Source organism: Pseudochaenichthys georgianus, chromosome 7 (assembly GCF_902827115.2).
Source record: "Pseudochaenichthys georgianus chromosome 7, fPseGeo1.2, whole genome shotgun sequence".
NCBI lineage: Eukaryota > Metazoa > Chordata > Actinopteri > Perciformes > Channichthyidae > Pseudochaenichthys > Pseudochaenichthys georgianus.
The window spans coordinates 23,758,961-23,831,049 of NC_047509.1; the positions used below are offsets into that span (position 1 = coordinate 23,758,961).

The 72,089-nt window shown below is 40.1% G+C and overlaps 1 protein-coding gene and 1 pseudogene across 2 annotated transcripts; both read right to left on the reverse strand.

Moving 5' to 3' along the window:
• Positions 1-2,444: 2,444 nt before the first annotated feature.
• cntn3a.2 (contactin 3a, tandem duplicate 2) lies at positions 2,445-36,510 on the reverse strand. 2 transcript variants are annotated; one of them, XM_071203809.1, is made up of 24 exons: positions 36,338-36,510; positions 35,950-36,034; positions 32,844-32,981; positions 30,888-31,023; positions 27,822-27,997; positions 26,332-26,427; positions 25,999-26,202; positions 25,032-25,134; positions 24,508-24,692; positions 23,218-23,354; positions 21,909-22,038; positions 21,266-21,416; positions 20,867-20,994; positions 18,981-19,150; positions 17,521-17,638; positions 13,078-13,236; positions 11,097-11,246; positions 10,050-10,120; positions 9,165-9,399; positions 8,565-8,674; positions 7,121-7,307; positions 6,303-6,415; positions 5,988-6,156; positions 2,445-4,850 (listed from the first exon to the last, which is right to left on the reverse strand). In XM_071203809.1, exons 3-24 carry the CDS (start codon positions 32,896-32,898, stop codon positions 4,753-4,755), a joined length of 3,081 nt encoding a protein of 1,026 aa, XP_071059910.1. In that variant the 5' UTR covers positions 32,899-32,981; positions 35,950-36,034; positions 36,338-36,510; the 3' UTR covers positions 2,445-4,752. The 2 variants fall into 2 exon arrangements, with proteins under 2 accessions (XP_071059910.1, XP_033942072.1); XM_034086181.2 differs by having other exon boundaries at positions 36,286-36,510.
• Positions 36,511-40,955: 4,445 nt separating this feature from the next.
• On the reverse strand, positions 40,956-43,675 carry LOC117448899 (piggyBac transposable element-derived protein 4-like; annotated as a pseudogene).
• Between the last annotated feature and the right edge of the window lie 28,414 nt (positions 43,676-72,089).

Consider the following 72,089-nt stretch of genomic DNA (forward strand, 5'->3'; position numbering starts at 1 on the left):
CACAGCATACCTCACCCATCCAACCTTTTTACCCCAGTGTTGCACCAGACTGCTGGTACCACGAGGGGGCAGTATTGATATATGCAATATGCAGCAACTAAACTACATCTGCACTGTGTTGGTGGGAAGAACACCAATCGTGTCTCATCCAATATCTCTGTAAGAGCTATCTTAAACATATCCGAATATCTGCATTTTGCAGTTTTCAGCAATAGAGGTGATGTTGTGGGTATACCGGAGGATATTAATCATACATTAATACCCTCCCTTAAGTGTCTGGTGTACAAATAAGTTACAGTAGCCCAGTATTGTGATTCAGCGGTCAATATCATGTCAAGAGCCATTGCCAAAGTATTGACACACCAGCTCATTATGGATGGTCTGTGGTGTGTAGGGAGAAACCTCGCTTTTCTTCACTTCCCCTCCCTATTGATCTCTTCACAGGGTCCTCTCCCTCTTATTATCTTAAAAGCATCTCTGCAACACTGGCTCAATCAATATTTCACAGTAGCTCTCCATGTCATTCCCTTTTTTTAGTGGAAGGCATCCGAAGTTCAGAAGATATATGCTTGAATAACACTATTCAATATATTCTTTGCAAAACCTACTGCACAAAGCCGACTACTTGAAATATCGTTTTAGATGATGTATTCTTTTAGATAGATGTATGACTTTAGAATGTGTGTGATTATAATCCTTATTATTTGATAAAGCAATTAGTTTATTCACCAAAGTCTTTGCAAAGGTGTTCTGTGTCCACCGAATAGGACATTACTGCTGCCATTTACCCTCATTTAAATGCTTTTTCATAATATTATGCATTTTATAGCTTTGATGGTGCCTCAAGGTAGCACTCAAATTCTTCCTGCAGTAAAAGACACTAAAACTGCTGATGCTGAAAATGACACTGTACCACCCATAATTCAAAGAAATCCGAGAGAATCCTCAGTGAATTGTTTTTATTAACTCCCTCATTTAGAAAACACAAATGCACCAAACAATATCATACATGCACAGCTTCAGCATATCAAGATCAGCTGATGACTTTTCAATGTGAAAATGTTACTGCCACGATCTCACGGAGATCACCTGGACATCAAAATACTGAGGAGTCACAACAGAAAGGCCAAGCGTTGTCACCCAGAGCTCTAATTGTATTTCTCCAACACTCTTTATCCAATTACAAATGTTTGGCTAACTCATTTATTTTCAATGAATTCAGCCTTTTCTGATCTTGATAGTAGCAAGAAAATTGTAAAGTTGTAATATTATAAAAAGAAGTACAAGTAGATAACACTACTTGTATTATCTACTGTGCACTGGTTGACTACCTTGTAACAGGTAGTGTTTGTGTCATTGCACCAAAAGGCTGTGTGTGATAGCAGCTGCTTAGAAATGTCTCTCTCTCTGCTCATGTATATTTCAGATTGTGGGTTGGAAATAAAATTACAATTAGAAGTAGGACACCATGGTTTGGTCTCGCAGTTGGGGGCGTTGCTTCAAATCACAACAAAATACATACAGTATGTACTGTTTACTGTATGAAGGCAATACAGATCTCATCGCACTGGCTCTTAATTGTTATTCTAAAGCAACACTTGACCTTTGTGCAGAATCTTTGGAAGAAACAAAATAAAAGAAACAATCAGGAACAATATCAACATTAAAAAAAAGAAAAAATCAAAATCAAGTCCAAATCAAAACATCTCCACGGTACTGATACGTTACAAAAACAAAGAGGTTGGCAATGCTTCTATGTACCCAAGACACAAGTTCATACAATGCGTAAGGTTGTCTTTTTCAGTTCATATAATCAATAAATCAGCCAAAAAGATGCATTTCCTGTGTAAACATTTGTTAGCCTAACAATGACATTCTGTAATGAAAGAATGTAAGAATGTGTACAGATTAACCACACGTAAAGCCACAAAAACAACATAACAGGATTCAAAGACTGCTTTCAGAAAGTCTTCAACACTCATCGTGGGGAGAAAGCATTTTGTCTACACATTGAAAACAGACTTGTACCTGCCTTCTGGATTATGAAGCTCGGTTCCATTTGTTCCTTTGCACTGGCTTTCATTGTAATTTGATTTTAATTACAATATATCATATTGCCCGTGCTGACCTTGAATTACTCTATTTGAATGTCCACATGCTTCAGGTGCCCAAAGCGCTGAACCAGGGTTAAGTACAAGAAATTAGTTTAAATTATATTCCCCCAGCAGAGATTTCTTGCAAACACACTGTAGTGTAGGCTAATAACCACACACACGCACGCACGCACGCACGCACACAACACACACACACACACACACACACACACACACACACACACACACACACACACACACACACACACACACACACACACACACACACACACACACACACACACACACACACACACACACACACACACACACACACACACACACACACACACACACACACACACACACACACACACACCCTTGAATCTTCCTGGTGTCATCTTGATGGGATTGTCCTGATTTAGTCCTCCCTAAATCCTGATACATTTGTCTTGTGTGGGTGTCATTAGTACCATTACTCCTATGCCCTTTCCCACAGGAGCCCCTCAGGCGTGCTCTAATTCATTAAGATGTTTTAATGTCTGCTAAATCATGGCGCATATCAGGCTTTCCATTCGTCAAGTCAGTCTGTTAAATGGACCCTTGTGTTGTGTGCTGACAGGTAACTGATATATCTGTTCCTGCCACTTTAGGGCTATTGAAATGTACTGAATGGGTAAGCAGGTCTGAATACCTAAGCAGTGAGGATTTTGCTGAAATACATAAAGGAAACAATGACAACACATACCACATAAAAAAGCCAATACAACTGACAAGAAAGGACAGATTCACAAAGTATTAAAAGACAGCTGACCATACATTTTGCCAAATAATGTCTAAGCTGGTGGCTTGATTTCAATGATCAGACTGGCACAATTGGCAGCACTTTAAATCCCTCCTCATCTTGACTGCGATGGCTGATTATGCACAATGACTGGCACGGCTACTCTGTGTCGCCCAGATGGATGTAAACTAGGACTCCAACTAATGATAATTTATGAATCGATTTTTCTATAAAATGTCAAAAAATTAAGAAAAGTGAGCATCACCATTTCCCAGAACCCAAGGAGATGTTTTCAAATACAGGTCTTCTTTCGTCTGACCAACAGTCCAAAACCCAAATATGTTATCACATGCATACCATGGCCACGGATAATTCTGGATCCTGATTGGCGAAAGGTCTAGTAACGGGGGCATCACAAACAAAACAGAGGGGTTTGTTTGCCATGATAAACAAATGCAACAGTACTAAAGTCTTTTGAAAAGCTAATCCTAACTCAAGGTAAATGTAACACCTTAAGAATCTTTTAACCACATCACGGTTTTCAAAAGAAATTGAAGTTTACTTGTTGACACAACCAAAGGTGTCGGATTGCAGTTAAAGAACATAAATTATGATAATCCAAACTGTTTGCTGAAATATTTGAGGTTGAGAGCCAATAGGTACATCTTCACAATCAGTGAACAATATTCTTGGAATGGGAAATATGCTTGTGTTGCAAAGCGGATTGTATATATTTTTTATATTATGATTGTTTGAATATTCTGATTTTAATAGTTGTTACTTTAAAAACAGTCATAAAAAAAAAAGTGATATCAGGAACTGAATGACTACATAATATCTTTATTTTGTAGACCTATAGCAGTTTTTTGGCATGTAGCCATGGTATAAAGTGGAATAATACCCTCCGAGTTGGATTTCGTGGCGTCAAATGGATTGAACTCATACTCACACCTTGTTGGGTATGGTGTGCATTTTTCCTTGATAAATGACTCCAATGACTTGTTGTTGATTATTTCCTGGTGATTGTTTCAGCATTAGTGTTAACGGAAATACACTGGCAGTCATATACCTCTCCTACTACAGCTGTATACAGGCAGATGTAATCTTCGTGAGTGCAGAGTAAATCCAATCCATCAATCAGCGGGCCATCAAAATAACTGGTCTGAGGCATTAAAACCTGTACGAGCCCTCACGGTACACATTCAGCTCTGCACAATCAAATGATAAAAGGTAAATGGCTTACACCGGCACTCTGAGCTGTTTTATGGGTTTCATCTGGGACAACTTTTAATGGAGCGCATAAGATGAAGGCGGCTGCAGTATGTTCTGAAACACTGAGCATCACTGACTATTGTCTAAAAGTGAGGCCGTTACAAGAATCTCCAAAGGCACGGGCACGGGTGAATGGACATGTTCCTAGTCGCCAATTCATATGTGGAGAGGTAAACTGAAAATATTCAAAAATACAAAATACAACTTCTCATCATGGCCTTCCGCAAGGTACACTAAGACCTTCAACAATAAGAATCTGTGAGGGATAAAATGTTGAGGAAAGCATGTAGCTATCTTAGCAACAACAAGAAGGCTGAAACTACTTTGGCACATGGATGGAAGTAAGGCATCTGTATCAATCTAGTCGAGAAAAAAAAGTGTTGAAATGGAGCATTGTTTTAAAAAAAAGCGAATTTACTGTTAATAAGTGCCTGACAGCATGCTCCACTCTTGTGCTGCCTCATACCCGCAATCTATACACTGCAAAATAGTATGTGGTCACCTCCAAAAATAAGAGAAAAAAAACCTCAGCAACTTTCACAAATTCAAGAAAAATAAAACCATTAAGAAGGTTGAAAAAACAAAGCGGAGTTTGTCATTGTGTCACGACGTTGACCTGAATGTTGATATTGCAATGGCCAGAAGCAGGGAGAGGGGTGAGGTGTCCGCACTCCAGGCTCTCGAGCCGCGGGCACTCATACCTGCAACACACACAAAAAAAGTCAAACCTGCTGGAGGAAGTGGACGTTTGGCGGCAGCACCAACAGTTCTGGACATCCATTTAATTCCTTATCTTACACACTCTCTGGTATCTTACCTGTAGACACATCTGAAAACAGATTTGCAAAAACATTCTAAAGGAAAATTAGATACTTACATTTCCAAATCATGAAACACGCATATGGATGTTTCACAGGGATACTTATAATGTGGTGAAATTGTATTTATGTCCTGTATTTATGTCCTGTTTTTATTACTGCGTTTGTTAGTAAAAATGTATTATGGGACTATAAAGGGACCAGGGGCCTGATGCAGATTTCTCTCATCTCTAATTTGTTATGTATGATTTAAGCGACTCAATTAGTTCTTATGGATCACTGACTCTTTTCCTGTAATGACATCCATATAAACTCTTTCCTGGAAAAAGTATATATTATTTATGCAAAAGAAATCTCCTGAACCACACACTTCCCTTTCTATCCACACAGCACCACAGCACTCTGTTTTGCCTGCTAATGTATTTTGCAAACATCTTTTTCTTTGCAGTATCCAAAGAATCTCTGGGAAAAAGTAGCATATTTTTCAAATGAGGTTTAACAGAAAAGCCAGCGTGGAATTCTCTCTGTCTCAACTGCTGTTTTCAGGGCTTCAACACAGAATATCAACAATGCAAATTAGCATTTAGAGCAGCAGAGGAGCCCCCCTGGTGTCCCTCAGGACAGTTATAGCATCTAGTAAAAGAGGAAGTCAACCTCTGCAACAGAGATATATTTCGCTGCATATTTCTGCAAAACATAAGCAGGGATGAGCCCAAACAAGGGTGGATGGGGGCGCGGGTAATGGCAAGTCAACGGAGGACAAAATGTCGCTGCAAGGTTTAAAAAGTGCCAAGGGAATTCATTTACAAGAGTGGGTAAATAGTAAAAACCTAACAGCTCTGAGGGATCGAGGTGCCGGTGTCAAATCTTGCTACTCTGTCGTGGTACTCTCAAAGATGGAAGCATTAGCATATTTCAGTGTGAAAGCTTAACACAAAAATATAGCAGTTTTTCAATCTGAGAAGATATTCCTTGAACTTGGAACCACGTTAGCGATACAACCATTAACAACAAACTCACTTAGTTGGTGGATTCGTATTGGGTCAGAGGCCGGGCCCAGCCCTCCTTCACTCAACGTCTGAATGTGGATGATGTAGTCGTCATCTTCCTCGGGGAGGGTCAGCTCTGCTGTTGAATTGGCTGTAGTGAGGGTGTATACCTCTTTGAGCCTCTGCCTCCTGTATGACAGCTGGATGGGGAGCAAAGTGGGTGACACATTGTAAACATGTCATCTTACAACCTGGCAGCTTAGTGTCAGCCACCATAGGTACATTTCCCTCAGATGTTTAATAGGAACATGGTAATGTGGAGCATATTAAAAAAAGTCTAACTCACTTGGTAGCCTGTAACTTCTGACTCTGACTCCATTGCCACCACAGGTTCCCAGTAAAGAGACAGCTGAGAGCCGATTAGAGTCCATTCCACATTCAGCGGTGGTAGGGCGGGTGCTGCATGATATCAAAACAAATAATTTACACATCAGCACAGAAACACATTACTGCCACATCAATCTACAATAATTATCCTCTCTTAAGGGATGATACTACTTCAAAGGATGACTTTAGAACAGGGGTGTCCAAACTACGGCCCGGGGGCCAAATGCAGCCCGCGGACCATTGGAATCGGCCGTCAGCAAATAAAAAAAAGTATAATGGAATATGGCCCCCAAATGAAACTTGCGGTTGTCTTATATTGTACTTCTTAAATATAAATGTAAAAATATATTACACAGTAGCATTCATGTGTAAATAAGACCACTTTTCAAATAAATTCAGTCAATTAAAGTTGGAAACATTTTTTAGTCCAATAAACTTATTTACATAACAAGCTTGAAATACACCCTTCCTATTTCTCCTTATTATAATCAATCTGAGGCTCCTGTTTTAAGGGATGATCTGCCAACACTCACAAGCACAATTTACCTACATTTGATTGATTTAGCTAACTTATAACTGAACTTATGACTGAGGCAATATACCTCTAGTGAGTGGCTAGCCTTTCGTATATTTTTCTGTATGTGGCCCTCGGTGAAAAAAGTTAAGACACCCCTGCTTTAGAAGCCTATATTTTTATTCTGCCATCTGACGTGAATTATAACCTGTTTGGACACAAAATCACCGGAGCAGCAAGGTGTCTTGGGTGCTGCAACTTACGTGGCTTTTTTGTGGTGACATTGATTGCTGGTAGGAAGGGGCCGGTGCCGGCTGTGTTGAAGGCGCTGACTGTGAGGAAATACTGCGTGATTCCTGCCAAGCCGCTCACTGTGACCGAGGTTTGGTTCCAAGGCACCCTGACCTTCCCCATGGTCTCTGGTTTGGTGTCATCTTCCCAGTATGCCACCTGTTTCAGACAGAGAGCGCGGAATCTGGGATTTATTCAACCGTGATATGTTGCTTCGGAGTGGAGCAAAATGCCTACATTAGTACTATAAATGTTTTATCACATACAGAACATAAAGTGTTTGTAGTTGTATTTGGTGTCTTGATGAAAATGTGGTGTTAAATAATTATTATTTCCTTAACCTTTCCAGCAGGTTATCTTATCTGAAGTAAAAAGCCTTTTTAATTGTACTTTTACAACTACTGTTGTTCACTATGATACCACTGAAAGAGTGAAAATAGATGTATCTTTTTTTTATTCATCAACAGATTTGACAGCTACGGTATATCATTATCAAAATTACCAATCCAGATTTCTATGTCCCTCGACCAATGGATTTATTGTGAAATCATTTTAGCCCTACAATACATTAATCTGTGCTTGCGTAATGAATTCAATTAAATTGTTGTACTGATCAAATATAAAGTTAATTTACCAATCATAAAATAAGTGAGTAATTTTTTTCTAACATCAAACTGATTATATATCTTAAAAAAAAGTTCATCCTCCTACACATCTACCTTTTATGTCTTCATTATTCAATCTGAGCTGATGTTTACAGCTCTGAATTGAAATGGCACAGAAGCTCACTTTTGCAGGTGGATATATTAAAACAACTTTAATTTTATTGAGCACAAGAATAACCGCAGCATCTTTTAATAAATCCCTTTGATCAGCCTGATGATTCCGTCAGCACAATCAGGCTGTCCCACTTTTGAAGATAAGAATAGAAAACAACAGTTTTGGCTTTAATATGTCATAGATTAATATTCCTATTTTATTTAGTGAACAATGAAAGATTTAGAATGAATCCCAAGGTGCTTCTCTGTAAAAACAACAAACAGAGGAGCTTTTCCGGTCTCGTTACACAGTCTTTGGCGTGGTGTGATGGCATTTCTTAGCATTCTGACACCAGGTCTGATATTGCAGCACATACCATCATGAGGTCTGCATCACGATACACCATAACTGACAGCAGCTTGAAAAGGGATGTGGACCGGCAATTTTATTTTTTGTTCTCTTGAAAACACGACCCGTGGTGTTGGTACAAAGAACTGTATAATTTTGTCTCTAACTGTCTCGCAACTGAAAAAGCCATTTTCATGGTGACGCAGAGTTTGGGAGTGATGGCTTTTTTTAGGTACAACAGGGGTGATGACAAGCATTTGAATTGTGTTGTGTGTGATTTCTATTTCCATTTAAAAGGGTAAAATGTACCTCATAGCCCAGAACCCTTTCAGGGGTGAAGGAGAGAGCTTGCCAATTCACCTCAATCTCAGAGGCGGAGACACTTCTGGCCCAAACTCCTGCTGGCACCCCGCTCGGCTCTGAAAACAGACGACAGGAGACTGAGCAGTGCTGCCTTTTTCCAACAGAGAGACGGAGAAAAGCAGGAAAAATCTCTTCCTTTTATACATTTATGACAGTGCTGTGTACTTGTTGATCTCTACTTGGATGAATCATCACACACAGGTGCCGCTGGTAAATAGAACAACAGTACTCTACACACTGACCTCCTCTCAGCGCGTTAAGAGGTAGCATGGATCTAAATGCCAACCGGTTTTCACTTCACAATAGCCATTCAAAAGAGTGCTGATATTTGTAGGCAATCTGCCTGCCCTTACATAAACGTGTTGCACATTTTCTTTTAGCAAATGTTCTACTGTGTAAAAAGACATAATGATTCCCCTGCGTTTCTATGTATCTATCAAGCGCTTTCAGCCCAGTGGGTGCAACAAAACCATTTTTCACGGTCTTTGTCCTTTTCAGAAACAGAGAGAGCTTTGCAAAAAACACCACTGGCGTCCATTCCCTTACCTATCTCTGCAGAGTAGATGGTGACCACGGCGCTGAAGGGACCCTGCCCTTTGCTGTTGTATGTGCCAACCTTGACGTGAAATGGAGAGAAGGGCGCGATGCTCTCGTTGCGGTACACGTAGCGCGAGGCACCGGGGGCCGAGGTGGCCACGTGGGTCCAGCTAACTTCTCCAAAGGCACGGAAAGCAATGATGTAACCAAAGCTCTCACCATTCTGTAGTTCTTCGGGGACAGGCTGAGAGTGAAACACAAAACTATAGTGATATTAAAACATATACAAGCCTCTCACATTCATCCCGCCGTTGGGCTGACACAATCTCCATCCACTCTCATTGTGCCAGAAGAAGAGCATGACCCACAAATTGCTTTCGTGACCCACCTGACGAAATGAAACGAGGAGTAAAATGTCATTTAAAAAAAAATCTAAGCTCATTACAAAACCTCCGTGTAGCTTTTAAAATGAAAAGTTTGTTGCGCATTTAATGAAAAGAGAAAAGGAATATAAAGAGATAGCGTTAGACAACTAATGGCTTCTTCAATATCTACATTATTCTATTATTTGAACTGGTTTACCTTATTTCTAGATTTGAGCATTTGCAGATTTGGCTGAGCAGTAATTACCTAAAATCCAATCTTCATAAATGACAATAACTGTCAGATTAAGTGTTTTGCTTGTGTATACGTTATTGCTACTTTACATGCAGACTCTTTAAATAAGAAATGACAACACCAGACTTCAATTGACTCGAAATGTATGACACCCGCAAGCCAAACCGAGCAGAGGCTTTGATTTAGCGAGAAATATTAAGCACCTCACTGAAGGATAAAAAAGATTAACTGCAGGCCCTTTGAATAACAGACTAGAACATAAGACTGATGACTTACCTCCCATGTGATGACCAGTTCTGATCTGCTCCCACCTCCTCCACCCACATCACCTGGCGCTGCATCAGGAACTGCAAACACAGAGCTTCATCACTCACACCTCCGTACGAGAAACACTTCAGGCTTCGGAAAGTTTACAAGAAGAGATGTTATAATACTAAGAAAATGTGTTTTGCAAATCATAGTTTCTTCCAGATCAGGACGAATGATTCTAGGGGACAAAAGGGATTATTTTCTGTACCTGTGTCCTCTGCCCTAGTCGTGATGACACAGGGCTGGGATAATAGTGTTTTGGGCGACACTTCAGGAAAAATCATAGTTCTTTGCACTGGTAGATTTTGAGTGTTTGCGCCGTTTTACTTGTCTCATTTCAGAATTATGAAAAAAATACTTTTATGATATTTATTTTTATATTTTTGTTTCTTTGCGCCTGTATAGTGCCCCTTAATTCACCAAAAGTAAGCAAAGGAAAATGCCTCATTTGAATATCCAAACATAACATTGTAGAAACATTCCAATACAAAAAATGATAGTCTTAGTTTGATGGTGGATTGCTTAAGATGTTTTTCTTATTTACCTGTAGTGTCTTTCAAAATGTATGGAATTTTATAATACATATCTTTAAAGGCTTATTTTCTTGTCATACTCATACATACAAAACTCTTCAGTTTCACTCATTCACCTGTAGTGACTCCCCTTAAGTAAAAAAAAACATCAATCAGTGTACTGCATAGAAATTATGACAATATTTAATTTGACTTAAAAAATAACATTAGGTGTTGAGTCTAATATAATTGTTCTTTTTATTTAGCCTCAGAGAGATTCAATGTTTTTCTGCATAATAATGATCAACTTTTATGTTTTGTCTTTTTTGATTAAAAAAAAATGTGTTTTATTATATTCCCTATGTGTTTTGTATTCATGCTCATATAAGTGGTGTGTTTGTGTCATCAAGATACATCCGTTTAATTTTCTATCTTTTATTGTTTTCAGTCTAATTTTTTAATTGTATTGAAAAAAAAGAAAAGTCAATTGCTTTGACTGTACCTGCGTCCTCTGTCCTGGTCTTGACCGACACAGGGCTGGGTTCTCCGACCCCAACACTGTTTTTGGCCAAAACACGAAACTCATACTCCACCCAGGCGTTAAGGTCCACTACAGTGGCTGTCAGTGTGCTTCCATCGATCATCTCTGGGACTGAAATAAAACAGAAATAATACAGTGTACATAAATATATATAAGAATACAAATAATACCAGGAATTCTTTTTAAACAAGATAACTAAATCTGTAAAAAAATCTGTCTTTGGGATGAATGGGAGGTCAGCTTCAGTTTTGAGTCTAGAATGTCAAACTTCTGTCACACAGTTGTGTTGTTCAGCAAAAGCTTAAAAAAACAACCTTAAACTGACATACAAATACACAAGACTGTATGACCTAATTTGATGACGCTGCAATGTGGTGACTCATTGCACCCAATTACTTAGAATCCATGAAAGGCAGAGGTAATAAAGCAAAGTTGGGTACAGTAATGCTAAAAGATTTTCCCAAATTATCGTTGGATAAACTAAATAATGACCTGAAAGATTCCAAAACAAATCTGTAGAATTGCTAGGTTTTACCTTCTAAGCCAGCTGGATCACCAACTACATTTGTCCAAGGGCCAAAATATATCCAATAGACACAATCGCGGGCCAGTGATTTTTATATAGTCCACAATGCTAGTGGAGCACGCTCAGGTACTGCGGACCTTTAATTTATTATCTGAAACGATGTAATAACTTTTAAAACTTGTTCCAGTCACTTGCCCCATGCATTCAGCAGCAGCAGGCCATTCACTTTGATTTGATCGTTATGAAATGTCATCATTTCGACAATAAAGAAATGCTACATAAACGTTATCTTGCACATTTTATCCAACCATCTCCGTTTCTAACTTTCAATATATTTTAAAAGAGATCTCTCTCTCACTGCGTGCGGGGGCGGGGCCTCACAGACACGCTGCATCTCTCTCTCGCTCACAGACATGCTGCAGCGCCGTTCAGTGTGCACACAGTTCTGCCGGTAATGAATATTACATTTTGTGAGGAAACTTTTCCACCAATAACTCCAATAAGTATTCCAAAATGTATTCACTTCAGGTTTACGAAAGTAACTGTAATCAGATTACTCGTTTTTGAAATGTAACGCCAGCTGAATACAGTTAGCCTACTTGATTTTTATATTCTGCGTAACGCCGTTACATGTATTCCGTTACAACCAGTCTAGGTTACAACCCAACTCTGCTTCTAGGCTACTGTCCCGCAGCTCCTGCCTCTCTGTTGGACTCCGTCGCAGCGGGGCTACTGCTGCGCGGAGTGCACAAAGCAGACTCTTCACAACGAAGTGTCACTTCTTCTTGAAGGCAGGGAAGGTTTCGCAGTACGCAGTCTACTGTCCCGCAGCTGCTGCCTCTCTGTTGGACTCCGGTACTGCACCTTACTCACGACGTTGTAAAAAAAACGCAGTAACCACTCAGTCACCCCCGTCGTGCGGGCCGGATGAGAATGTCTGGCGGGCCGGATGTGGCCCGTGGGCCGCCAGTTGGTGGTCACTGTTCTAAGCTAACTTTCACTCATTTACAGTTTTCCCTTGTGCAATGAAGTGTAATAAACTGGTAAAATGAAAGCTTGTGTCTCCAGACTCTTCAAATAAATGCTTTCCCCTCTCCATTGGAACAAAAGTCGTACGTCTTCCACAGAGACTTTACTTGACTTAAGCAGATGAAAAGGGTTTTGTCAGGTGTAAAGGTCCTTTCAGTGGTTTAAATGAGATCATGTAAAAGCAGCAGCGATGACCTCTAGTTCTCTCGAGTAAGACCCTGAATCCCTCCCTTCTCCAGAGCCTTCGTTCTGCAGCTGACCCTACGCTTTGACCTCCCAGCTGAAGCCGGAAGAGAAGTCAGAGTATTTCCCTGCGGGGATCTATGAATTATCTGAGCAACATTACATGTGGTATGAGAGGAAATTTCATCTTCAAGTGCCGCCTACCTGTGTTAACCCTTTGCCATCCCACGGTGAAGGGAGTCCTGGTCTGGATGAGGTAATTGGTGATGGGGCTGCCGTTGTCTCTGCCGGGACTCCAGGCCAGCTGGGCTGTACTGTCTGTCACCTCCACCACCGTCACCGAGTCTGGGGGGGTGGGGGAGCCTGGCCCAATCACAGAAAATACACTGTGAGGTACTCGCACACGCACACCAGACGGCAGAATGTGGATGCTACACCACACATAATGCAAGCAAAACATGAACTGCAATCTCATTTGCATAAGAAACACCTCTATATATAGAGCAACAACTGATTACTATTCATTTGTATCTTGGAATACACATGAGAGAGAAAATATTTAAAACATATTTAAAAAGCTTTAAGTTTGAGGCCCTTTACAAAGATATGAGAAGCTAATTCAGGATTTTTTTCCTTTAATATTCAACATACTTGTAATCCTTCCCTTTCATGGTCTTCGCGGTAATTGATCGATAACACAGCAGACGCAAGTAGATGTAGGGAGTCAAATTAAAAGGTAAAAGATGAAAAGGGGCCTCATAGACATGAAGAACCAGAGTTTTATCATTTATTTTCATTATCCCACCAATTAAGCAGTGTGATGTTTTAGTTTGGCTTCATCTACTGTTTCCTGTTCTAATGAACGTGTCTGCTCATCAGAAATAATGGACCACTAGAGAGCTGTGAGACAGACCACAGAATAATAACTTGCCCAGCTCTGCTCACACTGCCCCTGTACTATATTGTGAAGCAAAAATATTCTAATTATTAAGGCATTTAATGATTATTTTAACAAACAATCAATAGTTCATGCAGCAGGGGCAGGGCTGTGATGTACGTATAATACATGCATCTATGCAAAACAAGGAACTGCTGAACTACATTTTTTTTGTTTACAGAAGTATTGAGCATCATGGCCTTAAAGTCATGGCTTTAGTGATATTGATCTTTGTAAAACTCATTAGCAGCTCCTGATTTAAAAAAAACCTTTAATACACTGGCTTCAGTAACACATATTAAGGAGCACACAATCAGGGATCAATTCCTTATCCTCTTAATTATATTGCATTGGCTGAGGCAAGAGAGTGCTGTCATTGTGTTTAGGGTGTTCAAATGATCTGTTATTAATATGGACACACTGTCTGGGCTTTTGTCGTGAACTTGGCACGGGGCAAATCATTATCTGGCGGTATTATGAATACTTACAGAAATGTTGACATCATTTTGATCTGATTTAAATATTTCCCAAATTTGTAATATAAAGAGTTGCACATGTCAGAATTGAATATAAATAATCATTTGTTTTATAAATAATTAAATAATAATGATAAATCACATTGTGTTGTACTGACTGTTGTATATTTCTATGTAATGTCTTCCAGGACGATGATGATAATGCAACTGTCAAACAAGCTCAAGTGCTCATCAAGTGGTTTGAATGCTAATGGTCATGATGTATTCGGGATAACATGACCTTCTCCATAACCACCACCACCCGGTGGAGTGTTTGCCAGGTATCATGGAGAGGGATCTAAAACATTTCCCTCCGTCATTGTGGAAAATAAGAACCCAGATGATCACTCGAGAATCTTTGTGTCGGGAGCGATTATCATTGACCTTCACTGCTGCGAGAGGAGTGAAGCGAGACAGGAGACAGCATTCAAAATCACTGAGATACTGTCACCAGCTAATATTATGTGATTGTAATATATGTTTCCATTGCCAATAACACCAATAATACACATTACTTCAAGTATGATCATTAAAGTTAATAGCTGTTGCTGTGATTCACACAACTACCAGCGCAATGACACTGGCACAATTATTATCACAGTTAAATGAGTGATGCGTTATTCAAAGTGTTGTCTTAACATTAAAATAGCATTTCTTTGAGCACATGCAAATGCAGACACTCTCCTACACTCTCACAGTATATATAGCCAAGTAGACAAGGTTTTATTCGTCAAGCCTTGAGCTATCCATCTCTGTGATGTTTGCTTCCACCCCATAATAAATTAGAGCAGAATTGATTATTTAATGGGTTTCTCCCGGCTTTTAAAAATTACAATTTAAAAGAATCAAAGCAACATCTCCCGATGCAGTATCCCCATTGCTTGAGATAATATACACAATACAGGACAATTTTCTGGTCGAAAGTAGTTCCAATAAATACAGCATGTTCCCTTTTAATTATCCAGACTCCGACAGCGACACGTTGAAAATAATGTGTTACTAAATATGTTTACTCAATAAATGTATTTAATTAAAAAAGTTTGCAGTAGCACCAAAAGAGTGACTCAGATGGTTCCACTTAAACAATCTATTTGATCCAAAAACAGTCACATTGTCCAATTCAAATAAAAAATAAAAAAGATCTATGTAGACAATCTTTTGTCATCTATTCCATCACATTAATAATTGCACAACCTCTTAGATTAGACTCTTTGAACAGGACAGACCCACAGGTTGGGAACCACTGCACATTGCTACCTAAAAGTTAATTTAAGTAGTTAAAACTAAATACATAGCACCATGATGAGTCAGAATGTAAAAAGAAAGTCTAATAATTCACAGAATTCACACAAAAAAATGAATATTTTGCCGATGATGGGAAGTTACCTAATTTAACTTACGTAGAACATTGTATGGAGGATTTTTACAGGCAATAAAGTATTATTTTAGTGTTGCATTCATACTTTTACATAGGTAGTATGTGACTAGATGACCACAGATTGTGTCTTTGGTATGCTTAATATGGTATTTTGAATATAATTAGAAATAATGTGTCTTTTATTTTTCATGGGTACAAAGGTAGTGGGGGTCTCCCAACAGGACACTGGACATGTGATCACTGTCAGTTTGTTAGTGGTGTTCAGCTGTGATCAAGCGAATCCATTCTCTGCCCCCCATGACTGGTTTTCTATCCGGCTTCATGCTTTGTCGGCCAACATTTGGAGCTGTTCGATCCAAGCAATGAGACATCCATGACAGCTGCCGTGAGCAGGAAGTGTAAATAATGCACAATCTGAATCACAGACAAGTTTCTCTCCAGTCAATACTGGGCCAATGCATTTCCAGGGCCTTGATATTGCTTCTGCTTGAAAAACAGCCTTTTTTCCACTTAGTCCTCAGCCAATTGGACAGGAGCGCTTAATAATGCCATTTGCTTAGAAGATCTTTAACACCGAGTCATTGGTGGATATCTTTAGAAGATAAAGATATGGATTCAAACGTTTCAAAATGTTACACCAATATCAGTGCTCACCTCATCTGACATTCAACATATCTGCGTAGTGTCAATTTGATGGGCTATTTGACATTTTGATCGAAGCCAGAAACATCCCTCCTCTCACTCAAGCAACACAAATCTGCCTCTCCCCGAAAACACAAAACAAAAGTTGTTCTATTTTGTTCTGCCCAATGTAGCTCTTGACAATCGTGTCTCTCCGGAGCACTACATATTGCATGAGTGAGCACAGACAGGCATCTAAACATTGTACTGTCAAGTACATTGCAACAATATTGAAAATTGGTCATTAAAAAGAGAGAGAGAACATTTTCACACAGTTTCTTCAAATTCTCTGCTCCCACAAATACCCCTGAAAGCAATATAAAAGAAAAGCAAGCCTCCTCTATTTGATGTAATCAAGCGACTGCTACCAGGAATAATCAGGACATAAAAACTGTGGATTCTGTGATGACATCCAGAATCATTATCATGAGGATATGGGCATTTTGGTTGCACTGCAATCACTGGCTGAGACACAAACCATTTGAGTTTAAAACCCTAAGTGAACATTATACGCCCTGGCAGTCGAGCAGTCTTTATATTCTTAGTAAAGTATATTCATATAATGTCTCCAAAATATTTATTTCCTTTGATTTTTTGCAACACAGGTTTTATTTGGTTACCCTTACAGAGTGCAGACATATTTTTATTGTCGGCTGTTGGCTACATCTATCAGCCACTTTACGGCTATTATATGTCCAAGTGTCCTTGAGCGAGACACTGAACCCTAAGTTGCTCCCGAAGGACAGGCCAGCCTCGCATGGCAGCTCCAATGTGTGTGTGTGTGTGTGTGTGTGTGTGTGTGTGTGTGTGTGTGTGTGTGTGTGTGTGTGTGTGTGTGTGTGTGTGTGTGTGTGTGTGTGTGTGTGTGTGTGTGTGTGTGTGTGTGTGTGTGTGTGTGTGTGTGTGTGTGTGTGTGTGTGTGTGTGTGTGTGTGTGTGTGTGTCAATAGGTGTACATAAGGGAAATTGGAAAGCGTTTTGTCCGTTAAGGTAGAAAAGCACTATATCATTTACTGTCCACCCTTTACAGTTAAGTGTAGAGTTTTTATTTCCAGTTCTTTTTAAAAGAGGAACTAAAAACAATCCTGGCTATAAGCCCCGCTTTAATTAGTAACTGCAGAGAAGAGATTTTCTTACCTTTGACAATCAATACAGCCACGGCTGACAGGCTCTCCACGTCCGTGTCCACCACACAGATATATTTTCCGGCATGGTAAAGCTGAATGTTCCTGATCATCAGATCCCCTGCTGTTCTCTACATGGGGGGAGAGAAAGCTTTATGTAGCATGAAAGATAACAGACCCTGTGACAGCTTATTAAAGAATGCAGCGAGGCATATATAAGGTGCAGTAAATAGCTGAGCGTTTGCAGATCTTTCAGTTATTTAACTTTGCAGAAAAGCCTGTTTTTAAAGATATTTAACACCGAAGATATTTTTAGACATACTGTGCGTCTCGACACTTCTTGAAGTCGCAGCCATAAAGGCGAGCATTATGAAAATATCCTGAATATGACAGAACCTTTTAGTCGCACACTTCTGTCCAAGATGAATCCCGATGAAAAGCATCTCAGCCAAAAATCACAGAAGTTGTATGCTGCAAATGGAACTTCTGTGTCTGAAAAGGCTTTTGCTATTTCTTCTCGCTTTTTGCAGAGGTCATCATCATCGCCTTCAAGTCCTGCTGCAAGAAACTACACAACTAAGCTAATACGTTTGAATTCAGCCAGTTTTTGCTCGATTGGAGAGGAAAAAAAGGCCCTCTAGATTCTCATCTGAGAGGACACCCGTAAGCAGCAAACGGTAAATTAGTGGTGAAATCGTTCTCTAGGTATTGGCAGGCAAATGTGGCAGTAGAGCCAACGTGGTTTAATTATGGAAATTAAATTCCTTGAAGCAGCAAAGTTAAGTTGATAATCTCTTTGGACTGGGGACATTCTAGCATTTCTGGGGGAGTCTCTTTACAGATAAGAATATTGTCAGTCAAACACACACAAGGAAGAATGGTTAATCTCTAAAGGTCTGAGGGTGTTATGAAAATGTTTTGTCATTTGGGGCTCTGCCAAGACACCTCTAATAATATGTATTCCCTTTCTGTTATGGAGCAGCAAGCTATGTCAAAAAAGGATTTGAAAAGAATTGAATAGCAACCAAACTATTGAAAATAGATTACTTCAGAAGGGTACGCTCATGTAAGGGAAGTGTACTTAAAAAGAGGACAACCTGTCACAGTGGCTGAGCAACTAAGGCATGATACATGATGTTTCATGTGTATTCTGACATAGCATAACCATGGTTCTATTCACAAACGTACTATTGGAAGCTGAGAGGGGTTGAATGGTTTAATAGAGCTTCCTTTTTAAACATCTTCCCACAGCCTGTAATGCCTCCAAGGAGACTCTTTAGAATTGCAAAAAAGGATGGTATCACACCTATTGCAGCAAAACTAACCACAGCAAATCTCTTCAAGAAATACCAGGGTGTCAAACTACATGCTGTCTCTTTTAACTAATGGCAGGGATGAAGTGAAGCAATATGGGGAGAGGTGCCAACTGCCCATTCACAAGTTTTGAAGAAGTATGACTGCGGGGTCACTCACCCCACCCACTAGCTCAAAGTGACCGTCTCCCTTGGCGATCAGCTGTCCGTTGAAGGCCCAGGAGAAAGAAACGTCAAGGACTGGGTCACTGGAGACTTGACAGGGTAACACGATGCTTTCGCCCACTATGATCTCCATGTCCACGGGCCCCTGGGTGATTCTGGTTGGATCTGCCCGAAAAAAATGTGTTTGAAAAATTGAGAGAGTCATTTCTCACAGGGCGGCTGCCAATCTAACACAGATCATAAGATATTCATTGCGACATGAAACGAGATGAGCAGTGTATTGTTGATTTTCTGCAATAGAAGTTCAACCAGAGATGGCAAAAGTACAACCATCCTTTACTCAAGTAGAAGTACAGATACTCGTGTTTAAAAAGTACTGACTAAACTTCTTTACTCAAGTAAAAGTAAAGAAGTATGGGCTTCGAAATGTAATTAAGTACCCATAACTACCATCTGTTTTATAAAGTAACTGACCTCACTTTATATTAATAGAACAATAATGTCATTGTTAGCTAATGAATGTTTCGATGCTGAACAACGGCAAAATGACAAAGTTATCATTAATAATGATCACTCCACCAAACACAGATTAAAACTAAAGTAATGTGCCTGTTTTGAAGAAGTTTAAAGTTCAGGTATTTTTGTTAAAAATGTAGGAAGTAAAGTAAAAGTCGTCAGAAAAATAAGTAGTGGAGTAAAGTACTGATACCAGAAAAACGTACTTAAGTACAGTAGCGAAGTATTTGTACTCCACTACTTCTCACCTCTGGGTTCAACAGTGAGGCTTCATGCGCTATAATACACTTAGTCACAGGCAGGGAATTATCTATATAAAGCAAGGTCTCATCAAAGTCTTAAGTGGAATAATGTGATAACACCAGCCTGCCACTACTAAAATGGCCTAATACTCCAAGCTGACACCGCTAGAATAATCTCCTGAAATCCTCCTGATAGCAATTACAATACAGTGCAGATCAGATAAAACTTCATGTAATGGGCTGCTCTGTGCATCCAGAACATAAATGAAGGGGCGTTGCTTCAAAGTCTACAAAAGCAATGATTGGACTAAGTCTGTCGTGCTTCAAAAGTCAAGATAATGAATCTGCTAGAATCAAATAAAGAAGGTGCAGCACAAAGCAAGAGGATTTGCACTCTTACATCTTACCTTATAGAGTAGAATCTCGAGGGGTAAGGAAATGACATGTAAAAATGTCCCCTTAGTTCTTAAGCTAGTAATAATCAATGTCTGGGTCGCGGCTCTGTGCCGCTGACTGCATTATGGCCTTGAAAAATACCCCCCCAACTGGCAGTTACAGTGGCAGACAATAGCGTTCAGCACATTAATAAAACCAATAAGAGAACACTTTACTAACACTCCACTGGAAGCACACGCTCGACAACAACAGCATCTGTAACACCTCCTCACTAACGCTTTCATTGCTTCCACTCAGGGCACTTTCATTTGTTGCAGTGAATTGGTTGTTTCAACTGCTTTGAAGAAAACAATGATAGAGTATTTTTTCAAACACCTTCCAAGTGCGTTATTGCAGCCGCACTTAACAACTCAATGGAATTAAACTGAAAGACAAAACTTTTTTTTTTAAGTTGCAGTCGAGTTTGAGTAAAAATGACATTTAAAATAATATTCCAAAATTATTTCAGGGATTGTTTTATTTTGTAAAGTCCTTGAAGGATAGACAGCTCCCAAAGTTTCTGACTCGCTCCTCAGAGGAAAACCTGAAGTTTGTTTATGTTTCCACCCACCAGTTATCGACTCTTTGCGCCACAGTAACTCTCCCTTGCGTTAATCCATACTGAGAGATACATTCTGCTAACTAAGTGGGATGCATAAACATTCTGCTATGTCACAGTGGAGCTTACCGGTAACGAGGAGCCGTCCTGTTGTACTTGACATGCCAAATCTATTCCTTGCGAAGCACGTATAGCTGCCTGCATCAGACTTGCTCACGTTGGCAAGCCTCAATGTTCCATCTGGGGAGAGTGTGATCCTAAAGCAAACAGAGACACCCGTTTGCAATCCAACTTCAGAGAACAAAAGATAATATCGTCATTAGATCAACTCTAATTCTGGATTTGTCTCAGTGTTCTTCATTATCATAGGCAACGAGAAGCAGTGTAAGTGAAGGGGGATATTGATCGTTTGGACTTAACAAGGTTGAAAACATACGATGGGAAATACTGAATTGCCTTTAATTGTACATTCCTATCACAGCCATCGGTCCTCTGGCTTAATTAAAGCAGGTTCAGTTCAGTCATTACCTGTCGTTGGTGTGGATAGGGAGGTTTCCTTTCTTCCATAAGATGCTGGCGATGGGATAGGCCTGGGGTTTACACTCTAAAGTCACTGTAGTTCCTGCCTTGGCTTTGAGCAAAGCTCTGAGGACGTTTCCTGTGAAGTCTGGCGGAGAGGCTGATGGGAAACAGTAAACTGACTTTAGTACAAGCCTGCAGAAAATCTCACAGGGCATTTGAAGCACGCCTCAGTTTGATCTGGGAAAATCCTCAAATTGGAAAGTAATGGAGACAGACATTTGAAACATTTGTGATGGGAGAAAATAAATATAAAATCCAATCACTACTGGTGATTTTTGTTCCATTTTCTATCAAGAACATGGATTTACAGGGACCAACAATGTTACATCTTTAATTGGTTTTACTCATAAAGATCATTTTTGTCGTTCATTTTGAATCAACTACCCCATCCTCACCTTAACTTCAAAGTAAATCAGGATATCATGAAGGGGAAAATATTTTTTAAATGTGTTTGGCCCCATCAAACCCTCCTCGCTGACCCCATTATCCACTAATCCAGACAACCTTTAAGAATGACAGTAAGATGACCTTTACGATTCTTCGGCAACAATGATTGGAGGATTTAAAGGAGAGATAAATGCCACCGTACCTAAAACCATTAGTTCAGCAGAGAAATATATGACGCCATGTTTATTCTCAGCCACACACTGGTACATGCCGGCGTCAGATAGCGTCAGCGCGGACACTGACAGGACTCCGTCCTCCACATGGATTCTGTCCTGTGAAGAAAAGGATGAAAGAAAGCAATTATTGCTTAAGACTTGAAGGTAGGTTTTTGCTTTGCTCAGCGCGCTCTGGCAAAGCTCAATAAGAATTGGATTGGGTTAGAGGCAATGTCAATGGGCGAAGATCAAATCAGGATTATGTTGCCGTGAATGAATCAGAGTCAGTGCACAAACATGTTTTTTTTCTTCAAATATTTTCACTATCATATTAACCAGTATTCAGCTTGTAATAATATACTGTAGTGAAAACTATGTGTGCAAAATGTGTGTATGTGTGGCTAAATTCAGCATCCTGTTATAAATATATGTATTTATTTTATTTCTGATGAATGATTAAGCCAGGATATATCTTATTGAGGTGAAACATGTAAAGTTTTTTCATTAAAACCCTTACTTTATGTAACTCAATCCATGCAATTACACACATTATGGTCTAATCGTATATTGTTTCTGTTTAGCGTGTGAAGATTAAGCTCTCTCTTTGAATTAAAGATTATGCATTTACACAAAAGTATGCTTACCATAAGCCTTACATTGTGTCTGAAACTGATATCATGAAAAGTAAACAATACTGCCTTTTAGTTAAACAATCATGTTCTTGACCTTGCAACAGTATATATATATTGTTAAAATCAAATCATAGAATGACATTTAAATAAGCCTTTTTGTTGTTGTTGTTATAGAAGCAGGTGCTCGCATTGAGCATTACCAAATGCTGCTGAGAAGATAAAGCAACAGCAGCATATTGAAGTCAAGTTGAAAGCTATGTATGTCCCTGGTGGTCCTGGGTAAGGTGTGCAGCCGTATAGCATATTTCACAGTAGATTAAACCCATTGTCCCTAAATCTGGAGGAGCTAAAACATGCACCATGAATAATGAAAACAACTACCGACTCCATTCAGATGAAATGGAGCAATCTCGGAGGGACTACACTGATCCACTCTCTAAGACTGTGTAATCTGCCAAGGTAGAGTGGAATAAGAGACAGTTACATCCATGTCTCATCACTGGCACACCTCAGCAAGACGTTTACACTCGCCTCTCATCGCACTTGGAAAAACAGCCGCGTGCTTGACGCCAGGCACTCTAAATTGAAATAATGCGCTGAAGATGAGGATTAAGTCTTTAAAAATTAAACATTGGTAGGTGGCAGAAGAAGGGCAGTAATTTACCTCAGAAAGAAGCTGTTGGCCGTTCTTCAGCCACGTGTAGGCGGGCTTGGGCTTGCCATTGGCTCGGCAGTCCCAGTAAAGTCTCTCCTCTATGGCCAGGGCCGTGTCCTTCGTGGCCTGGATCCACTGAGGCTTGGCTGAGGGAACACAAATATGAACCAGTGAAATGTTGGAGAACCAGGAAGACAGACTTATGGAGCATAATATCTCTGGGGTTTCTGCAGGTTTGAAGATAAATTGAAGACTTTTTAAGACCTTCTTAAGTTACATATTTAAATTATAGAGGCATTTTTATTTTGCAGTTATACTGGCAGAAGTATGAAGGAACATTTGCATTAAAAAGTATTTCCATTCATTACTTTAGGAATGGGCATTTATTGATCTGATCCATGTCTGCTTGAGTTTGCACTTCCCCATCATGCAAAATAAATCATAATTGAATGTAACTCTAAAGCGAGCCAAATCTAAATCCTAAAATCTTAAGAAGCTGGTATGATATCAAAAACCAAAAGTAAATAAACCTCTTTAATATTTGAAGTGGTAGAGCATTTATTTTAGGACCAATACAATCGTTCTTAAGAAAACCTGTTTAGGCCTACATTTTGAAAATTGAATTTGAGAAAATAGTTAAAAGGGAAGCATGAATAGAGTGACAGCTCCAATAAGTTAGAAAATAGACTTGTCTTTAAAGGGGAGAGAGGAGTGAATCTAGGGTTTCACTCCGCTTCATCACTTAAATGTGTCAGCTGCCTGTGGCAAGTCAAGATTAGCATGAAACGCCACGCCACAAAGCAGGAAGCTGTCATGAACAGCCACCTTAATTCTGTGTTTAATAAACATCCCCCTGGGTCTGTTCCCACATCCAGCACACAACTTTATAGCTTCTTACACATTTACAACTTTACAGAATGTGTAGCAGGTAGAGTGTTGCGCTCATAACAATCGGCACAGCTGACTTTACATGCATTTGCACTCAAGTGTCATTCTTCCTCTTTCATAAAGGAACAGCAGTTGAGGTAAGTCAAGATGCCAAAAATTGTAAAACTGCAGTAAAATGAACACTAACCACGTGGAAAGAAAGAAAATGACTTGTTAAAGCTGTAAATAACAATAGGCTGTTAACATATCGGTCGTATTACCAAATAACAACTCTTTTGACACTGACAGCAGCAGTATTACATTGAGAATATGACAGATGGAACATAGCAAAGATCTCACACATTACAGTGTATAACTTAATCGGTACAATGTTTTTTGTTGTCATAGCAAGTCAAAGAAAATAAGTCTTACCATAGAAGGCCAGCCGACCGGTGGCTATGTTCTTGCCCATCTTGTTCTCAGCTACACACTCGTATCCTCCCGTATCATCCTGCTGGAAGCTGGGTATCTCCAGCACGGCATTAGAGTACTTCATTTTGACTTTGCTGGGGAAGGGGATGCCGTTAGCTCTCTTCCAGGTGATTTCTGGGACAGGGCTGAAAGACGCAGAGGAATTAAACCTCAGCGGAGATCCCGATTCAAGTCCTTTTGAACTTTTAAGATTACAGCTCAGGTTGCAGGTCTCTGTAATCCTGCGATAAAGTGTTTGATGAAGCTTTAAAGTCACTGTGGTTTTTTTTGGTGGAAGAATGATTTAGAGTTACCCTGATCTGACAACAAATAATGCAGTCTCACATGGCTTTCAGACCAATCATGGCTTGATGCCACACTCTAAAAAATATAATTGCCAAAGCAACTTTACTTTACAGAAATCCAGATGTCTGGAATGAAAGACAGCGGAAGATTGAAAACATGCTTGAAGGAATCCAGCTTACTTCCCAAGGGCGAAACATTCCAGCGTAATTGTTGATCCTTTTGCTGCGGGTACATTGTCTGGGAAATTAACTTCTATTTTTGGCTCGTATTCGCCCATCACTCCTATGAAGAGCAAGCACAAGAACTTGCTCAGTCTTCCATTATTCATGACTTATAAGCAATATGGTTTGCATTATGGACCAAACAATCGCACTGTAAAACTAACAGAGGAGAAATAAAAGACACATGAGCAAACATTTTCTCGCGGGTAAACTCCAAGTAGTACATCACTTAAATGTCGCCAGAGCGCCGTGAAACACCAGCAAGGAATAAATTAAATATCTTCTTGGTGGAATAGATAGAGTAGAATTTGAAACCTTGTCTTTTGTGCTAGTCTGGCTGTTAGTCTATTATTTCAAAGCTTGAGTGGGCAGCTCCCAACCCCTTGTGTTTTATTGTTTGTAACAGTATTTAAGACAGTCAAGGCTAGGATCATAAAATGATGCGATGAGATTTAAATGTATGCAGCCACATGTACAGTACACTGAGTGGAAACTAACTGGTTGAGCCACCAGAACACTCAATGTAATGGTCCAGTGACGTATGGCTTATGTTTTATTCATTGGAAGGCAACCTTTATTCACTCTTTCTATGAAGGCGTAACAGAGAATAGAACAACAGACCAAAGAGAACCGGGCTGGAGAATTCATGTGAAAGCACAGAGAAAAGCTTTTAAAGGCAATGCGAAATTATAAGAGAGCTAAGTCAGCACAGAGGAGATTTGGGTGCTTTGTTTGCTGGCCTACATTGAGGAGCAACTATTTACTTACAAGCATTAGCGCTCGGTGACTCAACGAAAGCGAGGCACGACACGACAAAGAGCACTCATGCAAGTGCGATGATTAAAGCCACCTTCAAAGGAAAGGTCCCTAATACATGGCTGTGAGGCACACTTGTCACATCGCGGCCCTGAGCTGGGCTTCTTACCATCTGTCCTGAGGATCAGAGATGTAGGTGAGCTCTGAATCTTGCCCTTTGTGATGCTGTTCATCACCACACAAGTGTAGTTGCCCACGTCTGAGGGGTCCACCTTGGCGATGTAAAGATTTCCCGTCTGCTGGGAGACGAAACGCCGATTGTCTTGTTGAACAAAGTAAGGGTACTCATTGAAGACCCATGCATACGTAAGGTCTGGAAGAAAAAGAGATTGTTAAATGTCATGGTAAAAAGGTGAATTAATGCTGGCAATGGTATACTTTATTCCACATGCCACTTCAACTTTAAACAACTGCACAGTTTGAAGCCAGGATGAAGGTTTACCTCCTGAGGAAGTGGACGTTCCACAAAGTAACACCACTCCTTGTCCCTCACGGACTGACACTGCGCTTCTGGTGTGGACTTTGAAATGATCTAAGTCTGAGGGAAACAAAAATGAAAAGGAAGATCACCGCAGGAGCTCATATGTGTCGGAGTGCTTACAGCAAGACTCTCACACAAGCACATACGGATATTGTCAGGAGAATTGCACTTCAGTGAATGAAACAGGTTCAGACTGAGAAGAGGCTTGTAGGTATGAGCACAAGTGCAGGGAGATATAACATATATATTGCTATCCTTTTTTTCGTACACCAATTGACAATAATGTCAAAGCGCTTGTGTTTAAGTGTCTTGTTATAGTGGTTCAGGGGAAAAAACGACAACATACAATATATAGCAACCACAAGGACACAAAACCAACAGTTTAGTCATATTTCACATATTGCAGTAAACATAATACCGTTAACCTTCAGGTCTGAATAAGAAATAAGAACAATAACTACTGTAGGTTAAACAACCAACTATTCAGTCTTGCCCCTGGTAATGGCTTAGAAATAAACTGAAAACCACAAAAAACAGTATTATAACATATGTTATCCAGTGCATGGAAATAGTGAAATGATTTTTCCACTAACCCCTGGTAGTATTAGGCAATGAAGATATCTTCTGGTCACTCTATATAAGCCACACACCTCTCTTCAATCAGTTTCAAAGTTTTCATTTGGGCTATTTACAGATTTCATAACAAAACAATCCTATCAGCAAGGTGCTATATTGTGTAACAAAGACATTATTTCTGCACAAAGGGTTGTTGAGTTTGTTATGTCATTATGTATCAGCAGTGCATGTCTAAAAGCTTGAAATACAACCAAAAATATCAGCAAGGCCAGACACAGAAGGTGTGAAAAGATACTTTCTTGTTATCTGCAACAATTGAAGTACAATGAATAGTACATTAACAGTAAGTACTTATTTCTTTACTAATTTCAGATGTTTGCTGCTTTTACCACTACGTGTATGTAATGTGAGAGATATCACAGTTTGTCTTATTTGTATGGCAATACAATTGTACTAAAAATGTTTGTACTGTTAGTTTTATTAATTTCCATTACTCAAAACCGACATATTATGTTGGAGTCAACATTAACACAGCATTGAGTCCTTATTGAGGTATTTGTCATACCCAAAACAATTTGGTTGACTTATTTACCCCCCAGAGTACATGACATAAAACACGACATGACATTTCTGATAAAGCTAAGCAAGGTGAAATGAAGTATTCATTCTTAGTTAGCAACAACGAACATAAGAAAAGAATAGACGTCACGCTAAAACTGCCCCCATGCCATTTCAGCATTTAACATCGCCTCAGAGTTGTAGCACTCATAAATATTACAAGCGTCGCCCACCTAGTTTGGTGTGCGTCGGCATTATTTGTCTAAGTGCGGTTACACCACCATCCCATTTCTTAATAAAAAGTGACGTGAACTTACAGGCAAACTGCAGACTGGCTCTCCTGCTGAGAATCGCTCCTACAGTGTTGAACGCCATGCACTGGTACATTCCTACATCCTGGTAGCGGTCCAGAATGCTTATAATGAGGTTGCCCCCAGACAGACGCCGCCGGCGATCCAGGCCCAGATTTATGAGAGTCCCATTCAATGACCATCTGTGAGGGCAAAGACACCATCAGTCCCTGGCAAAAAAGCAGCATCCATTTCTTTTCTACCAACCAAGGTGGTCTGACAGGAGGTGAGCGGGGAACACAACTCACTGTAGTAACTCACTTGAAGTAAGAATAATACACTGAACATTTGTGCTGGTGTGGAGGAATTCACAGGCTTGCAGGTTGAAGCATGAACAGCATGGACTTGTGTGATTTTTAGCCATTTATTATTATCCTGCTGGAATTTAACTTTCCTAACAAAGTTTCCTAAGTCATAAAGTAGCTCGGAAAAAAGACTAAATATACTGAGAAGCATTTTTAATTCCCTCTGTTGTTTTTCTTGTTTTCTTCACAGTCCTAAATTCAGTCAATTTAGATTTGTATTAACTGAATAGTTCTCACTATCATATTCTGCACATGTTCGATGATTGTTGCATATGGTTTTGTCCCTGTAATCGAAAAATTCTGTTATCCATTATTCTACAACATGCTCCAGTGTTTTTGGTTTATATTACACTTAAATTGCACATTTATTATTTATATTGTATTTTCTTTTCCTATTCTATTTTTCTTTATTTTGCTCTACCACTATTTGCTGCTGCAGCGATCTCATTTCCCCCCGCAGGGATCATTAAAGTTTAATCTTAGACTATCATACACAAAGCTGTCTTCTGCTATGTAAGGGAAGCAGAAGATAAAGGTTTTAGAAGCCATCATAGATATTATCATCAGTCTTACCCATAATAACCTTGTCTCTGTCACATTATATTTACATAATGTGACATTATTCCACCTTTGACTTCTCATTAGGACAAAACATTAGCACTTGGCAGGGGCTGATGTAACAAAGGATGCCTTTTAAACTCTTTTTCACCTTCCATTACATCTATTGCGCCTGCTAAGTGTTGAAGTTTGAAAAGATAATACCTTGCGCAGCAGGATCAGATTGTGCTATTAAATAAATGAATCACCTAAAAGATGTAATAATGAAATTAGTTTAATTAATGGATGTAAAGAAGCCCCAATATTCAGTTAGAAAATACATTCTCTTCTTCTTGTCACCACAACACTTCTCTTTTTAAATGCTAGTGAAACACGGAGCTTTGATGGGTTGAAGGACAGAGCCCTTTTCAAGAATTTACCATCATATTTCTCAAAGCATATAAAAGAACAATTTCTCTCCTTCAGCCCCAATCCTTTATTCGACTTCTCGTAAGTGATGAAAGAAAAAATGAAAGACAGGGAGGCCATAATGGCAAACTTTCCAAAAGCTTTCAAGTATAACCTCCAAAATAATTTCTTACAGAATACCCAAACCATTGAACGCCGACGAGTGCTTGCCGCCTTCCTCTAGACACTTAGACGTATTTCATTTCTGTATGTATAGTGGTTGACTTCACTTATTAGAGCTGAACAGTGTGAACGTCTGTACAATAAACACCTAAGGGTTCACTCTGTTATTAAAACATGCATGTGTGTGTTTAGGGGTCTGTGACCACACAGCTGCATTTAGCTCCATCACCTCTTATGGACCGGAAGTGCCTCAGTGGTGGCCTGAACATTGGGCAGGTGATTGAAAATCAACCCCAAAACTGAGTTACTCAGCTTGAGATTCATTTTGTGAACACAACTTGTCTGACCATCTGACCACAGAGAAACTGGATATCCTGGATCATCCTGCAGCTCAGAGCCACAGGCGTTATACCTCAGGTCAAGTAAAGGTTAAGCAAGTCACCCTCTGCATCACTTTTATGACTGGCTGGGGAGAATATGCTTTTTCAAACTAGTTGTGGCTTTCTCCCATGAGCAATAATGCCTCTTCAGTGTGCATACTATAAAATACTCATCTCTTTTGGAGTGACAGGTCTGGCAGAGGAAAGGGGAAGGGAGAACAGAGAGAAGGGGGGAGGGAGCCTATTTACACTTCAAGAGAAGAGCCACAGAGGTGTGGAGGGCTTGCAGAGCCGGGCACAGCCAGCTTGACAAGGCACCGCGTTACAACATGCTCATCTCACCTTTAATCAGTACATGGAAATACCTGGTCTTAGGCGAAGAATGTAAAAAGCCTGAAATAATGAGCATACGCACTCCACACGGCTATCATTCATCTCGCCTGTGCCGGCTGTGTCGCAGTAATTCTATTGTTCAACGCCAAAGACACTTGTAATCAATGTCTGTTGGTGCCACATGGTGTCTAGCAACGTGCATCGGCCTCACAGCGTTTTAAAAGAGGAGCTTTAAGATGCATTAAGATGCTACACGTGTGTCGCTAAGATAATATCTGGCGAGACAAGAGGAAGATTGGCAGCGTGTTAGTCAATATGAATGAGTGAAGCCATAATGACGCCCCTGCTTTGAGTGTCTGTAAGCGTTTCAGTTTAATTTAGAGAAAATGATAAGGGGAGCAAGGACGTGCTTATGCCATGTGAAGAATGTTCTTTTAAATCCTTATCTTCATTACTGTGAATGAATTGAGCAGCAAGGCTGACAGTAGTATAAATAATATATATGTACTGTATGTGTAACTTTACGGTTTCAAGCTGATTTAATCTCCCCACGCACATAAAGGTTATGTTTACTTTATATTAAACAAGGTCCTCTTATGACATTGACAGCTGCTATGAAAACGCTTTCAGGGACGAAGTTCAAGAGAAGAATAGCTGCTGATTCTGTACTTGACTTCCTTTAGGTTCATACCAAGGAAAGCAATAACTGATGATGGTCATTTCTGATAATACTATAACGTTCTTCTGCTGCTATTTATATGTCTATAACAAATTTGCGATTGTTAATTTTCACAATGCGTAATAGTTTAAGTAAAGATAAATTGAACACCTCATATAACGTGCTGCATCTTTATCTCACACATGCCCTCATTTGAACGATTTCTCACCTGTACTGAGGAGATGGCGTTCCCTTAGCATCACAGGTCAGAGTGGCTTCTTCTTCTATGGAGTCCACAGGAATGAACAAGTCACCTGGCTCCATCCTCCATCTTGGACCATGGTACGATCCACTGTCCAAACAATCTGTCAGAAAAACAGTGACAGCCTGAGCAAAACCGAAGAAAAGTGCCCATTTTGATAGGAAAGTTTGGCCTGCACATTTCCCCCATTCTTCTGGAGGAAATAGGACACTCAGTTATAATAGGAGGATGGACATTAGTAAACATGGGGAGAGACTCAATACTTTTCATTTCATCTTGCAACAAAAATGCAGATTCTTCCTAAAGAAAAGGCTGAATAACTTTAACAGGATGACGTTCCTGTGAATTTAAAAGAAGAAATGTTGCTTGTCCAGCAAAACATTTTCTGAATTTTCCATTTGATAAAATATAATAATGCTTTAGTATATTGTTGTATATTATAAGTTAAAATAAGACTTAAAGGTCCCATGTCATGGCCATTTCTACTGATCATAATTCCATTGTTGAGGTCTACTAGAATAGATTTAAATTGTGCAATTTTCCAAAGTCACATTGGTTTCTCATACAGCATCTCTACTGTATAGTATGTGTATTCACTCTCTGTCCTAAACGGCTTGTTGGAGCTCCTGCCTCCCCCCTCTCTATGAGCCCAGTGGCCGTCTGCGAGACAGCGAGACAGCGAGACAGCGAGACACAGCGAAACCCAGCCCGAACACACACCCGCAGCCTGGCTGGCAGTTTGTGTGTGTACTCACACACCGACTCACAGCCTTGCCGCATCCCGCCGTCTCAGTAGGAGAAATCTGCGGAGCTGCAGCTGAGAAAAGATTGAGTGTGTGTGTGTGTGTGTGTGTGTGTGTGTGTGTGTGTGTGTGTGTGTGTGTGTGTGTGTGTGTGTGTGTGTGTGTGTGTGTGTGTGTGTGTGTGTGTGTGTGTGTGTGTGTGTGTGTGTGTGTGTGTGTGTGAGGAAGTCCGCGGATTGGTCAATTTGGACCAATCCACGGACGTAACGTAACGGCTCCACGGATTGGTCCATTTGGGTATGGGCACGTCACCATACCCAGGAAGAAAACAATGGAAAAAGAGAAACCTCCAACGAGGCGTTCTGGGGCAGCATAGACAGGTATTTTCTGTGTTAGAGTTTTACTCGCTACAGGGTGCACTTTGAGGGTTTGTGAATTGCTAACAAAGCACTTATATACTAACAAAGGACTGGCTTATCTAAAGCCAGTTGAGTAGCACTTGAAATGTTTTGGCTCTATGAAACCTGATGTACTTATATGATTCTGTTTTCTTCAAGTTTGTATCTTGTTGGTCGAATGCACTTATTGTAAGTCGCTTTGGATAAAAGCGTCAGCTAAATGCAATGTAATGTAATGTAATGTGACTCTGCAGACCGTTTACATGCAGAAAAACCTTCATAACACACAAGGGGACGGGTAATAACCGGAAAAGCATGACATGGGATTAAGAGAGGCAATCTTTGATTTGTTATTTGTTCACATTAACTGAGTGATGAATATAATTTGGAAAAAACATATCGTTAGGTAACAGTCATGATAGTGTTTGCTCTGTGTTTTATGTGAATAAATAATAAAAATAAAAATAAACAATGCCTTCTCATCAGGTTGCTATCACAGAGTAGTGAGGAGGAGGAGGAGGAGGAGGAGGAGGAGGAGGAGGAGGAGGAGGAGGAGGAGGAGGAGGAGGAGGAGGAGGAGGAGGAGGAGGAGGAGGAGGAGGAGGATTGAGAGTATTGTGTCTGTGTTGTGAATGGAAGTCAATACTGAGGAGTGCCCCTTTAAACGTGGGCCATCCTATCATCTCTGACACGGGCATTATTTTCGGCTCTTCAGCTATCATCTAGCAACTGTAAATGTCCAAACAAGAAATAATCATTACTCATATAAAAAGGTGGTTTACCTGCCAGACAGTCGATGATTGATAACAGTAGAAGCTGTTTCCATGGCAACGTCATCTTTGGCAGCCAAGGGCAAATGAGACTTTCATCCAATAAGCTTTGAAATGGCACTCGTGTTCTCCGAGAGAGGGGAGCTTGACCTGTTGAAACAAGATTTGTGTTGTAAAACACCAAACTCTGGGAAACCCAATATTTTCATTACACTTTCAACCGGATGTCTTTCAATCGTCCATCAGGAGAAGACAGGATAAGTGTACATTTCAGAAGTAGAAATATATAATGATGATAGAATTGTATGTTGCATTTGGTGCAAGATAAGGCTGCACAATATTGTTGTTTATTATTATATTGCACTCTAGGAATTTTGATTAGTTGAAAGATAAATTCAGAAGAAAACTCCACTTTAAAATGAAGCAAGCACTCTTTTTCTAATTGGTGCCTTTTGTGATCATTCCATGTTCAATTTGTGCAATAAAAGAATGTTTGGAAGCAATTTGTTCCATTCAACAACATTATTGAATATTGCATATTTTGCTAACAGCTACCTAGTGCAGGATGTGTCTCATTTAACTTCAGCCCTTTTTCACAATTCTGATCGGGGAAGATCCAGGCAGTGTCACTTTGTGCCCTGTGCTTCGGCCAACTTGCACCCAGAGATGTCTGAGGGTGATACCAGAGGCATATGGGAAGAAGCCGATGCCAATCTATTAGGGGGGCGACCGACGCCTAAGCTCATCCTTCACTTGGATAGATTCACTCTGGCTGCCGGAGGAGACTTGGACCTGGGAATTGGGTGCCATCCAATCAATTAGATTCACCCGCAGCAGCATGTGTCTCCCCACATGCTGGGGTGAATCAAGACAGCCTGATGAGGAAGCCATTCCACCCAGGTCCATAATCAAGGGCAAGTGTCTGTCTGCGTGTAGCATGTTCTGCCAATTGCGATGCACCCGCTTCTTGCAGGAGGAGACTGAGCGAGTAATGATGCAATTATGAAATGTCAAACATACATACAACGGAGAACCGGCAATATCACAGCAGTAAAGTGAGCAGTTACACATATTCACGTGTGTTGGGTATAGGCAGATGGTTGTACAATAGCGTGTACCTACATATTAACAGCAATACGAAGGTCTGCACACACAGAATCACAAATTTCTTCGAGAGGTGTTCAAGATATATTAAGGCCAGAGACTGGTAATAACACCAATCTGCTAAATGTCACACAGCCCACATACACCTACACTCCAAACTCACTTTCTCGCCGTGTTCAACACGCATAACACCCTGCCTCCACACGCACACACACACATGCTCTCGCTTTCCATTTAGGAAACATAAGCCGTGATGTGCGGCTCATTTGGGGCTTAATCCCGGGGCGAGCCTGGTTCAGAGCTACTTATATAGGCTCTAATTGTTTGTCAGCTGCCTGGATGTCAAATCAGGCACGTGGGGTCTCAGCCAGAATTTTTTCTTCCCTACCTTTCATGTTTGCTCTGTCCTTTTTCTTCGCCTGAAAGTCTGCACAATTGGATTGGTACGCTTCCTCTCAAGACGAGTCCTGCATGCCATACCTCAGTGATAGGCCTACGGTGTGCAAAGTGCTGGCACCTCAGGACTGAATATTGGTGTGTGTGTGTGTGTGTGTGTGTGTGTGTGTGTGTGTGTGTGTGTGTGTGTGTGTGTGTGTGTGTGTGTGTGTGTGTGTGTGTGTGTGTGTGTGTGTGTGTGTGTGTGTGTGTGTGTGTGTGTGTGTGTGTGTGTGTGTGTGTGTGTGTGTGTGTGTGTGTGTGTGTGTGTGTGTGTGTGTGTGTGTGTGTGTGTGTGTGTGTGTGTGTGTGTGTGTGTGTGTGTGTGGAAGGTACAGTGGGTATTACACTACTGTCGACTTGGCATGTTGGTTTGCATTTATAATGGGGTTTTGTCAAGGATGGCACCCTGGAACAACTGATACAACGTGTTCCTTTTTTCCTTATGCAGATCTAATAAATCATTTACAAATGCAAAATAGATTCAGATTCTGTCAGTGATATGACACAGAGCTGATAGCTCAGTGCTTCACATGTACACACTGTATACTACTTTTCACACGCACAGTATACACAGATGAACATGAGGCACACACACACTCACTCACAGCTTGCACTCATCATGGATAATGGTGCTACCGATGACTGTCATAGAAGGTGGTGAGAAAGGGTTTACGGGGTGAATCACTCTCAATCACTGAGGCTTCCTAGACACCACTGGGTTCAATAATGTAAAATCCTGATATCTACCACCTCCATCACACTACGCCTGCATCCAAGTAACACGCTGGTTGAATAAATAGTCCAACTGGCACAGTGGGAGTACTTACTTTGAAGGCCTTCGCTGCATTCATCACAGATATTCCAGCTGACATTGTGGCATACAGTATGCAATTACCTGCTGAATGTTGCTGTATCTCTTGAGGCTTACAGCCAATCATAGCCGGGACATTTATCAAGGTTTTCTGAGGGTATTTTTACCTTCATGCCTTTGAAAGAGGGTCCTTGGTAACACCTGGATACCTTTATGATGTCTTTGTGTGCACACAAGCACCAGGCATGCAATTCCACCCAAGGCTGGTTACTCTCAAAAAATGTTTTAGTGTTGGCCTGTAGCAACACATTTCAGAGGGTGAGGTGAAGTGGAGCTGCAGTGTGGCGCCACACCAGGTAGGAACCATAGGAGCAGTTAGAGGCTACAACAACTATATGTGAGTACAGCATCTCTGCATCAGTTGGTCAAAGAAAGGCACAAAAACAACTCCCTAGTTATAACAAACCCCAATGTGTCTGTGTATGAATGAATGCCCCTCCAGAACCAGACACTGTGGAGGAATTGGCTGCAGTTGGGAGGGCACGTCTCGTTACTCCAGCCTAAACAATTATTATCAAATAAATGGCATTAGAAACTGATGAGCTAATTCGGGACAGCAGCCAAAACAGGCCGACATGTGAGCCTGTTAGGATGTATTAATATTTTAGCATATAAATATCACTGTGTAAATAATTTAGCTGTTCCGTATTTGTGCACGTTCCCAATTGTCAAGCGCGCTCAAGGGGTAATCATTTGTTGTCTTACCTCTTATCTTCAAATTTCTTGAGACCAGCAGGAACCAAATTCAGCCCTCACGGAAAAAGCGACAGATTGATCCTCCATGGAAAGCCTTTTTTTAGGGGGAGAAAATCGGTCACAATAGCAAGGTCGTTCATACAGGTGAAAAATTCAGCCGGTGGTCAGTCAGAGATAACGGGTAATGCAGGAGGCATAAACACCCGCGTTTCATATCGCTGCGCTCCTCTTTCTCCACTCCCCACTAAAAAAACACACACACATATACACACACACACACACACACACACACACACACACACACACACACACACACACACACACACACACACACACAACACCCACGTTGTCTGCCGTGCTGAATCACATTTGAAACATCCCCAGTTAAGAGGCTCGCCTGTGTTTGCGCTCTCAAATCCAAGACGCGTAGTTCTGAATTTGGGCTTGGAGGGAATCTTGCAGAGATGATTTATTATGCGCATCAAGTCAGCTCCCCCCTGCGAAGAAGAAGAAGAAGAAGAAGAAGAAGAAGAAGAAGAAGAAGAAGAAGAAGAAGAAGAAGAAGAAGAAGAAGAAGAAGAAGAAGAAGAATAAGAAGAAGAAGAAGAAGAAGAAGAAGAAGAAGAAGAAGAAGAAGAAGAAGAAGAAGAGGGCTGTGCGAAGGAGCAGCCACAAGCAGCAGCGCTGGGATGGGAAGGTGCGGGAGGGAGGAAGGCGCACCTGGAGGGGAACTGCGCCCCCCTGCGACAACCCACGATATAACAAACAAACTGTGAGCTTCCACGACTCAATATCTATCAGGGTTAACTGGCTCCCAGGTTTTGACATAAGCACAAGGCTGCATATTTATTTGTAAAGATTTAAGGTCCTTGTGCCACACATGCCGTAGACAAAGGCTATAGCTAAGTCGTGGCTGTGCCTGTTGCTGTGGTCCATCTTCTTGTATACTAATTTATAGACACATATTTCTAGCATTTGGACTGTTGTAAATGTGTTATCTGTTTGATTTACAAATGTCACCTATTGCACGTCTGTCCACCCTGGGAGAGGGATCTCTTTTCTATTACTCTCCCCGAGGTTTCTTCCATTTTTTCCCCATTAACTGTGGGGTCTCTTTGGGAGTTTTTCCTAATGTGAAGGTCCAAGGACAGAGGGTGTCATATTTGTGTTCGGTATAAACTGTTAAATCCACTGAGACAAATGTAAAATGTTTGATATTGGGCAATAAATAAACTTTGATTGATTAATTGAGTTAATACAAAGAGGATGTAATGTAACTTAAAACATGACGTATAATAGTTAGGATGATTTTTTTTCACTAAGGGTGATTTATCAGTTTTCCTGAAAAGCAAAAGCATCACTTGGATCTTCTGTATATCTACATGGTTTGTGGTAAAAAAGATATCTATCATTTTAGAAAAATGAACATTTACTGCAAAAGGACAGATTTAATGAATCCTAACAACAACAAAAAAAGCAATACATATCATGTTTGTTTTATACCATAGGCAGAGTAAAGTAAACTGTGGAAACTCTACCCGGCAAAATAGGCCTGTTTGCATTAGGTCATAGGAGGCAAAGAAGCAAGTTTGATAAAACAAACGTTCTTATTATTGAGCTAGTTCAGTAAGTAACAAAACATGCCTAATTATCAATACTGCTGGGTTTTAACCACTTTATCAGAGCACAAAGATCAGAGTATCTAGCGGCTACCTGGCTGCTATAGTAGGCTACTGTTATGTACAACATAAAAGTCGTTCTGAAGTCGTTCTTGTTCATATGAAAATAAACGGACAGAAAATGTGTTTCCATGGCCTATGGTTGCGCAGTTTCTTTGGAAACAAATGCAGTGTGTCCTGTGTTATTGTTACATCTAAAGAAAATGGAAAGTGATCAGTTTGTCTTTACGACAGGGACACCAACAGAAAGACAGATCAATATCATATCATGTATAGGAAAGGTATCATTATTTGCTTGGATTATTTTGGACCGTTTTAAAGCATGGGATACTGACCACTAGGGGTCCTAAAACTAACTCCTGAGAGAATTGGTTCTGGGTCTCCCCTCCACCAGTCACTTGTTTACCTCAGCGAGCTGTTCATTTGCAACATTAACTCATCAGCTTGAGTGAGTTTATGAGCTAGGAGTGGCTGCCCGTTACAATATGTTTTGTCAGTGAGAGGCATCCGAAATGAAGCATACACGCAGGCGACCAATATAATGAGCTGCAAGTGGCTGAAAACATAGAGCTGCCTAGTCGGGTTTCCAAATTACTTAAAAATGTGTGAGTGTGGGTTCTTCTTTGGGTGCTAGCAGGGCATGTGGGCTGAGTGACATCACTCAATATAGTTTTCTGATTGGAGGAGAGGGAAGTGTTGTGGGTACAACTGCACCTGTTTTTCAATGTGCAACTCACTGCACAACACAAATGTGCCTGGTTGTTATGGAAATGTAAAGGAGCAAGTACCTGTGGTTAAAACCCACAAATACACATTTACGAAATAAATCTTGGTGACATGTCTCCCTTTCTAATTGGCCCTTTCACTGAACATTTGACATGTCACAGTAGGGAAGACATGGAGGTACATAATAAAAAGAATGGCAGCTGAATTCAATTTAGCAGCTTGAGTTTCAGGATCCTGGTATTAAATAGAAATGAGCTGTAATTAATGCTGTTACCAACATCTGTGCTTTTGGTGCAATGACAAGCCAAATAGGTCCGTTTAAAAAATAATAAAAACATGTTTATGCCAGCACCTGACTGTTTGTTACAGGAGTGTGATGTTTCACCTGAGATTATTTGATCCACTTTATTCCGAACACTTCAACGTTTTGCCTAAAACTCTTATTGTTAATATTTACTACATTATATACAATCTCTTTCATTATTTACTTAAAGATTTCCTCAGCACCTCATATCTTAATGGAGGATCAAGGAAAAAGTAAATAATTTTGTATCTTGTACAATAGATTTTCAAGTTCTCCGAGACAAATTGGAGATTTTGGGCTCTATAAAGACATTTTACTTTACTGGAGTTGACTATAATGAAAAACTGCTTTCGCCAACTGAAATAAATTGGGTTGCTGCTGAGTTGCAGAAGGCTGACATTTCCCTGTTTTTGATAAGCATCCGCTGACAGCTTTGGTTCATGGTGAAAGGATGTATTTCCCATGACGAGACTGGAAAGAATCTGCTCTCCAAGTCTCTTCCTCCATTTCTCATTCGCACTCTCAAACTTTCAACTGGCCTTCCTTCCTTTTGTCTCTCTTGTTCTGTCTGTCTGACTCTTCCTCTAAGTCAATACATGTCACCCTTGTGTATATTACCACCAGGCCAATATGTGTACTGGGCCTCAGAGAAGCCTAAATGTATTACCCATAGACTGTGGTATTACCATACATTCTGGGATTCCTCAGTCTATACGAGGAGCCCCATTAAACCTACATTGATCATTCTCATTTCAGGTGAAGGTTCCTTTAACATGGCCAGGGCATCGTTAATAATGCTCCATACAGCAGCCATTTCCTTTAATTATGCCTGTAATTTATTCATGCACTTGATCCTAGGAGCTTGTTGTGAAAAGCTTCCTCCAGGAATATTTTATCCTGGTCCTCTTGAGGCGCATGGATTAACCATCTTAATAGCAACCCCCTGAAGGTATTACTTCCTTCATTGTCTGTGTGTGTGTGTGTGTGTGTGTGTGTGTGTGTGTGTGTGTGTGTGTGTGTGTGTGTGTGTGTGTGTGTGTGTGTGTGTGTGTGTGTGTGTGTGTGTGTGTGTGTGTGTGTGTGTGTGTGTGTGTGTGTATGTGTGTATACTCTGTGTGTGTGTGTGTGTGTGTGTGTGTGTGTGTGTGTGTGTGTGTGTGTGTGTGTGTGTGTGTGTGTGTGTGTGTGTGTGTGTGTGTGTGTGTGTGTGTGTGTGTGTGTGTGTGTGTATGTGTGTATACTCTGTGTGTGTGTGTGTGTGTGTGTGTGTGTGTGTGTGTGTGTGTGTGTGTGTGCGTGTGCGTGTGTGTGTGAGAGACAGCAATGAGCATTGTACCTCACATGTGTGTGTTAAACTGCAAAAATCATTAGGTCTTATTTCCCAACCATTCAGACTACTCGATGTAAAGTCTCCTGGATGACTAGCTTCTCTAATTTTGGAAGGGCATAAAGAAAAGTGCAAATGGTTGCAAGATCCACGCTTATCGTAGAACACAGCGACCCCCATGTTTAACCCAGTTTTGCAGAAGGAAAACATCACCGCTTAATTTGCTCACTCTGTTGGTCGGTTAACAGACAGCGAAACACAGCAATTTCCCCACAAAGTAGCGGAGGAAATCTCAAATGCACACACTTGAAATGGGATTTGAGATGTTAATTATGATGTTTCTTCATCACAGCACAGTGTGCGCTCAATTCTAGAGTGCACACCTGACACAATTCCTCAGGCTTTGTTGGGAAAAATGCGAGCATTTGAAGACTGGAAGTGGAGGCCCTTATATGAAACACACACACACACACACGGTAGAAATGGAAAGCAATTTGTCACCTGTAAATGGAAAGTGATTTGTCAATTTGTCAGGACTGGAGGAAACACATATACCCTACTTTATTATTTCATGAAAAATTGAACAGCTATTGCTGCAAATATGTAAACTTACATTTCTTTCCCATTTGTTGTAATCATTTTTCACAAAACCATAAATCGTCTTCCTTTGCTCTATTCTATAATACATCTAAACATAAAGCATCTCTCACCTACATGGTTGTCAATCTAAAACAATTTGGCTGTTGTTTGCAGTTCACACAGACACTGGTATTAATGCTCTCCCTCCCTCTCTCTCTATGGTATTGACTCAGGGAGTTTTCCTCGTTGGTGTCTTTCTTTCTTTTTTACGTTTCTGCTAGCCTTAGTTCATTAGCCAGGCTGTTGCATAGAAGACTAATGGGCCAGCATACCTTTTATTGCATACTGCAATTCCATGGCTGTGGAGGTCCATTACTTTGGAGGATCAAGAATTCACTCTCTACTGCTGCTGATAGGAAGGCTTTGCTAGAGGCTAATGACGGGAAAGATCCACTTTGAGATAAATCCTTCAGTAGGTCAATACAAAATGTGCTCGGCTACAGAAGAGTCCTGCAATTAGAATACAGCCTGTGAGGTCTGACCTGGGAGGAGTCCAGAGACGGACTGTCCGTAAGTCCGTCCGTCTTTCTGTCTGTCCTCCCTTCTGTCCGTCCTTCCTTCCGTCTACATTGATCGCACAAAAAGGTTGGTGAAGGTGCAATTTGTGATGCCTGGCCCCCATCTATAAAGGTCTCCTATTATACTCTTTTTCATCAATATATTATAGTTCTCAGATATATAAAAAACATGTCTCTGAAGTGTTTGGCTCAAAATACCAAACAGATCCTGCATTGTAGCATCCCATAAACCCCTCTGTTTCAGCCCTGTTTCAAAAGTGCTGATTCTCTGTCTGTTACTTTAGATGAAAATAAGGAGCCACTCCCCACGCCCCTCTGAGAGATATTTGGTTAAAAAGAACACAATGGTGCTCTAGCCCTCATAATGTCCTCCCGATTACTATGCACCTTGTACCCTCTGGGGTCAAAAATGACCCCATCTGGCTTGTCTGATATTTAACGCATAATGTATAAAATGTGAATCAATTTTGTGTTACACCTTTAGTTCTACTTCAGTACAACCCATTACCACACATTTTTCCCTCAGTGTTGGAATTTAGGGCCGATAGACCCTTATTTATATGAAATTATACCATTTTCTGATAAAAAAAAAAATTGAAACAATGAATTAATTTGACCATATTGTATTGTGACTATTTGTCTTATCTGGTACTGGTATATGTCAAAGTTTAGTAAGGATGCCCTTTTTGAATAATTTATATTTTTTTAATGACAACACATAATCACACCTTGTGCCCTCTGGGGTCATTTTTGACCCCGTCTTGCTTGACTGTTATTTCAAGAATTTAAAGTGGAAACCTCACGCATTTCTGTGTTACACATTTAATGTGCCCTTAGTTGCATGCAGGGCAGGTAACAATGGTGTGATATTTGCAGATGTATGCATTGCATCTTTGGCACATTTTCTTGGTTTTGACATCTATCTGGCGAGGGCAGAATTTGCACCTGCTCCTTTTGGGTGATGGGTCAGGAGGGGGAGCTTGGCGAGTGGGAGCTGGGCGAGTGGGAGCTGGGTGACGGATAGCTGCTGCAGAGGTAGAGCTGGAGCAGAACTGCTGGACCTCCATAACCAAACTGGCAGCGGCTGGCGTGCGGGGAATAACCTGTCAAGTCAAGTCAAACTTTATTATAATAAATCACAGTGCAAATACAAAAAGTTCAAATTGTGAGGACACTCCAGAAGGAAGAGCAACAGCAATGAAGCTTAATGCTGACCTTGCGTCGCTGGATGTGAGGTATCACAAGTTGTCGTCCAAGCTCCACCATGAACAGCCTCCTCTTGTTGCACTTCCCCTGATTCCAGGCTGAGTTGATCTCAGACCACAGGACAAAGGAATTGTATACAGACACGTCGAGAATGTTGAAGAAGACAACTAGGGGCCAACGGGCTGTCATTCTTTTGCACGTGTACACACTGGTAACCTTGAAACAAAATAAACAAACCAAAACATATTCAGAAATGTATGTTTATTTCCTACACACAAATTCAATGCATTATCCTTTCCATAAATAATATTATTAACATTATGAATAATAAATGTGAAATACCTTGTCAAGGTTATCGACACCCCCTTTGTTGTGATTGTAATCTTCGATGATTTGGGGCATTTTGTCATCCCTGTCGCTCACAGCTGCATCCCGATGCAGAGTGCTCATCAGAAGAACATTTCTCTGTTTTTTGGGGAGATAGGACACCAGAGAGAGCATGGGTCTCGGTGAAATCAAATTTTGATGAGAAACGAGCCCTGTCCGCTTTTGACACCAGTGCAGGGGGAAGCTCAGGTTTATTTCTCCTTACTGTTCCCACCATGCACAGCTTTCTTTTCAGCAGCGCCAGGCCAAGGGCATGTGAAGTAAAGAAGTTGTCACAGGTTATCGTTTTTCCCTGGAGGCCTTCTGTCCTGTCAAGGACAACTCGCATGCCCTGATTTTGTATATCTGCATATTCCATGCGTAGCTTGACCTGGCATCGCATGCTGCCCATATTTGTATCCCATATTTCCCTGGTTTGCTTGGGATATACTGTTTGAATGGACAGCGACCTCTGAATGGGACCAGGCGCTCATCGACAGTCACATTAGTGCCTGGATTGTACATCATTGGCAGGAGAGACACCCACGTGTCCCAAACGTCTCGAATTGGAGCAAGTTTGTCTCGTGCCCGGCGATCTTTTCTTGTGTTGTGTCATCAAATCTTATGACTCTGGAGATTTTATGAAACATTTTAAGTGTCATGGTAGCACGGAAAATTGCCCTACAGACTCTGCATTCCATAGACTTGCTGTAGCCTCTTTGCTGGATCGGTACACTCCAGCTAGAACCAACAAACCCACGTATGCCTGCAGGTCCATTTGATCCATCTTTCTCTATTTTTTCCCATAAACATGCTGCCCCTCCTTGTTAGTCATGTTCAGCACTGACTCTTCGATGGCCTTGGGCAGAAACAGATAAAAAGCGGACTTTATGTCCTCGATACGAGACCTTGCATATAGGGTTGGACCCTGGCGGCTTGTCTCTCTCTCTGCTTTCTCTGCTGTTACCATGCGACATCCGTCACAGGGAGGGATGGAAGACCAGATCATTATTTCATTCTTAGATTGGAAATATTCTTCCATCTCAGCTGGGTCCTATTCCTCAGATTCTTCCTCATCAGTGGATTCTTCCACTTCCTCAAAATAAGTGCGGTCCTCCACTTCTGACACTTCTTCCATTTCTGATTCTACCTCTTCATATTAGCAACCGTGAGAAAAGGCCTGTTTGTTTTTCGTTTATCTTTTATGTTTCGTTTATCTTTCGTTTATCGTTTATCTTTTTTGTTTATGATTTTTGTTGATCTAACAATTGATTGATCCTATACATCAAAGGTGTGTGTGTGTGTGTGTGTGTGTGTGTGTGTGTGTGTGTGTGTGTGTGTGTGTGTGTGTGTGTGTGTGTGTGTGTGTGTGTGTGTGTGTGTGTGTGTGTGCGCGTGTGTGCCGTAAGGTGGGAGGGACTAAAATGTGAAATGCCCCAGCAACTGTGAGAAAAGGCCTGTTTGTTTTTCGTTTATCTTTTTTGTTTATGATTTTTGTTGATCTAAACATTGCTTGATCCTATACATCAAAAGTGTGTGTGTGTGTGTGTGTGTGTGTGTGTGTGTGTGTGTGTGTGTGTGTGTGTGTGTGTGTGTGTGTGTGTGTGCGTGTGTACCCCGAGGAGCAGGCAGGGGTTTGTTGCAGCATTATGCTGAAAAGATGTGCCCCATTGCTCCACTTTGTCCTGCGGGGTCATTGTTGACCCCAGAGGGCTTAAGGTGTTATAAAATACAATAAAACACCCATAATTCAATGAAATTACTTCAAATGTAATGTAATCGTTGCAGGAATCCTGAAGTCAAATGTAATACCTTTTAAGACCTTTTTTAAGACCCTTTCCATACATTTTAAGACCTCATCGCAACTTCGAGTTCTAACCGGTTACTTTGGCGACACACTTTACCTCACATTTACTATATTGATTGTAAGATAGCACAACTAAACAGAGTGCAGACAGACTACTGAAGCCTCCTCTCCACATGAACTGCAACCTCTCTGTGAAGGTCAGGTTTAATGCAGTATGCTGCTTTGTTGCTTCTGTACTCTGTGCTCTTTCATTCCAGTAAAACTCCTCAGAAACCATTAGAAACCAGTATTTGACCAATAAACAAAACAATTGACAAAACTTTGAACTATGAAATATATTAAACTTTGGTGAGCTTCAGCGGGGTAATGCCATATAGGAGCACCCTCACAAATACCCAGGGGTTAAATTGGGCTGGGGCTGTCCGGGGCTAAGCCCGGCACATAGGACGATGCTCTGACGTCATCACCCTCACACATTTGTCATATGTTTACAAAAAACGATATATATGTTAAGACTTTTCTCGTTCTTAATATAGACTATATTTAGGGTCGATATGTGTTGACCTTACTTTAAAATATTAGATCTCTGTGACCGGATATAGTTTGGCTTAGACCCCGGCCCCACGAGGACGGATACAGTAAAACGCCTACGCAAACGCAAAAAAGTCTTCCGTTCACACGCATTCGATTCATTAACGTGTCCGTTCACACTAGACCGCTGGAAATGCTGGAAACGCTGGAAACGCTGTAGTACATATGCCAGACCTGTAAGTGGCGCTGCTGCCGCCACAAAATACACCAAAATCAGCAAAGAAGACCCCGGAGCATGGTTGCCCTTCTGTTTATTCTCCGCGGTGGACGGCGTGTTCTCCTGCTGTATATCTCTCAGGTAGGCCACCAGCAGATAACCCCCCCCCCCCCCACAGAGCGGAGCAAGGCAACGAAACTTAAAATAAGAAGTAGCATTTTATGGCACGCTATGCATGGGGCCACCTGAGGGGTTTCCCGAAATGTTGTTTCAATAAATTAAAGGGTGTTTCATGTTGTCGTTGCTGTGGACTTTCTTAATACCTTGGAAAATGCCGTTTAATACTTTTTTAATACTTTTTAATAGCCTTAATTTTTGCTAAATTTATTTATCAACTTTTAATACTTTTTAAGACCCCACGGACACCCTGGCATAGTATTGAACAACCCCTATTCTTTTCAGACCATTTGATGAATTAAAAACTTAATTCTGACAGCCTTTTGGGGTCAAAAATGACCCCAGGACAACAGGAGGGCTAGGAGGAGATTCAGGTGATAAGATGGGCGGGGGTGTTACCTTGGTTGGTGATTGGCTAATGGTTACACAAGCCAAAAAAAACGTTATGACATCATAAAGTGGCCAAAATCTGATCAGCTCATTTTCAGACAGGTTTTTAAATAAATGGATCAGGACAAAAAGTGAGCGAATATTTTTTCCTGAAACTTTCCAGAATCTCTTTACAAGGAGGGGGCACATGTTCATATATAAAATACATGAAAAAGTGGATTTTGCATAATAGGTGATGATGCAGAAATGTGCTCCTTTTGAGACCCAAGAACCAGTAGCAAAAGCACATCCTAAGGGTGCACTGGACTAGTCAAGTATTACAAATCGGTCAAAAATAACTATGCTATATTACCAGCTGAAGGGAGGAGAGCATGTGGCAGCTCTGGGAGACAGACCTTCAGTTAGCGGCTGTAGCCAGGGGCGCCGCCAGGGATTTTGGGCCCCATGAAAATATATCACATTGGGCCCCTCCACCAGGCTCAGGCCACGCCAACCAAGCACAATGCTGTAACCACACCTCCAGAACTCAACCGACTCATTTATGCTTTAAATAACTACCTGTACAGGCTTGCATCTATCTTGTAGTCCAATACTAACTGCACAATATTTACTGACACTGAGCGGTGAACATATAACACTGTGCAGACGTGCAACATTCTACTGAAGTAGAATTCACTATTTTATATAACACTAACATTCCTGACAATAGACCTCAATAGTAATCTTTTATGGTGTACATGCCTTTTTAAATAAATATAACTTAAATATACATGACCTCTTAAATTAAAATAAAGTGAACATTAACACCAATATTATCATTTATAAAATGCTATAACAAAAAAAACAACATAAGCAGCAGATTTTTTAATTAAATATACATACCAACTACAAAATAAGCGGGTATTAAAGTGTAAACGGAAAACAAAAACAGAAATGGAAGTGAAAAGGCCTGATGGTGGCGCTAAATCAGAGCCTATTACCTGTTCTCAGTCTTTTTCTCATCATGCATCTTGTGTGTAGTGATCCAATATCGTTACCATAGCCTTGCCCTTTAATAGTTATTACGAGCCCTTGCTCAGCCTTACTCACCAAGAGCCCAGCGCCTAGCCTTCTTACAGGCAAAGTCACTGATCAAGTCCTTGAAGTCCAGCTTTCTAGCCAACTAGCTTTCAATGGCCAGCATGGCAAGACTGCAAAGCCTTATGGGGGGACAGGGCTACGGAGCCTAAAGATGGATCTGTTGGTCCTGGCACCAGGGGAGGGACAACTGATTTAGTATGAATAGCTGCTAAAAATGTGCCTGCATTTATTAAATGTCAGCTAAAAGAGTGAAATGAAAAACCTCTGAATTTTCTGTGAAGATATTAACAGTAGTTAAAGGTGGGGTAGGTAATTTTGGAGAAACCAGCTTGAGTGCGCTAGAATTTGAAAATACACAACCGGAAACAATCTGCCACTTCCTTACAGAGCCCCTCCTCCAACACACACGAATGCGCACATGACCAATGAGGGCACGAGATAAGTTTGTGCACAGATGGAAGGCTGACAGGCAGGTAGGCCATCCAGTTATTTTAGCCGGGCTGGCTCTTTTTGGTCGTGCTTTTTACAGCGCCACGGCTTCCACAGATGACATTTTTTAATGGATTTTTTGTCAAAGCATTTAAGATATTCATTGCAAGAGCATTCCATGCAATATAAAAAAAGTGTATCTCGAGCTGATTTCTCAAACTTACCTACCCAACCTGATCTCACCAGAATGCGTGACTCCACCACGACTCCTTAACACCACAATGCGTGGTGGAGTCACGAACTTTGTTACATTTGCGTGTCGGCACCACGCAAACAACCCCAATGTAAAGTGAATGAGGCTCCTTTGTCGTGGTGCACACACGCATTTCTACAACGTCCCGCAGTGAGCTTTTATTCTATACAACGTTTTTTAAATCTACTTTATAGCGTGTAGTAACTCACGGGAGGCTTCTTTTATTTTATTTGTATTCATAATTATTTTTATTTTTCGTCAGAATGTAAAAATTAGTTACGAATTTGTGTTCTCAAAAAACAGTGCATTGTGTGTAATGCAACTGTTAATTTTATTAAATTAGTTTGTTTTTAAGGAAGGCCAGAGCTTCAGCTGTGTCAAATAGATTGTTCCCTTTAGTTAACGTTATTTAAAAGATAATTATCATGTCTTGTATTACGAGCGTCCATTCCCATTGGATAACGGAGAATTTTACACCCGGAAGTAAGTAGCCTATTCTCCTTACTGTCGATTGATTTTACAGTGATATCTGCACTACTCATCGACTAAAAAACACCAAATTGTCCTTGTTAATTACACAACATTGATTGGTTTGAATTGTGTGCAATGCTTTTGTATTTTCCCCCTTCGATTCGGAGAAACAAATATTTTTTCGGAGTTTTTGGACGGCAGAAGACACTACACTACCCAGAATCCTCAGCTATCGTTTGGGACTACACCATGAACCCCGTGATCAGCCCTCAAGCTCTTTGATTGGTTGACCTCCAACTGCATTCCATATGAAAAAAAACGTTTCGTAAAAGAGAAAATCATACTTTATTCAGCAGTGCTTGCTTTACTCTTTGATAGTCATCACATGAATGCATTGTAATAAATGGTTTGGCTGCATTAAATATTACACATCTGTCTTAGTTCTTTATTTATCTACAGAGATCGGGCATCAGCATAGACCGGAAACTATTCTTTTACCGTTCTGTTTTAATTTCACAATAAAGTTAGTAGTAATATTTTGTTTTGATATTATTGTTTTTTATTAACTACTAGACGACTGGGTCATGTTAAGACCATCTTTTTTTGGTTGCTATGGATTTTTTCCATTGCTTTTGTGTTACAAATATCAAAACAATAACAAAATAATATTCGTCGTAAACTAAACCAGAAACAGCAGTATATTTTATTTTGTTAACACTGTAAACTTGACAGCCTTTTAACCTATGCTTTTAACCCAAACCACCTACTGGTTCAAGCACGTTATTACACGTTTAGAGTAATTGCAATGCAGGAAGATTGTGTTGCTTTTTAATGACTGTTTAAAATGCCTTTTTCTTAATGTCTTTCATTTTTGTAACGCACTTTGAATGTGTTATATTTTATGAAAACATTCAAATATTAAGAGTACATACAAAATAGTGGGAAAGTAGAAGGTCAATTATATAAATATAGAATAGAAAATATCAAGAAGATACTCAAATGATACCTAGAGTAAAACAGTTTAGTGCCTGATAGGAGGATGTGCTAACTAATAAGGCTTTATTTAAAGAAATGTGCAGAATACGACAGTGTAATGGTGGAGGTACACACATTGATAGATGTCTTGTAATGCACTGTTGATGAACCTGTGACCTAAGTTTGTCATTCATTGCATAACTACGCTATTGTGTATATGATATGTCAATAAACCTTAGGAAATCTTGAAAGGGATGTGCAAAATAGCAATTATATACAGTCTTTAATGAACTATTAGAGAATAACGAGTAATGAATATGCTTTAAACGGATCTGCAGATAAATATTTAGTCTTCTCAAGCACCAACTATCAAATATCTCGCCTGATTGTTGGCACTTGACAATCACCTTCACTGAATTTCATTCAGGTGTAACTAAAGTCTGATTTAAGGCTTGTTTATATTTCACATCATTAATCCAAATCTGTAAAGTAACTAAAATAAATGTAGTGGAGTAAAAATACCAGGTTAACCTTAAAGAAAGCCCTCAGGATTATAAAAGACCACCATCACCCCAGCCACAAACGGTTCTGTCTGCTGCAGTCTGGCAGGCGGTACCACAGCATTCGGACTAAAACCACCAGACACAGAGACAGCTTCATCCCACAGGCCAGAAGACTATTAAACACCTGAATTTAGAAATAACATTCATCTGGCTGCTACTTAGAAATTATTTATCTAATATATCATATTCCAATCACTTGTATATAGACTCTTATTGCACTATTTCACTATTTTTTCTGTGTATCTGTTTTATTGCGTAGCACTGTTGGAGGAGCCTGTGACCTAAGGGGGGGAGGGGGGTAGGACACGTTCGATTCCTGTTTTGAATAGTGTGCCGTCGATGGGTTTCATTCCATTTCAAAGTCCTTTTGGACGCTCTGTGTGTAAACGTCGCGCATCCAATCACAGAGGTTGAGGACTGATCACGGGGTTTGTCAAGCTAAGCACATGGTGTAGTTCCAAACGATAGCTGAGGATTCTGGGTAGTGTAGTGTCTTCGGCTATCCTAAAACGCCGAAAAAATCTTTGTTTCTCCGAATCGAAGGGGAAAAATACAAAAGCATTGCACACAATTCAAACCAATCAATGTTGTGTAATTAACAAGGACAATTTGGTGTTTTTTAGTCGATGAGTAGTGCAGATATCACTGTAAAATCAATCGACAGTAAGGAGAATAGGCTACTTACTTCCGGGTGTACAATTCTCCGTTATCCAATGGGAATGGACGCTCGTAATACAATACAGAGGACATGATCATTATCTTTTAAATAACGTTAACTGAAGGGAACAATCTATTTGACACAGCTGAAGCTCTGGCCTTCCTTAAAAACTAACTAATTTAATAAAAATCACAGTTGCATTACACACAATGCACTGTTTTTTGAGAACACAAATTCGTAACTAATGTAATTTTTACATTCTGACGAAAAATAAAAATTATTATGAATACAAATAAAATAAAAGAAGCCTCCCGTGAGTTACTACAAGCTATATAGTAGATTTTAAAAACGTTGTATAGAATAAAAGCTCACTGCGGGACGTTGTAGAAATGCGTGTGTGCACCACGACAAAGGAGCCTCATTCACTTTACATTGGGGTTGTTTGCGTGGTGCCGACACGCAAATGTAACAAAGTTCGTGACTCCACCACGCATTGTGGTGTTAAGGAGTCGTGGTGGAGTCACGCATTCTGGTGAGATCAGGTTGTACCTACCCCACCTTTAATGTCAGCAAAACATTACAATTATTATTTACAATGGACTACGCTTAGCTAACAGACTAATTTCCACCACTCATGGACCACACCCACCTTTTCTTTTGAAAAACTGGGTGACATACTGTCGCCCTTTAGTCCCTCTCTCTTGTCTTTCTCTCCTTTCTTTTCTTTCTTGAAAGCCTGACTTTGTTAGTCGTTGAGACATCGTACACACGTAAGTACTAGCATCCCTCCTCACAAGGTCACATGCTCTCACTTTCTGCTAGAAACGGCCCCGCACAGCGTTTGGAGGCAGGACCAAACCATTACATGTAAATCGATGGGGGTGTTAGATGCTTTGGATAATTAACTTTTGGAAGAAAATAAGTTAAATGAATCATAAGTTTAGTGAGTACATCATCAATAGGACGATATATTAATGTTAATTATTGATGATTGATGAAATATGATATATACTTTTTATTAATCCCCGTGGGGAAATTGTTTCTCTGCATTTGACCCATCCTAGTGTTAGGAGCAGTGGGCTGCCATTTTGAACAGCGCCCGGGGAGCAGTGTCGGGAACGGTGCCTTGCTCAGGGACACCTCGTAGCACTTGAACTGGTGACCTTCCAGTTGCCAAGCCAAGTCCCTATCGACTTCGCCACCACCGCCCATTAGGTTACTTAAACATTTTTTCTTAATGTTCTAAAATGTTTTGGGGCCCCTGTCAGTCACGGGCCCTTAGAATCATCCTAACTTTTCACCCCCTTACGGCGCCCCTGGCTGTAGCAACTAGAAATGTAGCAAACACCTACGTAGCAACAGATTTCTGCAGACACAGTGGGGAGTCAGTCAGGGCGGTCAGGATCAGACCCCCCGGTGCTAGGGTTCAGGTCGGCTATCCCCTGCAGCCACCCCCAGTATGAGTTTATTTTTTCGTTTCAGCCACTTTGGATTTAATCCAATAATCAAATGATGAAAATGTAGAAAAAGCAACAACCTTCAAAGGGACAAACCCTTGAGCAGCTCTACTTCTTGGAACTGAAGGCAGACTGGACACTACAGTATCTCATAGCACTTCCATGGTTTAAGTGGTACTACAAGACAGAATGGGCCGAGGCTGGCTGGTGAGCTTTCTTCAGATATCTCTGCAACACAATACGTTCGACAAAACCTCAAAACATTACTCCGTCACATAGCCTTCTATTAATAATGTCATTTGTATGTTCTTAATTACAATTCTGACCATATCTTTAACATTATACCTTTAATGGCACACATGATGGACAGGACAGTGCTACAGCATGAAGTGAACTGATGCTTTGTAGCAACAACAGATGGTGGTGTGAGTGAAAGGCAGATGAAAAACCAACTCTCCATTATCAGCACTATCTCGCTCTATTAAACAAAAACATGCAGAGTGATACCCGGGGGAGTACACAGTAGCCTTCTCCTTCACAACAGGAAGCAATATGGTATATTGGAAACATGGTCATAATCTGGATCATAATTTCCCAGCACTTACAATACCTCCGCAGTGCAACAGAGGCTACTACCAATTATCTCTGCCCTCGTTTCATTAATGATATTAAGGTAACTGAAGTAATTTACTGCCACAATGACATACATTGATTGCAGGAAAAATGCCACACGGTGATGGATTGATTAAAATGAAAGACATACTGAACAGTATCTATCTGCTCCAAATAAATACATTCACATAGAATGAGCAACATACAGACAGATCTGGTGAAGCTTATGGTGGTGCAGTTGTGCTTGAGGCTGACAGTGGTGTTCATTCAACTCAATGGTCATTCAAAGGATTTGTAGTGTTATTTAGCAAATGTCCTGTTAAGTGTTTTTAGTCGGCTTTTGTGAGGGTCTACTTGTGACCACTGCTCCTTTTTGGTTTTCCCATGTGTAGAATATTGTGGTTGAGAAGTGCCCTTTGTGTTGTATTATTTCACAGTTTTTGTGACTGATGCACCAGCAATTTGAGCAGCGATGACTGTCAAAACAAAAAGGCAGCTTCACAATAGCGAGTAATTTCTAAATTGAATACCAACCAGCACTATGTGCCAGATTAATTGTACCAGATCTGAAAATCACAGTTTTTACAATTAGTTTTCAAGCCAACATATGGCAGCTGAAACAGTCCAAATGGTCTCTGACTTTTACGCTTAGCAGCAGAGCATGTCCCTCGCAGTAATTTGGGGTTTATTATCTGACTCAAGGGCTCTTAAGCAGTGTTTCTGGTCTGTCTCCGCAGCCTTCTTGCAGTTGATAGCTTGAAACGTTTAATGGCGTACTATCCTCACACAGCACCAGGAATCAACCCAAGTTTCTTACAGTAGTTTGTTGATCAGTATCTCTACCTCTGGGTGAACCTTGAAGTTTTGATAAGATTAAATTGCAATAACATCATCATCTCCCGACGCCTTTATGGCCCCGGTAAAAGGTCTCTAAATCTCGAACTCGCAGTGCAGACAGAATTAGACTCACTGCCAGTGGCCTTGCACTGCTGAGCGGAAAACATTGGGAGAGGAGCAGGTGGCAGCAGACATTACTGCCCACGTCCTCATGTCATCGGAACAGACATTTTCAGCTCAGTGAGTCATACATTCATCCAATGGCCACACATAGTGATAACGAAATCACAAAATTGCTTTAATATTTGGGTTTCAGTCAGGCTGGGGGAGGGGAGGTGTTAAATGTGGTAAAGTGTGAAGAGGAGATTGGTAAATGGAACAACTTGCCACGTGTAATGTCCTGCTGTCATATTTTGGGATACTTTATTTGGCGGCATAAAGGAGAAGCACAGATTTATATCATTTGTTTCAACAACTGAGGGTCCTTGTATCCATAGAGACTGATAAGCCTCATGGACCGCATGTTTAAACTCACCAAGGCATCTCCAATGTTTAGGTTGTGCAGCTGTTCCATTTAAGCAGCTATAAATGTTTTAACTATAAAACTGTTGTGGGGGATGATACCAGAGTACTCTCACCTGAATATTCATTAGCTATAAATATTTGAGCTCACGTTTCACCAGCTTCCCATTGACTATCTGGTATGTGTGTGTGTGTGTGTGTGTGTGTGTGTGTGTGTGTGTGTGTGTGTGTGTGTGTGTGTGTGTGTGTGTGTGTGTGTGTGTGTGCGTGTGTGTGTGTGTGTGTGTGTGTGTGTGTGTGTGTGTGTGTGTGTGTGTGTGTGTGTGTATATGTGTGAGTATGTTGTTTGCGGGGTTCAATTTTGCGGCCCAATATTAGGTTGTCTGACATCGGCAATCAATAAAGCTATTGAACCAACAAGGTCAGCCTAGCTCTCATGAGATTGCCAATTGTTCTCTAATGTGAAGCTGCATGCATCTACACCAGGGGTGTCAAACTCAAGGCCCGGGGGCCAAATCCGGCCCGCGACTACATTTTCTGCGGCCCCACAAGAGCTCTGAAAGAATATAATGAGTTTATTATACGGTTACATGCCGATTTACAGAAGCACGTTGCCCATAAACTACATGTCCCACAATGCATCTCAAATATGAATTTTGCTCTAAATTTACATTTTCACTTTTTTTCCAGAATCTGGCTTTTTCAAAAAAAATCATTGTAACATTCTCACTGAAGAGACTTCCAATTATTTGCCCTAGTCTTCTGCTTTTAGACGTAGTTCATTATGAAGTTAATACCCTATCCGATAATAATGCAATGCAAAGGCATACATTATTTTATATATATTAAATATTTATATATGTATTTTTAATAGTCTAGAAGTTACAACTGGCCCTTTGAGTGCAACCATAATGCTGATGTGGCCCGCGATGAAATTGAGTTTGACACGGCTGATCTACACAATCACACATGGTCCTTGGTCTGCTGAAGTATTACATTTTCTTGTCTTTAATATTTGTGAAGATGAGATATGGACAGGAGAGAAATATACTATTGTGAATATGCATTTCACTTAATGAAAACAAATGAACTGAACGAATGAATGCATTAATATTTATTATGTAATATAAACTTAGATTACATTATTTTAGTACATGCAGACATCTCTCAAATACCTTGTAACAAGATTTTGCTTATTTAGATTAAACCCAGAGCTCTAGTAACAAAAACAAAACGCACCTATATAAGTGAAAATATATAATCTTTTACAATCTATATCCTCTTTTGAACTTGCCCCAACTTGCTAAACCCAACAAGGGCCACCTGGGTGTGCAGGTCTTTAAATTAAATGTTTGCCTCCTTCATAAGAAAAGGAGGCAGTTGGGAGTCGTGTTTACTTTCATTTTGAGAGCATTAGAGGCTTATAGGTAAGTGAATCCTGCAGTAAAATGGAACAAACAATGGGGTTGTCACACAAATGGGTTGTCTCTTACTTTTCCTCTCAAGAGAGGGCTCCTAGCCGATGCTGCTGGTATTGTTCACACATTGTTCTCAAGTGTTCAATGATGAGATCTATCCTAGGTGATTAAGAATTTGATATGGATAGGTCCAAAGTATAGACCACTGTATGGATTTTTCTCCTGTGGGCTAGCTCTTCCTAATGAATGTTTTAACTCTCTACGTGTCAAAGAGACAACGATCCTCTGCACTTAGCATACATTAAAAGCTAAAAGCATATAAGCTTATGAAAACAGAATTTATCTCGGCTGATTATGAAAGATGTGCTTTAGTTGCAATTATACACCAACACACAACATGCAGTACACAGCACCTCTCATCGGCACACTGAAGAAAGTGCAGACACATAATCAACCTCAAACAGCTGGTTACAAACGACTACGCAGTTCTCAAGCGTTAACTTGCAATTTTTTTGGTGACAAATGATGCAGAAATAGTGTGAAATGGCAATGTTTTTTTAATTATGGCCACCAGGAGCAGCAGTACATCTGCTTGGCTCTCATTTTCATGGGTGATCATTAGCTGGTTAAGGGTGAACACATCTGTCTCCCGATGCCTTCGCCTAGCTTAGCATTAAAGATGTCAAATACATGAATTATTCAAACGTCGCAATTAACATAAAGGATCACTTAATGATCAACATGCTGACTTATGAGTGTACATGTTATAAAAAATCTATATGCACTGTTAGGGAACTGGGGTATTTTTGTTTTATAATAATCATTCTTTCTGTATCCCCCACATATTTTATTAGGAGAAACTGCATGAATGATTGCTAGGCCTTGCATTTGCACCAATCAGGACAAAGCTTCTATTTTTTGGAATAATGTTTTTCTGATAAACGGCTATACCTTTTCAAAAACTGTGATTTTAAAAAGGGAAATAATTCAGCCGAAAAGGGCTTTTGTACCAGTTTAGAGAAACTAGTTTTGGCTCTTTGACCAACACACAGTTCTGCAACAATACACTAACCTATTTATATGTGTATGTAAAATGTGCAAAATAGGTTCTTCCCTTGTGGTCCTAAAGTGTTCATGTAAACACACACAGCAGAGCAATGCAACAAAGCATACATTCAACCCTTAGTCACATATTCCCATTGTGCACATGTATTAAAGTAATTTAACATTTAAATTCCTTTTTTTCCCTTGGGCACCAATAGTCTAGCGAGCTCCATTTTAATAGTGTTAAATGGTGATGATGTAACATCTTGTATTCCACCGCAACCATGATATTACACACATTCTCAAACACATTCACACCCCTGGGTCTCGAGTCAACATGAAGGCAGCTGGCTTTGATTGCACTTATCAGTCAACATTTATTCCCAGTCCATGTCCATTTAGTGCCCATCGCAATGCTGTTAACTTGTTGGGCAGCATATATGCCTGAATTTGAAATCTTGCACTAGGTGTGTGATGTTCCCAGTGAAGTCTACACAATGCGATTGGTCATAGAATAAATGCATGCCGTCTTATCATTCTCCTCCGACACAAGTCACATGTAGGTTGCGGTCGAATAGTCCAAAAGTCAGCTCATATAGTCTATTTCTTGACCTCTGTCTGAAACGTCACTGGGTTAAGGGATAGTGGATAGGAGAATTGAAAAGGATTTAGGAAAAAAAAATTGCGGTGCTTTGAGAACGACTGCACTTACTACTATCCGAGGTATTTATGTTGTGCCAGCGGACGTCATGAATATGCGTCTGCTGTTGTGGGGAAACTACAGTTTTCTATAGCGGACTACAACATGGATGTATAATAAGAATGACGGACTACTGTAAACTCATCTAGAGACTCTGCACCGTGCTCTGATGCTGTTGTTTTATGCTTTATGAACGTGGACAACAGAGAAACATATTCTTCATGACCAAAGTTGGAATTGAAATAAAAAAGGAAAGTGAAACTTATGCTCGTCACCCTCTCCCTCCGGTCCACATTAATACGATGATCCCAATATTGAATGAAAGATCTTAAAATAAATACAAATGTATGTTAGGAAGGTTCCCAAGTAAAATTGACTATTCGACCGCAACCGTAGTCTGTAGAATTTCCTTCAGAGAGAGCACAGCATTGTCTCCTCCCTTTCAACACCCATTTATTTCATTTTGGCACTCTTTTATGAATTTTACACTTAAAAGTAAGGTTGGTCAGATTGGATGCGGCAAAGAACACCTGTGCTCTGTGTTCATAAAGTGAAAATGGTACTGAAAGGAGAGCATGCAGAGAGAGATCCCTGTCATCTTCAGGTCAATGCGCCCACATGCTGCTGGTTGAAATCTGATTGAAATACAAAGAAACTAAAAAGATTGACGATTTCTAACGGTGAGCAGAAATTCAGCCTTGCACTATTGGTAATCCTTGAAGCACTGCCAATATTCCCAGTCTGAATTATAGCCTTGCAATGGTAGAGGACTTTCAGTCAAAATCAAATGGCAATGAAGAAACCTGCTAAAGTGTTGGTACACAGCTGAAATGAAACATAGACAATACGATGATTCAAATGTATTTTAAAACGTATTGATCAAGTTATATATCTATCATCTAGAGCAGTGGTTGCCAACCTGGGGGGCGCGCCCCCCTTGGGGGGGGGGGGGGGGGGCGCCAAAGATCGCAGGGGGGGGGCGCCAGGCCTCAGATGATTAGAGGCCAAATATCATATTTAGATTTTTTTTTTTTTTTTACATATAATGGTAAGGCAATACATGATTGTCACTAAAAGCCTCTTCTCTACATTACAATAAAATATAAAAAATAATTGACTAATTAATTTTAATACAAATTCAAGTTAGTATTAAAGGCATAAAAAGACAGAAATGTATAATTCTTTCTTTAATAGAAATGTTTCTTCTGCCCATAAAGTGTCCAAACCAGGCTTGTCTGAATAAGCGCATTTTTAAAACATAGTCATTGTCCATGTCGGTTTCAGTTGGATTATTTGTCACAGTTGCTCCAATCAGATCGGTCTCCTCCATTTTGTAGATTATTTACGACTTTTGAATCCACATAAACACATCGGCAACATCCGGCTTACTTTGAGCATGTGTTTTAAACAGTTTAATCCCTTCGTGAATTGTTGTCCACTTGCGCCGTTCTTTAATTTCTTCATACAGCGGGAATCCAAATAAATTAATCCTGAGTCCAATAACCATCAAAGTCACTCCAATAGTGCTCCTTAATTACGCTTTCATCCTCCTTTAACAAAATACTTCACATTCATCCAGTTTGTGACAGTAGTTGTAGCTTTTTTGAGACTTTTAAACTTGAATTACCGCTGTTGCGCGCCCCGCCCCGCCCCCCCCCCCCCCACACACACACACACACACACACACACACACACACACACACACACACACACACACACACACACACACACACACACACACACACACACACACACACACACACACACACACAAGAGGGGGGCGGGGGGCGCAACTTCCAACAGGAGTCATTTGGGGGGACTCTTGGGAAAAAAGGTTGGGAACCACTGATCTAGAGAAACCAACATGGTTCAATTTCATGCTCAGTTAATATAGATTAGTTGCACCAAACATCTGATAATAGGTGTCAGAATCACACGGAATAACAACACAGAAAGAAAAAACGGTGAATTGAAGGTCACCAAGAGTGTCACATTACATGCAATTTGTTAGACGCTTTTATCCAAAGCGACTTACATACAGTCAGTACTGTGGACAATCCCCAAAGGAGCAATTTGGGGTGAAGTGTCTTGCCGCAGTCGGACTCATACTTGCTATCCCCTGATTCAAAGGCCAGCACACTACCCACTGAGCCACAGCCTCCCTGTCACATGTTTGATAAGCTCCACTAAGGCACCAGGGAGCCCAAAGTCCTCGCAAGACCATGGTGAAGACTAGGATGAATTGTTAAATAGTGTCCTTAACTGCATATGGATTTGGTGATTGAATATTAAATGTTACTGCACGACGAATCACTTATACATTGAAATACACTCAGAAGCTCCCTCTAGTGTTTCACTCCAATAAATAAAATATAAGCACGACAGACCCAGTATAACAACTGTAGAATATTTATTGCAATTAAAAAATCCACACTGATCATTAGCATTCAACCAAATCCAAACCCTGGGAGTATGGTGCAGCTGGTAAACAATGTGTTGCATGCTCAAATACAAAAGAGGAACACTGTCTTCAGCCTGTGATCCAAACTGTGGTCTGTATAGTGGACAACATCTTCGGAATATCAAAAAAGGATAAAGGTTGAATTTTTATATGGCTTAATCAGTCAATTTAGTGAATGTACACATCCCAGCTTTTCTTAAATCAGATGTAATGTTCCTATTTGCCCAATATTTACTAAGATTACGATCGTTGAATAATCTCGAGCTTTCTGAGCTTGCTAGAGAAAGGGTGTGAAGAAAATACTCCGGGTATGTGTTTTTGCTTCCCTGGTGTGCAAGGCCATCAGGGATGACACTAGGGGGCATCGTTATACCACAGGAGGAAAGACCTGCCACCAATAAAATATACATCCATTACTATGGCAACTAGGTTTCTGCACTTCTTTCTCTGTGGAATAGATTTGGCATGATTCTCAAAACACAGGGCAGAGGGCAAAGTGAACTACCATTTGGCTTGTACATTTTGATAAAAATGAATTGCTTTGAGGGATGAGACTCAACACTTGAATGAAGAGTTTAGTTGGTTCACATTTATTCTATACACCACAGAAGAACCTCTGTTAATACATTTTGAGACTAGAATGTGAAGAGGAATTTATATATCTGCACTTATCAGCACTCAAGTGCTTTCAGCCAGAGAAAACACACCTTGGGGTCAAGATTACAGGTCAGTGCATCACAATGGTCTTTTAATGGGAGAAAATATGTGATCTCCAAACTATGCTATACGATGTCTCTCTTTCTATGGAGGGTAATGTCAAGGTTCAGGACGCAGTGTTCACTGCTGCTTTAAGAGTTGTTTGAAATGGAAGCATTTTCTCTATAGCGGTGCAAATAAGATTGGCCCTGGAATGGAGAATGGCATAGACAGCTAGACACAACCTGATCTCACCAGAATGCGTGACTCCACCACGACTCCTTAACACCACAATGCGTGGTGGAGTCACGAACTTTGTTACATTTGCGTGTCGGCACCACGCAAACAACCCCAATGTAAAGTGAATGAGGCTCCTTTGTCGGGTGCACACACGCATTTCTACAACGTCCCGCAGTGAGCTTTTATTCTATACAACGTTTTTTAAATCTACTTTATAGCTTGTAGTAACTCACGGGAGGCTTCTTTTATTTTATAATTATTTTTATTTTTCGTCAGAATGTAAAAATTACATTAGTTACGAATTTGTGTTCTCAAAAAACAGTGCATTGTGTGTAATGCAACTGTGATTTTTATTAAATTAGTTTGTTTTTAAGGAAGGCCAGAGCTTCAGCTGTGTCAAATCGATTGTTCCCTTTAGTTAACGTTATTTAAAAGATAATGATCATGTCCCCTGTATTGTATTACGAGCGTCCATTCCCATTGGATAACGGAGAATTTTACACCCGGAAGTAAGTAGCCTATTCTCCTTACTGTCGATTGATTTTACAGTGATATCTGCACTACTCATCGACTAAAAAACACCAGATTATCCTTGTTAATTACACAACATTGATTGGTTTGAATTGTGTACAAAGCTTTTGTATTTTCCCCCTTCGATTCGGAGAAACAAATATTTTTTCGGAGTTTTAGGATGGCCGAAGACACTACACTACCCAGAATCCTCAGCTATCGTTTGGGACTACACCATGTGCTTAGCTTGACAAGCCCGATCAGTCCTCAACCTCTGTGATTGGATGTGCGAAGTTTACACAGAGCGTCAAAAAGGACTTTGAAATGGAATGAAACCCATCGACGGCACACTATTGAAAACAGGAATCGAACGTGTGTCCCCCCCTTAGGTCACAGGCTCCTCCAACAGTGCTACTCAATAAAACAGATACACAGAAAAAATAGTGAAATAGTGCAATAAGAGTCTATATACAAGTGATTGGAATATGATATATTAGATAAATAATTTCTAAGTAGCAGCCAGATGAATGTTATGGATGTTATTTCTAAGTTCAGGTGTTTAATAATCGTATAGCCTGTGGGATGAAGCTGTCTCTGTGTCTGGTGGTTTTAGTCCGGATGCTGCGGTACCGCCTGCCAGACTGCAGCAGACAGAACAGTTTGTGGCTGGGGTGATGGGGTCTTTTATAATCCTGAGGGCTTTCTTTAGGTTAACCTGGTATTTTTACTCCACTACATTTATTTTAGTTACTTTACAGATTTGGATTAATGATGTGAAATATAAACAACCCTTAAATCAGACTTTAGTTACACCTGAATGAAATTCAGTGAAGGTGATTGTCAAGTGCCAACAATCAGGAGAGATATTTGATAGTTGATGCTTGAGAAGACTAAATATGTATCTGCAGATCCGTTTAAGGCATATTCATTACTCGTTATTCTCTAATAGTTCATTAAAGACTGTATATAATTACTATTTTGCACATCCCTTTCAAGATTTCAAGATTTTCTAAGGTTTATTGACATATCATATACACAACAGTGTAGTTATGCAATGAATGAAAAACTTGGGTCACAGGTTACTCAACAGTGCATTACAAGACATCTATCAATGTGTGTATACTTCCACCATTACACTGTCGTATTCTGCACATTTCTTTAAATAAAGCCTTATTAGTTTGTCTGTTTTGCACATCCTCCTATCAGGCACTAAACTGTTTTACTCTAGATATCATTTGAGTATCTTCTTGATATTTTCTATTCTATATTTATATAATTGACCTTCTACTTTCCCACTATTTTGTATGTACTCTTAATATTTAAATGTTTTCATAAAATATAACACATTCAAAAGTGCTTTACAAAAATGAAAGACATTAAGAAAAAGGCATTTTAAACAGTCATTAAAAAGCAACACAATCTTCCTGCATTGCAATTACTCTAAACGTGTAATAACGTGCTTTAACCAGTAGGAGGTATGGGTTAAAAGCATAGGTTAAAAGGCTGTCAAGTTTACAGTGTTAACAAAATAAAATATACTGCTGTTTCCGGTTTAGTTTACGATGAATATTATTTTGTTATTGTTTTGATATTTGTAACACAAAAGCGATGGAAAAAACGCATAGCAACAAAAAAAATATGGTCGTAACATGACCCAGTGGTCTAGTAGTTAATAAAAAACAATAATATCAAAACAAAATATTACTACTAACTTTATTGTGAAATTAAAACAGAACGGTAAAAGAATAGTTTCCGGTCTATTCTGATGCCCGATCTCTGTAGATAAATAAAGAACTACGACAGATGTGTAATATTTAATGCAGCCAAACCATTTATTACAATGCATTCATGTGATGACTTTCAAAGAGTAAAGCAAGCACTGCTGAATAAAGTATGATTTTCTCTTTTACGAAACGTTTTTTTTCATATGGAATGCAGTTGGAGGTCAACCAATCAAAGAGCTTGAGGACTGATCACGGGGTTTGTCAAGCTAAGCACATGTTGTAGTCCCAAACGATAGCTAAGGATTCTGGGTAGTGTAGTGTCTTCTGCCGTCCAAAAACTCAGAAAAAATATTTGTTTCTCCGAATCGAAGGGGGAAAATACAAAAGCATTGTACACAATTCAAACCAATCAATGTTGTGTAATTAACAAGGACAATTTGGGGTTTTTTAGTCGATGAGTAGTGCAGATATCACTGTAAAATCAATCGACAGTAAGGAGAATACTTACTTCCGGGTGTACAATTCTCCGTTATCCAATGGGAATGGACGCTCGTAATACAATACAGGGGACATGATCATTATCTTTTAAATAACGTTAACTAAAGGGAACAATCTATTTGACACAGCTGAAGCTCTGGCCTTCCTTAAAAACTAACTCATTTAATAAAAATCACAGTTGCATTACACACAATGCACTGTTTTTTGAGAACACAAATTCGTAACTAATGTAAATTTTACATTCTGACGAAAAATAAAAATAATTATAAAATAAAAGAAGCCTCCCGTGAGTTACTACAAGCTATAAAGTAGATTTAAAAAACGTTGTATAGAATAAAAGCTCACTGCGGGACGTTGTAGAAATGCGTGTGTGCACCCGACAAAGGAGCCTCATTCACTTTACATTGGGGTTGTTTGCGTGGTGCCGACACGCAAATGTAACAAAGTTCGTGACTCCACCACGCATTGTGGTGTTAAGGAGTCGTGGTGGAGTCACGCATTCTGGTGAGATCAGGTTGTGTCTAGCTGTCTATGCCATTCTCCATTCCAGGGCCAATCTTATTTGCACCGCTATAGAGAAAATGCTTCCATTTCAAACAACTCTTAAAGCAGCAGTGAACACTGCGTCCTGAACCTTGACATTACCCTCCATAGAAAGAGAGACATCGTATAGCATAGTTTGGAGATCACATATTTTCTCCCATTAAAAGACCATTGTGATGCACTGACCTGTAATCTTGACCCCAAGGTGTGTTTTCTCTGGCTGAAAGCACTTGAGTGCTGATAAGTGCAGATATATAAATTCCTCTTCACATTCTAGTCTCAAAATGTATTAACAGAGGTTCTTCTGTGGTGTATAGAATAAATGTGAACCAACTAAACTCTTCATTCAAGTGTTGAGTCTCATCCCTCAAAGCAATTCATTTTTATCAAAATGTACAAGCCAAATGGTAGTTCACTTTGCCCTCTGCCCTGTGTTTTGAGAATCATGCCAAATCTATTCCACAGAGAAAGAAGTGCAGAAACCTAGTTGCCATAGTAATGGATGTATATTTTATTGGTGGCAGGTCTTTCCTCCTGTGGTATAACGATGCCCCCTAGTGTCATCCCTGATGGCCTTGCACACCAGGGAAGCAAAAACACATACCCGGAGTATTTTCTTCACACCCTTTCTCTAGCAAGCTCAGAAAGCTCGAGATTATTCAACGATCGTAATCTTAGTAAATATTGGGCAAATAGGAACATTACATCTGATTTAAGAAAAGCTGGGATGTGTACATTCACTAAATTGACTGATTAAGCCATATAAAAATTCAACCTTTATCCTTTTTTGATATTCCGAAGATGTTGTCCACTATACAGACCACAGTTTGGATCACAGGCTGAAGACAGTGTTCCTCTTTTGTATTTGAGCATGCAACACATTGTTTACCAGCTGCACCATACTCCCAATACAAATAAAATAAAAGAAGCCTCCCGTGAGTTACTACACGCTATAAAGTAGATTTAAAAAACGTTGTATAGAATAAAAGCTCACTGCGGGACGTTGTAGAAATGCGTGTGCACCACGACAAAGGAGCCTCATTCACTTTACATTGGGGTTGTTTGCGTGGTGCCGACACGTAAATGTAACAAAGTTCGTGACTCCACCACACATTGTGGTGTTAAGGAGTCGTGGTGGAGTCACGCATTCTGGTGAGATCAGGTTGGCTAGACAGTGAAGAGCTTTATGATTTATAGTGACATTTATTATTTGGTGTTCTAGTATATTCACTATCCATAAAAAGCCCAAAAAGTCACATCAAGGACTTATGAGATTGAATTGCAGGAATGTAAATGTTTTTGTTAAACATATCAAAGCACATAGCAGCTGTTCTGTACTGTCAACCGTGATCGTTATTCTCGCGTCCAGGAGAGAAGCTTTAAAAAGGAGACTAAATGGAGTCTCTGAGAAGGTTCAAATGGTTACTTTAATTAAAAATATGGCGCGGTAATGTTACAAGCAGGAGATTGTTCAGTCAGAAGAGAAAGGCTGCAGCCTTCCTCTCCCAGTCGTGGCCGTGCAGAAGAGAGCTCACAAGCCTTCGTCTTTCCCGCTTGCTGGCTGTTCGCTCCTCCTCTCTGTGAGCTGTAGTGACATAGGGGACTTCCCCCCTCGTTCTCCTGTGTCCGATATCGCGTTAAACAGAGGATTTCGACATTTTACATTCATTGCTTACTTCCACATGCCTTTTCTCCTCCTTATCTCTTTCATAACTTTATATGCAATACATGTTAATGGCGTCAATAGCCACTTTAATGACATTGTCATGTTTCATGTTTCAATGTGTACATTATGCCATAAAACATTGATTTTAATTTCTAACAGTCCCTCCTTACACACCTAAAAGGTGTGTATAATACTGAAATCAATGAGTTCATCTGAACTTTGCACAGTACATAACTCATATCAAAAACATACAATCAAAATGGAATGGTTCAATAGCCTCAACTTTACAAAAATACAAAAAATACTTTGACTGTGCTTAAACATAAACGTTTTCCCTTGTGCATAACTTCTAGTGTTAACATTCAATATCATTCTTCAAAATAGCAGCAATGGCTTGGTATCATAACATTTCTTCCTCCCTCCTTTCACAGAAACCTTTCTCATACCACGCTCAGTGTTAAGGCACTTGTTTTTACAAAGTGAAAAGAAACAAACCATTTTAAAATAGCAATGATTTATAAAACATGAGATCTACCATATTAGAAGAGTATAAAATAATAAAGAATAAAATAAACTATATAATAGGAATAGTGTAAAGTAAATTGAAATGGATTCACTCCATTTTAGCATTTTAGTTTGCTCACTTCTTCACATGATTTCATAATTTAAAGTATCACATCAGCTGAACATTCATTGAACAATCTCATAATTTTCATCAATATCTGTATATGGGGGTGGGTTGTCTTGTTCTGCTAGCATTTGTAACTGTCTCTTCATGAGAAATGTACCCTCCCTCCTTTCATACCATTTAAGGTATGAAAGTAATATGTTCTCTAGAATAGGCCGTTGTGATCAATTGGTACGTTAGGATATGGAAATGCAACATCTAGGCCTCTCCTGGGCGCCCCTATGCTATCCTTGTACACTGGAGCCTAAACTCCCCCTGGGACTGGTCTCTTAGCCCTACTGGCTTTGGGGTGTTTCACCATGTTGATTAACTACATAAAAAACATCACTGGCTGTGCTAGTGCACAGGTCCCAGTCCAATCCTGTGGCAAGACTGAGTACAAGGTTTTAGTTCCACGATACCACCAAACATCTACTCTGGGATACGGCATTCTAGACAGTCATTTCTAGGAGAAGATTTTGGTCAGTTACAACAGTTGTAGAATTTCATCACTTAAAAGTTCCTACATTACTTGGTGGTTTTGGGTGGTCTGTTTTAATGCAGTGATAAAGTCCCTGAAATGGTGTGAAAACCGGTGGAATATCAATCACTCATTATACTAATTTATCTTCAATTCTGGTCTCCTTGAAGAACCATGCTAACTCCTTTTTACAGTGTGTGGAAACTTGGGTGCCCGAGCATGTGATAATTAGTTCAATTCAGGAATGTTGACTTATGGCAGATATGTTTCTCCTTTGTTTTTTCACAACACTGTGCCACAGGGCATCTTAATATTTAAAAACCTATTAATGTGTTATACCAGATTAACGAGAAGGATCTCAGCTAACTGACAATACGAACCATTTTTACAGAAACAAAACACAAGTCTCACAAGAAGCATTAGCATTAGCCCTTAGCTAAAACGGGCAGATGCTACTTCCGGTGCTAACTAGCAAAAACGATCTTTACAACTTAATATTTTCTGCACAAACTACATATCATCTGAAAGCTGATACTCCACAGATTATGTTTGTTATAAGTATCATCACTGTAGGACAAAAACTCACTGAGCTAGCAGCCAGAATAGAGAAGAAAAAAAACAGCAGTTTTCAAAACCATAACAATAATTATGTCTTACCGTTGCTGTTTTGTGATCAAAGCTCTTGTTCAAGGGAATACAAACGCTGTTTAAGGTTAATCCAATGTCTCTTAGTCACTTTAGAATTGTTCCTGATAATCTATCATTACATTCATGGCAGCAGAGTAGGTATAAAGTTTCGCAGTCCGGAGCTAATGCTGTCTCACATGCTATTTACGCAAACCTCTCTCTACTTGACGTAAGTGTTTAGCGGGACTTACTAACTGTCACTCGATTCTATTGGCTCTAACGGTTCAGAAAAGGTGTCAATCACCCAAATCGACCAATGGGTTCTAAAGATATGATCCTGCGTAGTATAAACTACGCCTGCTCCGGCTCCATTACGCATTACGCAGCCAGAAGGGAGAGCTTCACCACAGAGCAGGTGCTAGAGATGCTAGCTGACGATAGCTATGATCATACCAGATGACTCTATCGTCGGATGAATGATGAAGATCTCCTCCAGCCAGACCTGTATCCGGACAGTAGTGACTCGGATGTTGAACTTCCACCACGGGAAAGGTATGTAATCTCTCTGTTTTTATATATTACTTATGTGTTTGGTGAAACTGCGTCACAGTGTTAGCTTAGCCAAGAAGCTACAGGAATGATTAGGCAAAATGCTAAATAGTGTTACTTGTCTTTTTGCAGTTACATTTTCTAAATGAATGGCCAGTGAATGAATATATATATATATATGTGTTTACTTATTTATTTGGTGTAATATTATTCATTTATTGTCCAATATTATCCTTTTTATATATTACTTTTGTGTTTGGTGGAACTGCATCACAGTGTTAGCTTAGCCAAGAAGCTACAGGAATGATTAGGCAAAATGCTAAATAGTGTTACTTGTCTTTTTGGAGTTACATTTTCTAAATGAATGGCCAGTGAATGAATATACATGTGTTTACTTATTTATTTGGTGTAATATTATTCATTTATAGTCCAATATTATCCTATAAGTATAAACCAGTGAATTAATCTAATATCTTTGTTTTTCCACATTTGTTAGATGAGGTGTGACCCCAGCAGGACAAAGCCACACACCCAGAAGACTTTCAGGGAGCAGCTTGCTGCAGAATTGTTGGAGTTTGCTGAAGGCCCTGCTGAAGGCCCTGCACCTCCACCACCCCCTCCTCCACCACTCACATGCATGCCTGAGTATTATGGGGAAGATGCCACCAAGGTCAGGAAGAACTGCAGGAGGTGCCTAGATGCTGGACTCAAAAGGGTGAAGACACCTGTGTACTGCGGGAAGTGCCAGGTCCCTCTGTGCTTCACTGTCAAAAAGAACTGTTTCAGGGAGTGGCACGACCTAAATACTGGAACATTCAGGTAGGTATAAAGTTCAGGTAGGTATCACATTTTGCGAGTGTTTATTTAAAAAAAAAATACTTGTTGTTTTTATATACCTAGTGTGATTTTATTGTATAGTGTGTTGGTAAAATATTTGTTGTTTTTACAAACCTACAGTGTGGTTTTATTGTATAGTACATTGGTAAAATGTTTGTTTTTACATGCCTATAGTGTGTTGGTAAAATGTTTGAAATAAATCTGCCCCAGTTGGAGTCAAATGTTACCGATGTTTCCGTTTTTTTTATTGTGCAAGTACACCTACACACAATGACCTACAGTGTAGTTTTATTGTATAGTGCGTTGGTACAGTTACATACACACACACAGCTACACTTACACACCTACACGTACCCACACAGCTACACTTACATACCCACACAGCTACACTTACATACCCACACAGCTACACTTACACATACTGTACACACCTACACACACACACACACACACACACACACACACACGCACGCACGCACGCACGCACACACACACACACACACACACACACACACACACACCACACACACACACACACACACACACACACACACACACACACACACACACACACACACACACACACACACACACACACACACACACACACACAAACATATTTTTAACATATTTTTATTTTTTTAAGAAATATTTTTATTTATATCTTATTTATTTTTATTTTTTTGGGTGGAATGAATACCTACAGTGATGATTCAATGTAATACAATGATTTTTATAGTCTGGTACCTGAAAAAGGTCAAATGGCACTGATGGAACCAAATGTGCCCAAATGTGCCCAAAGCTTATTCCGCCTGGACTTTATTTTCATAAACCTCTCTAAAAAGGTCAAATGTCACTTGTTTTGCCTCAATCTTGATACAGGGTACTTATTATATGTTATACTTTGGATTCCTAAAGCTTTTAGGCTACTAACCCATCATTCAAGGTTGATCTTCACTATAAGTAATGGGTTTTATTTAAGCGGAGACATGAATTTACATTTTTTTGCTAGGTTCCATCTGAATTTACTCTGACACAAAAAAATCTATATTGATTCTGACACTTCTACATCCAACTCACAGAAGTAACGTGGCTTTGATAACAACAATTATTCATATAAACCTTTTAGAAGTGAAGTTATAGTCATTTGTTCTTGTTTTCGAGCCTGAAACCTGAAAAACAAAACAAAAAATCAATACTCTAGATTGGAATACTTTCTTTGGCTTGGTACTAGCTCTACCTTTACTATTTTCCATACAAATAAAGATGTGTCTGCCTTTATAGAGTGGTTATCAAAACTATCCCTTTAAACTGTAGATCTATATTGTAACAAACTAAATCTTCCCCAAATTCACACATGAATAAGAATCTCTTAAAGAATAATTTGTTTATATGATGAAAAGATTGAATAATATGTTCTACCCTCAGTGTGTTTATGTGTAAACTCACTCACTCCCGTTTTCCTTCTCTCCCCTCTGGTTGTCAAGCCACGACCCCCTCACGTTCTGCTGGCCCATGCCAACTCCTCTGGTTCTGTCCTCTCCTCCGTCCTGTTTTCTCCTCAGTCCATCCGCTCTTGAATCCTTCTGCTGTAACTCTTTCCAGTGGCCCAACTGCTTTGCATTTCATCTCCTCCTTTTCAGTCTCTACGCTGTTTTATGGAGGGCGTATTCTGCTCTCATGTCCCACACTCTGCTCTTGTGCCAAATCTCGTGGCTCAGTTTGGAACTTCATGTCCTGTCTGAGGGACCGATGAGAGTTTGCCACTTTGTCAGCATGCTGGTTTGGTTCTGGATGCCTCAGGTGGAGATGGTTCTGGATGCCTCAGGTCGTTGTTGGTTCAGCTCGGGTTCTCTGTCTGTTTGATGGAGGAGGAGGAGTCTCCTGTGGTGAGGTCATTTGTCTGTCATAGCGTTGGGTCGTAGCGTTCTGACAGGCAGAGAGAGAGAGAGAGAGAGAGAGAGATCTCGGGACGCATTACCTATAGTTAATTCTAACACACTGAGGTAAAATAAATCCAATCCTTTCCACTCTATTTTCCTAATCTTACTATCTGTCTTAGATGTTAAATGTCATCTAAACCCAATTAATGTCTACTAATGGTTTTGCCATATCCCTAAACATTGCTTTCACCCACTGTAACATGGCTACTCCAAATAACTCTTTCAGGAAACCATCTTCTTCCATAAATTGAAATAGCTACATGTTTCAAGCACCACATATTTCACACACTATAAAAGAACGTCCCCCTATTTTCTCCATCACTTTAAATCTCACTGTTATTTAGAACATAAGTAACTTCTGTGACTGGACATATCTGCAATGTCGCCACAATCTGCTGGGGAATTTTGTTCATAGAGTTTATATGTACAAAGCTGTACTTGTGGGGGTTAGTAGCCTGTTTCTACTGTAATCATTTTCAATAATTGTACTCAGATCGGTCGGTTGTTCATAAACTTAACAGGGGTGTTTCTGGTACAGACTAAAACATGGATCCAGTGTATTTGGAGATTCCCCTAATCTGTAAATCCCCATCACTTACATATCCCGATCACTTAAACCCATCTCATCATTTGATACAAGAACTGCATATATGGGGTGTGAATCATCTTGATTGTAACTGCCTCACCTTTGGAAACGAGTATTTCTAACTCCTCCTCTTGTTGCTCAGCTGATCTTTTGGCTCTGGGGATAAGTGAAAGTCTCTGAAACACAGCTGGAGTTTTGTTAGTGATGTGGGCATTCTCTATGAGTGAACAAATGGATCCATGTCTTACTTGATATTGTACTCCCAATCCAACCAGAAAAGTGCCAAGTGTAATGAGCACAATCAACAATGCTATTCTGACTCTTATCCCTAGGGGACCCCACAATTGGCTTTGTTCTTGACATCATCTCTATTTTCTCCATGGTTGTGTCAGTTACAGCATTTAAATAATGAGTACTATAATAACGTATACAAAAATTGGACTCTTTTTCAGATGTAAAACAAAAAATAGGTTTTCACTTTAGTGTACAATCTATAAAAATCTATAGACAATTCGTCTTTTGAGCTGTTTCTATCTTTATCTTATTTCTATTTATTGTTTTGTTACAGCTCTGCCAAATCAGTCCTAACTCCCAATAATGTTCTGGAAGTTGTCAGTGAAGGGTGACAATGTGTGAGGTGGTGTCAATTTTCTCCTTTTTCTTTACCTTTAAACCGGAGCGTGTGTGAAGTTCATTACAACTTCTCACTGTTCCGTCCACCGGAATCAGCTCACTGTAATAATAATAATAATAATGGGTTCCATTTATAAAGCACTTCATATTTGAATTCAAATCCCGAAGTGCTACAAGTAGTGAGCATGAACAGTATAAATAAACATTACACAACACGGTAGAATTAATAAAAAAGCAATACAAATAAATAAAAAATAAATAAAAGGGTGATAAAAAGGTCTAGGCAAAGGCTCTTTTGAAGAGATGGGTTTTGAGGCCTTTTTTAAAAGCCTCCACGGTCTGTGGTGCTCTCATTTGGTCGGGGAGAGCATTCCACAGGCTGGGAGCAGCCGAGCAGAAGGCCCGGTCTCCCATAGTACGGAGCTTAGTCCTGGGGGGTTTGAGGAAATTGGAGTTGCTGGAACGGGTGGTCCGCAAGGAGGTATGGGGGGTGAGGAGTTCCTTGAGGTAGGGAGGGGCAGTTCCATGGACACACTGGTGGGTGAGGACGGAGACCTTGAATTCGATCCTCAGTTCCACGGG

Bases quoted from the DNA above. Each gene is read 5' to 3' on its own strand.
- cntn3a.2 (XM_071203809.1), bottom strand. From the start codon at position 32,898: ATGACGTTGCCATGGAAACAGCTTCTACTGTTATCAATCATCGACTGT. The intron at 21,417-21,908 runs GTACGGTGGCAT...GTTTCCCATCAG, and splicing joins TGCTGAACTAATGGTTTTAG to CCTCTCCGCCAGACTTCACA. The intron at 11,247-13,077 runs GTAGGCGGCACT...GTTTTATTTCAG, and splicing joins ATGGCAAAGGGTTAACACAG to TCCCAGAGATGATCGATGGA.